At 37.2% G+C, this 68,815-nt stretch overlaps 6 protein-coding genes across 6 annotated transcripts; 3 read left to right on the top strand and 3 right to left on the bottom strand.

Annotated features, from left to right (window-relative positions):
• Positions 1–20,883: 20,883 nt before the first annotated feature.
• Positions 20,884–23,850, top strand: LOC137737699 (putative RNA helicase SDE3). Its single transcript, XM_068477244.2, has 3 exons — positions 20,884–22,088; positions 22,384–22,575; positions 22,673–23,850. The coding sequence occupies exons 1-3, from the start codon at positions 21,399–21,401 to the stop codon at positions 23,609–23,611; spliced, it is 1,821 nt and encodes a 606-aa protein (XP_068333345.2). The 5' UTR covers positions 20,884–21,398; the 3' UTR covers positions 23,612–23,850.
• A 1,075-nt stretch (positions 23,851–24,925) lies between these two features.
• LOC137737362 (transcription factor TCP7) lies at positions 24,926–27,335 on the bottom strand. The gene is made up of 2 exons (XM_068476814.2): positions 26,152–27,335; positions 24,926–25,255 (listed from the first exon to the last, which is right to left on the bottom strand). The coding sequence occupies exon 1, from the start codon at positions 27,099–27,101 to the stop codon at positions 26,232–26,234; it is 870 nt and encodes a 289-aa protein (XP_068332915.2). The 5' UTR covers positions 27,102–27,335; the 3' UTR covers positions 24,926–25,255; positions 26,152–26,231.
• Positions 27,336–44,526: 17,191 nt separating this feature from the next.
• THX (thioredoxin X) lies at positions 44,527–46,403 on the top strand. The gene is made up of 2 exons (XM_068477472.2): positions 44,527–45,081; positions 46,008–46,403. The coding sequence occupies exons 1-2, from the start codon at positions 44,731–44,733 to the stop codon at positions 46,212–46,214; spliced, it is 558 nt and encodes a 185-aa protein (XP_068333573.2). The 5' UTR covers positions 44,527–44,730; the 3' UTR covers positions 46,215–46,403.
• A 172-nt stretch (positions 46,404–46,575) lies between these two features.
• Positions 46,576–49,293, bottom strand: LOC137737895 (sugar transport protein 10-like). Its single transcript, XM_068477471.2, has 4 exons — positions 48,979–49,293; positions 48,557–48,882; positions 47,332–47,961; positions 46,576–47,242 (listed from the first exon to the last, which is right to left on the bottom strand). Exons 1-4 carry the CDS (start codon positions 49,109–49,111, stop codon positions 46,787–46,789), a joined length of 1,545 nt encoding a protein of 514 aa, XP_068333572.2. The 5' UTR covers positions 49,112–49,293; the 3' UTR covers positions 46,576–46,786.
• A 9,238-nt stretch (positions 49,294–58,531) lies between these two features.
• LOC137736056 (sugar transport protein 10-like) lies at positions 58,532–60,649 on the top strand. The gene is made up of 4 exons (XM_068475397.2): positions 58,532–58,664; positions 58,769–59,091; positions 59,423–60,052; positions 60,206–60,649. The coding sequence occupies exons 1-4, from the start codon at positions 58,532–58,534 to the stop codon at positions 60,644–60,646; spliced, it is 1,527 nt and encodes a 508-aa protein (XP_068331498.2). The 3' UTR covers positions 60,647–60,649.
• A 5,557-nt stretch (positions 60,650–66,206) lies between these two features.
• Positions 66,207–66,701, bottom strand: LOC137736055 (uncharacterized). Its single transcript, XM_088683420.1, has one exon. The coding sequence runs from the start codon at positions 66,699–66,701 to the stop codon at positions 66,207–66,209; it is 495 nt and encodes a 164-aa protein (XP_088539546.1).
• Positions 66,702–68,815: the final 2,114 nt, after the last annotated feature.

Here is a 68,815-nt window from a genome sequence, read left to right as displayed (position 1 = left end):
GAACTGAATAAACCCTATGGATGTAATTCTTTCAAATTATGACAATGGTAATTATATTCGGGGAGTGAACTTAGTGAATTTGAACCCTAAAATGGTTCAATGGCATATTGTGTTTTGTTCTATGCCGAATGAAATGGTGTGGGGGAAAATAGTTTGAATTGTTGGGTTAATTCAAGCCTGGGTTCAAACGGGTTGTAGAATGGGATTGTGAACATGATATAATGTTCGAACGATTAGGTATTTTTGTGAGTTTAAGATTCTGCAGGAAAATTCTCAGATGCTGATTCTGAACTTTCGATCAAAATCGATTCAATATTTTCCTTGTCCACCAACGTCTTCTTCCCTAATTTCTTCTCAAGTTGAAACTTAGTAAGAACGTTGCTGGATTCGTTACTTTATGAAGAGGAAGTCTCAAATATAGTTTGAGACGTCCTCATAAGAAAATTAGGCAAATTGTTATGATTCATGAAAAAAAAATAAAACTTGTCTCTAATACCAATGATAGAAATTGGGTAGTTCATAGGATTGAAAATGGATGTTACTTAGGCTATCAATCTCAATATGGTGTGATATGAACAGAGAGTGAGTGTGGAATTGAATGAATCTGACAGAAAAGGATTTGACAAATATATAGAGATGGAAATAACCTTTCAGGAGGACTTATATTCTTTAAGGGAAGTTATAACTTTTCACATTGAAATACAATTGTTCATATCCTTTTAGAAATAAATAAATAAATATATTATTTCCTTTATTAATTAATTAACTTATTTTACTACAGTCATATGTATATTAGTACACCATGTTAGAGTATGAGTATGAAACATGATATACTGAATGAATTCTTGGTTGGAATTGTCTCAGCAGTGTGCTAGAATAAATTCGTTTCCTTGTAGGATTGTAAGTATTTTGGTACTGCATTGTGTGAGGGTTTTGGATTCTGCATAGATTGGTCTTATACAATTGTAATACGATAAGGTTTGCTCCACATGAGTTCTAATAGAATGATGAGTTGGATTAACACTAAATATAACTTCATTCACTGCTCTTGCAAATATGATGCTCATATTGTACTGAATACCTATTGTTCAGAAAGCACTTTTGTTTTGTAGAGAGGAGACGATTGATTGGTTGTGAAGCTGCTATGGCTTATTCGAGTTCGAATTCTGCAAGTATGTTCATAGCAATCTTTGTTCTTGGTCATGGACTTATTACTTGGTTTGTTTTAGTGTGTAGGTAATTCAATTGGCGTGTCAATGATCTATGACTCAGTTCTTACATGTGGTATCAGAGCGTAGGTTGAACACTGTCATTGAGTTCAAGGTTTTACACGAGAATCTGAAACAAAAGCCAAGAAAATGTAAAGTTTATCAAACCTAGAAACGCATAACCTTGTTCTTGAATGTAGGAAGGACAACACCGTTTAAACTTTGTTTTGAATATAGGTAGAAACAACATCATCTTAAATAAATAATAAATAAATAAATAAAAAGGGGCTTCTGACATTTTGACCATTATGTCTTTTGGGTTCGCACCCTTCCTTCCTTTTTCTGCAATTATATTGATTCAAACACTCTATGCTTCTGGTTTTTCTCGATTTATCTTATTCATGTTTTGGATTAAGGTTATTACATTTTTCGATTGCTCCAAAAGGTATGTTTATGACTTTAAACTCAAATTTAGGTTAAAATTATTTTGAATGAAAAAATGCCATGTATTTGCATATAATTGACATTTAGACTAGGACCGTGCTGATTCAAATCAGGGGTTTCAAAAACAATAAACTAAATTGACTATTATTCCAAGTTTCCACTACTGTTTTATATTAAGTATATTGAATTTTTTATTCTTGATATATGTATGGTGTGATATAACACGAATATGTACGTTTGAATATGATTCATGGATGCAATCTTCTATGAGTTATTTGCTCTATGTATGGCCAACCTTTTTAAGATATAAGACCATGTTATAAGAAAATTGACTCATGATGAGGATTACATGGTGAAATAGATAGAAATCATGAATCCCAAAAGATTCAAAGTGTTGATTTCATTGCTATCTTTTGCAATTTCACTAAAAACAATGAATTTGGCTATTGTGCCTATACTCACTGGTGGAAGCAATTACAGGAAGTGGAGAAGGGAAATTGAATTGATTTTGACACTGAATGAGTATGACATAGCATTGGATACATCACAGCCTGTACCTCTTACTGATAAGAGTACAAAGGCTAAGAAGTTAGAGTTTGAAAGATGGACAAGGGCTAACAAAATGACATTGTCAATTTTGGAAAGTGGGATGACAGACACCGTGCATGGATGCATCAAAAGGTGTGAGCTTGCAAAGGACTATTTCAAAGCCATTGAGAACAAGTTCAAGGAATCACAAAAAAGTTGAAATTGCTCAGTATATGACTCTTTTCACAACTTACAAGTTTGAAGGGGTGGTTCAATAAGAGATCGTATTATGAAGATGACAGATGCGGCCAAAAAACTCAATTCATTAGACATGAATATTTGTGAAAAAACAACTGGTATTTATGATCCTACAAGCACTTCCTTTGAAGTTTAATCAACTGAAAGTCTCATACAATACTCCAGATAAGTCATGGTCATTGAATGAGCTTATATCTCAGTGTGTTCAAGAGGAAAATCGACAGAAGATGGACAAAGGAAAAGAAGTTGAGGCAGTCGACTTTGTTCAGACATCAAGGAAGAAGGACTTCAATGGAAATTCTGGTAAAACTTCTAAATCCAAATACCCTGATAAATCTTATGTGCCTGTTAAGAATTTTGACTCCTCTAAGTCTAACAATTTTAAGGTCAAAAATAAAAACATAGAAAAGGTTAGGTGTCACCATTGCAAAAGTAAAGGTCATTATAGAAAGGATTATGAAATATTCAAGGAATGGTTGAGGGCTAAGGGTAAGACTAATGTATATGTTTGTGAGGAATCAAATCTCATTGAAATTCCTGCAAATTCTTGATGGTTTGATATAGGTACATCTGTGCATATAACAAATTCACTACATGGTTTTGAGAAACCAAAACAAGCAAATACATATAATGTTTATGTTGGTTAGGGAACCAGAGTCACAGTTGAGTCTATAGGAAGGGTAAAACTCAAATTGTCTTTTGGTTTTGTGTTAGAATTGTCCAATGTGTTGTATGTGCCTGCAATGAGAAGAAACCTACTATCTGCATCTAAGTTAATATATGAAAGTATCACTTTCATATGTAATAAAGAATGGCTGAAATTTTTCAGTAAAGGGTCTTTAATAGGAAAGGCTGTTTTACATGATCATTTGTGGAAAATGCAGTGCAGGGTATTGAACAATGAGTTAAGTATTTTGAACACAACTGCCAAAAGAAAGCATAATTTTGACATTTCTTATATGTTATGGCATAAAAGATTAGGACACATTTCGAAGGATATGATCATGCAGTTGTCAAAGTTGAGTTTTATACCTGTTTTGAATTTTAACAGTGCATCTGAATGCATTGATTGTATGAAAGGAAAAACCACCAATGTTAGGAAAATGGATGCTAATAGAAGCAAACACTTACTTGAGACAGATGTTTGTGGACCTTTTCCTGTCAAAACCATTTGTGGAAATTCATATTTTGTGAGTTTTATATATGATTACTCCAGACATGGTCACATATGATAAAAGATAAATCAGCAGTCCTTGAATGTTTCAAGATTTTCAAAATTGAAGTGGAAAAACAACTAAACCTTGTAATTAAGATTGTTAGATCATATAGGGGAAGGGAATATTTTGGCAGACATGCTGAGGCAAGACAACAGAAGGGTCCTTTTGCACAATTTCTTGAGTCACAAGGTATTGTGGCTCAATACACTACTCCAGGTACACCCCAACAAAGTGAAGTAGCAAAGAAAAGAAATTGAACCTTGATAGGAATGGTTAGGAGTCTCATTTCTAGGTCAAGGGTACCTGGTTTCTTGTGGGGAGAAACATTGAAGACATTTAACTACGTGTTGAACAAGGTTCCTACAAAGTCAGTACCAAGGACACCTTTTGAGCTATGGACTGGCAGAACACCAAGTTTTGATCATTTTCATGTGTGGGGTTGCAAAGCAAAAGCTAGGTTTTACAATCCAAATGAGAAAAAGCTCGATTCTAGAACCAATTCATGCTACTTTGTGGGGTATTCTAACAAATCTAAGGGTTTCAAGTTTTATTGTCCTCAAGCACAAACAAGAATCCAAGATACTTATAATGCAATTTTCTTAGAAGACCAAGATGTATCATATCTAGTACAAGACACTTTTGAGTTTGAAGAATCTGAACAACTTGATGGTTCAATTCCAATGGACCACAATCACATCTCAGTGTTGCCGAGAAATCATGCAGAGAGAGATGATTTTGGTGAAGAGATGACACTCGATATAGGTGCTGATATGCAAGCTAAACATGAGGGTACTTCTTATGCACAAGATATATCTCTTAATGCTCAAAGTTCTCATATTGATAGAGACACTAGTCCAGTAGGTGATCAATTGAATCTGAGGAAGTCCAGTAGAGTTAAAAAAAACCAGTTATTTTAGTTGATTATATCTATCTCCAAGAAGCTGAATTCAACATAGGGGACATTGATGATCATGTTACTTACCAGCAAGCAATTCAATGTCCTCAAGTTACATTATGGAAAAAAGCAATGGAGGAAAAGCTGGATTCCATGTTCAAAAATAAGGTTTGGACACTTGTGAACTCCATTTTTGAAACAAAACCAATTGGTTGCAAGTGGGTTTACAAAACTAAAAGGGATACTACAGGGAAAATAGAGAGATATAAGGCACAGTTGGTAGCCTATAGCTTCACTTAGAGATAAGGGATTGATTACAATAACACATTTTCACCAGTGTCTTCCAAAGACTATAAGAATCATCATGGATTTGACATCTCGTTTTGATCTGGAACTACACCAGATGGATATCAAAACTACCTTTTTGAATGATGATCTAAAGGAGGACATATACATGATGCAACCTCCTGGATTTATTGAAAGGGGGAAAGAAAACATGGTTTGCAAATTGAATAAGTCAATCTATGAACTTAAACAGGCATCAAGGCAGTGGTTCCTTAAGTTTGATCAGGTGGTAACTGCTCATGATTTTGTTGAAAACAAGATGGATGATTGCATCTATTTAAAGCACAAGGGATCGAAGTTCATTTTTCTAGTCTTGTATGTGGATGACATTCTGCTTGCAAATTCAGATATTCAATTGCTTAAAGAAACCAAGACTGTTTTAAATACTCACTTTGAAATGAAGGATTTAGGGGAAGCACATTATGTTTTAGGGATTGAGATAACAAGAGACAGAAAAAAGAAAGCTTTTAGGATTGTCTCAGAAAACTATATTGAAAAAGTATTGAATAGATTCAACGTGGAGAAATGCAATAAGGCAGACGTTCCAGTTAATAAAGGTGACAAGTTTACAAAAGATCAGTGTCTAAAGAATGAGAATGAGATCGAGTTAATGAAGTTGAAGCCTTATGCCTCATTGGTTGGAAGCATTATGTATGCTAACATTTGTACAAGGCCGGACCTAGCATTCATTGTTGGAATGTTAGGAAGGTTTCAATCAAATCCAGGAGAATCTCACTGGGTGACTACAAAGAAGGTATTAAGGTATATGCAAAGAACAAAGGGTGATCATTTAGTTTATGGCAGAGATGATAATTTGGAAATGATTGGGTTTACGGATTTAGACCTTGTTGGGGATGTAAATGAAAGGAAATCAACTAAAGGTTACAACTTTATGCTAAATGGTGGTGCTATCACTTGGAAAAGTGTTAAGCAAACAATAGTATCCACTTCTACAATGGAGGCTAAATTTGTTGCATGTTTTAAAGGAATGAAACAGGCAATGTGGTTGAGAAATTTTGTTGTTGAGATGAGAATTGTTGACTCCATTAAAAGGCCTTTAAAAATGTTTTGTGACCATAATGCAGCTATGTTTTTCTCTAAGAACAATAAAAGAACTTCAGCTTCCAGATTAATGGATGTGAAGTTTCTTAAAGTTAAGGAGATGGTGAAGAAAGGAGAAATCGAAATTCTGTATTTGTCTACTGAGAAGATGATTGTAGATCCCTTTACTAAAGCTTTGCCAAATAATGTGTTTAAGGCACATGTTACAAGAATGGGAGTTTTGGAATCTTTTGATAAGTGGGAGTGAGCAATGATTGGATTTGGGATTGCTTTGAAACTCGAGTGCTATTTGTGTTGCTGCAGTTGAAGATTTCTCTAGTTTAGCTAGTTATGACATGATGGTATTATGTTTGTTAGTTTTCCAGCTTAGCTTTTGTTTTGGTATTCCATTTTTTCAATTTTTGTGATTGATTGTTTCAGAAAGCTAGTTTTTGCGATGAATAAATAGTTTGAGTTTGCTAGTAAATCAGTTTGTGATCTTACTGAGATATACTTTGGAACTATTTGGAATACTGTTCTGTTTTGAATGATTTTTGCTTTGATTATTGGCTGAGATTTTAACTATAATTGAGTTAAGATTGGCTTAAAAGAGTGGGAGTAATGAAGTGTTGGCATTACTAAAATCATTGTTGTATAAGTACAAGATGCGAGTTTGGATATGTAGTGATTCTGGGATAAAGTCTGCAATTGTGCAGATGAAGTCCTTGAGTTCCATATTTTGAATTGCATAGGTAAATTTGAATGCGAAATTTAGAAGTCTTATTGTTTTAGACTTATTTATTTAATTAATCATTGTGGTTTCATACTCAAGTGGGAGAATGTTAGAGTATGAGTATGAAACATGATTGAGGGTTGGCTAAAATACTGAATGAATTCTTGGTTGGAATTGTCTCGGCAGTGTGCTAGAATAAAACCTTTTCCTTGTAGGATTGTAAGTATTTTGGTACTACATTCTGTGAGGGTTTTGGATTCTTCACAGATTGGTCTTATACAATTGTAGTATGATAAGGTTTGTTCTACACGAGTTCTAATAGGAGAATGAGTTGGATTAATACTATATATAACCTCATTCACTGCTCTTGCAAATACACTGCTCATATTGTATTGAATACCAATTGTTCAGAGAGTACTTTTGTTTTGCAGAGAAGAGAAGATTGATTGGTTGTGAAGCTGCTACGGCTTCTTCAAGTTCGAATTCTACATGTATGTTCACAGCAATCTTTGTTCTTGGTCATAGACTTATTGCTTGGTTTGTTTTAGTGTGTAGGTAATTCAATTGGCGTGTCAATGATCTATGATTCAGTTCTTACACACCAATGTTATGGTGTACCTTCACATATGATTACATATATTGTGAAAACCATGTTATCATAATCGTATTCCAACACATCTATGTTTTATTCTAAAACATCTAAATTCATCTCGTCCTCTAAGCCACCTCAGGCTTCATCTAGGCCACATTCACCATCAATAAAGCCTCCAACATCTTCTTCCAAACTATCTTCATCTTCCACTAAACCACCCGTATCCTCTTGTAAGCTCTCTCCTGTGTTTAAGCTCGGTCTATGCCCCGCATTCTGAAATGCAATAAATAAAAAGACAAAAAGAACTATGTATGGGTTGAAAAGGATACATTACCCATATTCACCATTCCCATAAATATAACGACATTGTGCCCAAGGTTCTACCAGCCTTTGTGTTTAACAACATATAAGGATTACTTTGTTGCTCTGTTATATGCTGAAGAGTTCTACTTTGAGGTTTGAATGAGTGTTTCCCTTTTTCTGTATCATACCGATTATATACAATTTCAATTTCAATTCCAATTACCATTGTGCTTTTTAGTATTTTACGAGCTTTTACCCCAGTGCGTTAATGTTAAATTGTAGAATCTTGTGACAGATAGAACACTGTTATTTTCTCAATCTTGTATGCTTGTATTTGAATTAGAAATGGGCTCGCTTTCATTTGTATTAGTTGAATTTGAAGACGATTTTTATGTTTGCCATGATTCGTCCAACAAATATGACGTCAGGTGCTCTTTCAATATAAACTGTTTTTAAAATAGCTCACCAGGCAATGTAAACTGCATCAGATGCTTTGTTTTGGAACTTCTTATTTCCTAATGGTGTCTCCCCTAAGAGCATTCCCACTGCCCCAGTGCTGCTTTCTACGTGTTTTGAACTTGATCCAGATCCGTTTTCAGCAATTCGTCATATTTTAGGCATTAAGGGCTCACCACCTTACCTAGTATCAGGATGAAGAGCTAGAGTGGTTAGTGTGGAGTAGAAAATAATCCCATAATGTCAAACTTGCAAAACAAAATAAAAATAAAAACATGTAGTACTACGGTCTAGTGGTATTCTTTTTCACTTATAAGTGGATGTCTTAAGTTCAATTCTTGCCAAAGACGAATTTGAACCATAATATTGCTAGCCTATTATGAGGCTAACCCTAACCCTTTCTACCTTAGTTTAGATAATATAGTTTGTTCAAAAAAAACCCCCCAAAAACTTCAGAAGAACAGCACGTCAATTTTTCTCAAGAAAGACAAGATTGCCCTCATTAAATGGGCATTACTCTCAAATACTCATACATGCAGCTTACTAGCCCTAAACGTCCAAGCATATGACTACGACAACTCAAGGCTCCCCTGTTCATGGGTTGGAAAACTTAAAGGCATTAACGATCTGATTAATTACTAAATCCTATCTTTAATATATTATCAATTACGATCAACTCTATAAAGTACGGAAGCCCTACCACAATCAATCATGGATACTTCCATCATCATCCCAAAATATTATCTCCTAATTAATATCTTGGCAATATTTTTTCTCATTCATCCAACAAAGAACAACTTGGCCAATAGGATGTCGCCGTGTGTAGGGCAAAACTCTAACCCTACGGCCAGCCACTTCTCCTATAAATATCTTCATCTCCACCAAATTTTGGTAACCTTTTTTTCCATGCTTACAAGCCCTAAACACTCACTCTTTTCAGAGATATTAACTAAGACATCATAGATCTATTAGCCAAACACCCCCCACCTCGTGGGCGCGTGAGCGTTTGGTCTTTGATCAAAGGTGTTAATAGTTTTGTAGGTACAAATTCGTCAAGACTGAAGGCGACAGATTTTTGCTATCACAAATTGGTGCTTTCATTGAGAGCTTGATTCAAATACTCAAATAAGGCTCTCACAATTATTTTAGAATTTTCTGTTACGTTCAATTTCTCATACACTCCTTATTACTAAATTTTTTCCTAGAAAAATATTTAATTATTCCCGGAAAAAAGAATACAATGGTAAAAAATTCTAAAACCACGACAAACGGAACACCCTACTTTCAAGGATTTGGACCAGAGAACAAAGGCCAGGACGTGGCTCCACATTAACTGTCCTCGAGGCTGAACACGATGGCAAGGGAAGCACCACCGCTGCAGGGCACCACCATCACCATGGTTATTGCCTAATAATAACCACGTGGCCATCAGACAGCAGCCCACGCTGCCTTTGTAACTGCAACTGACGGGCAAAAAGCCTAGGATCAGTAGGCTGCATGCCCAAGCCACGAGGCCCATGCCGTGGCATCCCCTGCTGTCGGTCAGGCAGCCTAAGACCAAGCCTAGGGGTGGAGAAAAACAGTAGCAGTCCACAGGCCACAAGCCCAGCTTGCTGCAAGAGCAGCCTAAGCCCAAGAGGGGCTGGCGCACAGCCCAGTAGCCAACCAGGCAGGTTGGCCTGCATGATGACCCGTTCCACTACCCAGAGAGATCCCAGACTGATTCAGCCGATCCGGATTAAGGCCATTGGATTGACGACTACGCAAGGATAGTTTCACCCCGTTTTTCTGCAGTTTTGCCTCTTCTGGACTCGGGTTTTGCACCTACAGCTTACTACACTTCCATCATTCATGGAGATGTCCATCATTGAAGCTCTTCCACCCTAAATGGTGATAAACACCATCCCAACACACCGCTGACTTAACCACCGCCGTCGGACAGCAAACAACTTTGGTGAATTAGCTTTTGGATCACATGGAGGCGCAGTGCACCCTAAACAAGGTGTCCAGAAGCAAGACAAGGGCAACTGATCGTGACTTTCTAACAACATCCCTGCAAGTGGTCGCTCAACCCGCCATGAAACGAGCGTTTTGGCATTGTACGTTCTCGACTTGGCCCTTGGGAAAACTTATGTCCTGCCTTAGTGTGCAGAGAAACGTTCATTCCCAACTTGGCTTATCAGTCAGTGTGCACTCACGGGTGGGTCCAATCTTTGACGAGCATTCCTGACATTCCAAACGAAACGTCCACTTGCGGCTAGGCCCGTGAGGATTACTTATTATCAAGCACCAGAGCAGGAAGCATGATGGCTAGAGAGAAACACAAAAGTAGTCTGGCTCAAGTTTAACTGGCAACCTATGTCAAGCACTACAACAAGTAGCTCACTCACAACCAGAGACAAACCACGTGTACCACAGCCGCAGCACAGACGAGTTGGACAAACGAAAAAGCAACACAGACCATGTGAGAACCCATATTTTGAAAATATATTTTACTACAAATATTATTTACAAGATTAATTTTGATTTTCAATTATATATTTTATTTCAACTTATGTTTTATTTTGTTTCAAATTAATATATATAATATATACATATACATTAACCTATACATTTTAAACGTATGGTTTTCTTTCCAACCTTTCTCCTATCTTTCATTAGATTGTGCTAGAAGTGCCTGATAAGCACTCTAGTTATTGACTAATGGAAGCTATAACTTGAACGTGGCTTCAATTAGCCTTAGGTGGCTGCCCCGTATCATTTCCTCCTTATTTGGTTGACACCTTGCATGCCACCATTGTCTGGCTGCCAAACCAACCAATTAGAGGTCATTGTTGGCTGCCTCACTCTCGTATAAATAGGAGCTTTCCCGCTCCATTCTTTTACAACATGCAAAGGTTGGTTGATTGTGCATGCTAAGGTTGTATGCTTGTGCATGCACTTTAAGTAGATTATATATATATATGGAGAGAGATAGAGAGCTTAGAAAGAAAAAAGGGTGAAAGAAATACATGGTGTTAGGAGTTTGTTCATGGACCTTGGCACTTGGGTTGGAACATAAAGTTAGGTTCTAGCTTCGGAACTGAGATAGGGAGTTTCTTTGGGAACTTATCACCATTGGAGTATATGTCTTGTTTAAACTTTATATATCTTGTTTAAACTTTATATATTGTGGATATTGGAAGATGATTTATTTACTGTTATTGTTGATAATGTGGATATTGTGATAAGTTGATTATATGCATATATCAGTGCATATTGGAATGGATGGTTTTTGTTGGTTATTCGAGATTGGGATATGGAATGGACCCTATCTTTTGTGTGGTTGAGTTCAACTTCCATAGGGACCAACAAGGGTGGCAAAAGTGAAATTATAAGAATGGTACCCTGAACCCTAAACCCTTGGGGACTCTAGTAAACCGAGAGAATGACCAAACGACCAACAAAAAGGGGTATTTGGGATGATTGAATTACGGGGGTTAGTTTGTATATTAGAACATTCGGACCACCGTTGCAATGGTAAAATGCATGGTATGGGACATGTAGGTTGGTGTGTTTTATTACATAGATTAACAGGTTGGGTAATTGAAGTTAGGATGCACTCATGATAAATCATTTATGTTTGATAACATGTTATAATTGATTTATGTGAGAATGACACTTGGTTTAGCCTTGAAAATTACCCTTGATAAGATTTATGTCCCTACTGAGCTATGGTTTCATTCTCCCTATACATTTTAGACCTCGCAGGTTCGGTACAAGATTAACGAATGGTAGACGAGGTGAGGTTGTGTTAGATGAAAGATTTTAAGGATTGTATTTATTTCTGGACACCTTGTAAAGATTTTGGAGTTATTTATAGAAAAGAAGTTTCATTTTTATTTTTATTTTTACTTTTACTCGTGCGTCAAGCGCTAGGTCATATTTTTCCACCGACCTCGGGTCCAGGGCATGACAAACCAGCAGGTCAACACTAGGCAACCTAAGGCTCCGCTACCCCAGCAAAGGCAAATCGAGGATAAAGTACAAAGACTCGTAATGGAGCAATTACGTAGATTCCAGGGCATTGAAACCACCTACGAAGCCTTTCAGATAGATGTGGCCAACATGAGAATGTCATCATTCATAGACGAGATTGAGCAGATGAAACCACTACGCAAGTTTAACCCACCACATTTTATCCTTTTTAAGGAAAATGAAGATCCGAAGAGGCACCTAAAACACTAACATAACATTTTGATTCTTTTCAAGAACAACAATGCCCTCATATGCAAGATTTTTGCCACGACTTTGCAGGGCCAAATGCAAGACTGGCTTCACACCCTACCGCCGAGCTCAATTTGGAGCTTCAATGAACTTCCTTTGTTCTTAACCAAAGAATATTCGTCCTACTATGATCAAGAAGAAGTCTGACCACCTTTTCAATATGAAGAAATATCTGAAAGAGTCGCTCCGTACGTACATGAAGAGGTTCAAGGTGGAGAAATCTAAGATCATTGGATGCAACGATACCATACCTAGCTCTACATTTAGGTAGAAACTCCTAACAAATCACCCTCACTTTAGAGAGCTATTCATAGGCGAGGACTTGACCCTGTTAGATTCTTATGCTGTCGCGAAAAAGCACTCACTTTGAAATGAAGCTAAGCACGCCCAAAAAGTACCTGAGCAATTGCAAAAAGACTCGGAGACAGCTCAGAAAAAGAGAAACAGAAACAACTTAACAACAAAATCAGGCCAGGAACCAAGCGTAGGGACCGATCCCTGGCGAAAGAAGGCTCAATGCCGAAGACATACACCAAGTTCTTAGTCCCGATCCACCGCACTCAAGAATGAACCATGGTTCAAACTGCCACCACTATCAAAGGAAGACACCTCCAAGCTGGATTAGTTGAAGTATTGTGCAGTCCACAAAGGTCTAGGACACACAATCAACAACTGATGCAATTGGAAGCAGTACCTCGAGGGACTGGTAAAGGAAGGCAAATACGACAAGTATGTTGAAAAGCCAACAGCCTAACCGAGGCGAGATGCAAACACCTAAGCCGAACACCCAGACAAGAAAATTCGAATCAATGAAATCTTCGCCAATCTGAGCATCTGGGGGCCACCAACAAATCCTTGATTGACTTTCTTTAATTACTTATTAGGAGATAATTTTGAATACAGTTACTTGGTATTATTACTCGGATAATACCAACATTTCGCATTTTTAGGATGAATACATTCTAAGGGTAAGCATGGCCAGGCCGGGTCCAAAATTTGATGAACCAAACCAGGCTAGTTTGAAAATGAAATAAGGCGGGACGGATCCAAATATTTTAAAAATAGAACCGAACCCAACTTAACCCATCTGAAATAGGTTGGTTCTTGCCAATCAACGAGTCCCTTTTTTTTCTAATTTACAATTTTTTTTTCTTTCTATTGACATATCACATAATTTCAATTTTCAACAACATATCTTCCCTCATAGAAGCAAATAGAGCACAACAGTACATCAACATAAAGCACAAAATACCAATTAACCATAATAGAAAATAAGAACTTGATGTTGTACGATGAAAGAAAACCAATCAATTGCAGAAGAGAATAAGAATGTGATTATATAATTTAATATCAATATACCAATTAAAATAAGGAACTTTAAAGAAAATCTTCTAGTATTGTTCACTTTAACAAAAAACCGCTTTTTTACACTAAAAAGTTAATCCTAGTACTATTCACTTTACCCTTTATTTTGTTCTTATCGTTAAAACTCAAAGTTTTCAAGTCCCTTTCATTAGTTTTCCTATTAAAGTATCAAACCAGCAAACTACAAACCCACACAAACAAACAAAGACAACAGGTTGCCGCTGCACAACAACAAGTCAAGCACAAAAGCAAGCACAGCATTGGGTGGACTTGGGACACACTGCAATAAATCTGCAATGGTCTGGGCTAGGACCCTGTTGCCTCATTTTTTTGGACCCGTCCTGCCCCATTTTGTAGATATAAAGTTTGGATCTACCCTGACGCACGAGTGTAAGGCCCATTTGCCCACCCGAATTATTTCCTCCCCTTATAAATAACGTTGTCTTCCCTTACAATATTATAATCAGAATCATTCAATTTCTTAATCTTCAGTTGAAGATCATCCCTACCAAAAGCCATTTGAATCGAAGATTGTTTAGTAATTCAGATATATCAAATAAATCAACGGTGTAGGTATCAAGTAATATATGAATGATGAGCCGTCCATTTGTTTGATATATTTGGATGACTAAAAATCTCTATTTTGAGAGATTATTGTAAATATGATCTTCAAATGAAGATTAAGAAATTCCCTGGCAGAGGCACATAAATACCAGAGTGATCATAGGTTTATCCTAACTTAGAAAAAATAAGATTAGTATTACACCTATTTCTATTGCTTCGCAACCGTTCTCAACACTTCAACAAATTGAATCATTATATCTCTTCTTTTCCATCACAAATCAATAACCATTAAGTTAAAACCCTTCATTCACTTTTAATTTTAAAAAAAAAAATACCCGGCGTTCACTTAGCTCTGCAGAGCTATTCCCCCTCTTCTTCTTGAATTTTTATATTTAACCATTTCAAATTTATTGAATAAATAACAATAAGGTTTGTAAAACTCTATTCAATTCTCTATTACTCTACCCTACCTCTTACTTGAGTGTTAGGGTTTATAAATTTTTTAGTAATGTTCTCTATTGAGTTTAATAAATTTTTTTAATAGTATGCAACGGTTCCAAAATATGAAAACTCGTCAAGAATAATTATGATTACTGTGAATATATAAGATTTTGTACACATATGTTAATTTTGACTACTTCATTATTTGGGTATATATATATATGTTTTGCTTTAGTGATTTTATAAATAATATTCTTCTTTTATACTTGTGTGGGGCCCCTCTTCAGATGAAATCATGGCAACCACTGAAGAAATTGAACAGTTCTGATTATGAAATTATTAGGGAAGATACATTATTTACAAGCTTGGGAATGCAAATATTATTCTTTTTACGTTGATCATGTGACACTAGCATTATCCTTTTTACTTGCAATGAGAAGTTTTACGCACAACAATTTTATGGACAAGCACATATGGATCTCATCAGGGCATGCTGGTCGTCACGTGAAAGTGACGTAACCATGTGCACAGTTCGGAAGCTAATAAATAATAATAAAAGTACGAATAAATAAAAACCAGTTATACACAAAGTAAGAACATACATGTGCAAGCGTAAGTGTGAAAATAAAGTTCGGAGCACGAAGACCTAATGCAGTCTGAGAGAAACAACACTACATAAACACACCCAAAGGTGGTCCTACACTGGTGATAATCTGTCAGATATGCGGGGAAAATCCTCTGGGGAGCCACCACAAGTGCTAGCGAACTAGAACCTGGAGGGGCGCAAAACAGAAAGCGTGAGTGGGCAAAAACAAAGCTTTTCAAAAACCATTTCATAAACAAAGTTCTAACCCCTCGCCGTAAAACCTGTATACTTCCCAGAAAAATAGAATATATACATATATATAAATCATGCTTGGAAATATGCCATGCCAAATGCCTCGATATAAAATGCAAGTACTCAGGTAATGCCAAACAATGCCATGTAATCTGTCAGCCGGAGTCACCTAACGTGACCTGTACGGTTGAATCTAGAGCTCAAATCTCCATCTCACTAACTATACCTGCACACGAGTCGGAACCACCTAAAGTGGTCTGTACGACAGGACTAGGTGTATAATAAGTACGCTCAAGTGCTACGATCACGTGAAGGCTGGGTGAATGATCGCGGGTCACCTACGAGTCGGAACCACCTAAAGTGGTCTGTACGACAGGACTGTGCACCTAACTTGGATCCAAGATGAGCGTGTGGTGCGGGAGGTGAACATCACGTGAAGGATTGTGCCCAACTCTAGACGGGAGCACTAACACCGGGGGTGCAGGTTATGAGCTATCTATGCATCTGAAATCACTACTGAACATAAACATAAACCATAACTCACCTTGCACTTACCTGTGCGTCCGCAGCACCAACACATATATAAATATGCAACAATAATGCAAAAATAACTGGGCAAACAATATACGTGGCATATAAACATATAAGCATTTCATTTCACTTTCTGGGAAAAACATAAGTATATAGGTATATACGGAAAACCAAAAGCCCACTCACTGGTATGTAGAAGGGTTGTAATCCCCTTGCCTCGAGTGACCGCGCTCGTCCTCAGGATAGGTCTCACCTATATGCGAAACAACTATAAAAACGTTAATTTTAAAGCACATAACCAACCTTACGAAATAACTTCTCATACAATGCTCAAATGGGGTTTATGAATACACCAACGTGATCTACTCAACCTTAGGAACATCCTCATATTTTTAGAAAAATTTTCCAACGCCGCACGTGCCTAGCACACTGATGACGTCAGTTAACGCCGTTAGGAATATTCTGTTAAATCTAACTGATGCCATTAACGCCGTTAGGAATATTCCATCCAAACTGACGGCCCGTCATCTTCTCCGGCCAAACTCCAACACTATCGCCGGTGCCGGAAAACCGGGAAATTTTCAAAACTTTGTATCTTCTTCGTTTTTCAACCAAATTTCACAAAATAGGTACCAAAATGAAGCTTACAACAAGGAACAAATCCATACCACTTTCAAGCACTAAAACCCACGGAATCTCGTCGGGAAAACACCACCAACTCCGGCCAAACTTGTAACTCACGATCCTAACGTCCAAAACCTTCAAACGAACCACCCCGAGCCTCCTAAGGACCTCACCAAGCTTCCTACAAGCTTGAAATTCCCAAAAACACAAGAATTAACGTGTGCATGAATAGTGACCAAAATCGGGGATCCCGAGTTCGATGTGAAAACGAAGGTATCCTTACTTGAAATGGGTATGGTTGAACTCCTAAGGACCTCACAAGCACGAATATGTAATTTGTTACCTCGATCTGTGAAGTTTTCAAGGGTTTTGGGTGGTGTCCGTACGAAAAGAATAGGAATGGGAGAGAGAGAGAGAGAGGGACTCGGGACAGGGCAAAGAGAGAGGGTAAGTGTGAGGGTGTGTGTGTGGTCCAAATTCCACCAACCAAAGCCCAAAAATGGCCACACAATGAAACAAACATACTAGGGCAAAACCGTCATTTCACCCCTACGGTACGAAAAATCTGGGACAGGCTATCACAATTCAAGTCATACAACCATTTTCATCACCACCATTAAGGCACAGAGCATGCAAGTCGTGCAATTTTTTTATTTTTTATTTCTTATTTTTTTTATTTTTTAAATTATGATTATTAAAGAAAGGGTGTGAGTTACTATTATAATAATTTAGAGAAATTGAATTTTTGAACATATGCGGGGAAATTCAACACCTTATTAATTAGGATATTATACCACTTGCAATCCTACAATTCCACAAACACAAATCCCATTTCACAAAACTTAAAAGTTCAGATTAAATTCCATTTGAACTTGGATTCCCATTTTCAAAGCATACATTGGCACAACAAATTAGGAATTTCTCAAAGCAAAATTGCCATTTGCAAAAGAAACTCAGAAAATTCTCAAAGCAAAATTGGAACAAAGGGGTACGAATCTCATATCCTTGTTGATTTCTTACTTTCAAATTACTGTTAGGCCAAGGGCCATTTTGAATCCTCTATGCATAGAGTCTTTATTAATTAGATTTTTTGTTAAATTGCACAAATGACACCTATATTTCTTTAACTTATGTCATTTACCACCCTGGCTAATTAAGTTACAATAACCACCCAAACTAAATATTTTAACAATATTTCTACATGCTAGCTCCTGTATAGATATGTGGCATCATTTAACTAGAAGGGAACTCAAGCTCTATCAATGTACCCGTCACCTAGAAAAATTTCTTGAGGAGTGGATGGACCACTTTCGAGATAATTGGGCCCAATTTTACAAGGAAGATGGAATTCGACCCCCGACACATTTTAGTGACCGGCCATAAGTAGTGTGGGTTATTTTGCTGTAGTTTCAGAAATAATGTGAATTATTTTGGTTCAGTTTCAGAAATAATGTGGGTATTTTGCTTAAGTTTCAGAAATAGTGAGGTTATTTTGTGTAGTTCTAGAAATAGTGTGGGTTATTTTGCTGTAGTTCCATAAATAATGTGGATTATGTTGGTTAAGTTGAAAAAATATTGTGGTTATTTTGCTATAGTTCTAGAAATAGTGTAGTTATTTTGCTGTAATTCCAGAAATAGTGTGAGTTATTTTGGTTAAGTTCTAGAAATAATGTGGATTATTTTGGTTAAGTTTCAGAAATAGTGTGGTTATTTTGCTATAGTTCCAAAATTAGTGTGGATTATTTTGGTTAAGTTTCAGAAATAGTGTAGTTATTTTGCTATAGTTCCAAAAATAGTGTGGGTTATTTTGCTATAGTTCCAGAAATAATGTGGATTATTTTGGTTAAGTTTCAGAAATAGTATGACTTATTTTGCCATAGCTTCAGAAATAGTGTGTGATTATTTTGTTGTAGTTCCAGAAATAGTGTGTTGTATTTTGATTCAGTTTCACAAATAAAGTGTAATTTTGTAGAAGATTCATAAATAGTATTTATTTTTCAATTCAGAAACAATGTGAATTATTTTGGTTCAGTTCATAAATAGTATGAATTATTTTGTTACTTGTCATGCTTGTTAAGCCTTTTTCTGATTTGGAATTAATTGATAAAATTCCAAAGGGGATCTCTTTTATTTTCTTCCTTCTCCCCCAATTTTTCCTACTTCGTTTCATCTCTTTTTTTCTATGGTCAAAAGTCAAAACTAAGAAGGCCCAACTTCCTTCTTCTCCTCCACCACCACCACAAAACCCATCATTTTCTCATTACTAAATCAAGCAAAATCATAACTAGTAGCAATAGTAAACTTCCTTCTCCAATACCAAAGCTATCTCTCTCCTCACTCACTCACTCCCTCTTAAAGCTCAACAAAAGTATGAATCATAAATAAAGCCCCCAGATCAGGGAAAGAAGCAATTAAAGGTACAAAATTACTCATGCCACTCAACCCAAATGACCCAAAAAAAAGAGCATAAGTTAAATTCCCAAAAAAAAAATTACAATTTACAAGAAAAAATTTCAGAAGCATACCATTGATAGCAAGTGAGGAAAAAGCTAAAGGCAGGGGGGGAAAAAAAAAACTTTCTCTACCACTACTGCTGGTCTTCTTACGAGGGCAAGTAGTGAAAACCCCAAAATTTTGTTTTTTTTTTTTTATATTAATTTTTTAAGGAAAATTATGGATTTGTGTGTGAGGGTTACTAGATATACCTAGTGGCGGCAAGTTTAGGTCTGGGCGACTGTGCACAACATTTGCAATCAAAGCTTCAATCACATAAATGTCTGATATTTTTTTTTTTTTTTGGGTTATTCATATTCAAAGGAATTTTGCTCTCTTTAAGTCTACATGCGTGTGTACAAGTGTGGGCACACCAAATATGGAAGGATTTGAGGTTATGGAGGCAGAGAATAGCAGAGAGAACTAAAAAGAAAGAGAAATGTTAAACGGGGCTGGGCGTGCCAATCGTTGAAAGGATTTAAGGGTAAAATTGGAAATTCCATGTTTGGGCCATTTTAATTGGACTGATTCAATACTGAGTTTTGTCCTAACCATTAAATAAAATTATTACATAGTTTTTGGATAACATTCAAAATTTTCAAGTTCTTATCATTAGTTTTTCCCATATTATAGGACGTGGATTCGTAATGTTGCCTATGTAGTACGTAGCAGTATTTTGATTCAGTTTCACAAATAATGTGTAATTTTGTTGTAGATTCATATAATGTGTAATTTTGATTCAGTTTCACAAATAAATAGTATTTATTTCTCATTTCAGAAACAATGTGGAGTATTTTGCTTCAGTTCAGAAATAGTATGAATTATTTTGTTACTTGTCATGCTTGTTAAGCCCTTTTCTGATTTGGAATTAATTGATAAAATTCCAAAGGGGATCTCTTTTATTTTCTTCCTTTTCCCCCAATTTTTCCTACTTCATTTCATCTCTTTTTTTCTATGGTCAAAAGTCAAAAGTCAAAACTAAGAAGGCCCACCTTCCTTCTTTTCCTCCACCACCATCACAAAACCCATCATAAAAGTATGATTCATAAATAAAGCCCTTAGATCAGGGAAAGAAGCAATTAAAGGTACAAAATTACTCATGCCACTCAACCCAAATGACCTCAAAAAGAAAAAGAGAATAAGTTAAATTCCCAAATTCCCAGAAAAAATTGAAATTTACAAGAAATAATTTCAGAAGCATACCATTGATAGCAAGTGAGGAAAAAGTTGATGGTAGAAGAAGAAGAACAACAAGAAAAAAAAAAAAAAAATTTCTCTACCACTACACTCCTGGCCCACCTTCCTTCTTTCCTCCACCACCACCACAAAACCCATCACAAAAGTATGATTCATAAATAAAGCCCTTAGATCAGGAAAAAAGCAATTAAAGGTACAAAATTACTCATGCCGCTCAACCCAAATAACCTAAAAAAGAAAAAGAGCATAAGTTAAATTCCCAGAAAAAATTGAAATTTACAAGAAATAATTTCAGAAGCATACCATTGATAGCAAGTGAGGAAAAAGTTGATGGTAGAAGAAGAAGAACAAGAAGAACAAGAAAAAAAAAAAAAACTTTCTCTACCACTACACTCCTGCTTGTCTTCTTATGGGGGCAAGTGGCGAAAATCCCAAAAATTTGTTTTTTTTTTTTTTATTAATTTTTTTAAGAAAAATTATGGATTTGTGTGTGAGGGTTACCGGATATAGCTAATGATGGTAAGTTCAGGTCTGGGCGACTATGCACAACATGTGCAATCAAAGCTTCGAGCACATAAATGTTTGATATTTTTTTTTTTGGGTTATTGATATTCAAAGTAATTTTGCTCTCTTTAAGTCTGCATGCGTGTGTACGAGTGTGGGTGCGCCGAATATGGAAGGATTTGAGGTTATGGAGGCAGAGAATAGCAGAAAGATCTAAAAAGAAAGAGGAATGTTAAACGGGCCTAGGCATGCCAAGCGTTGGAAGGATTTAAGGGTAAAATTGGAAATTCCGTGTTTGGACCATTTTAATTGGACCAATTCAGTATTGAGCTTTTCCTAACCATTAAGTAAAGTTACCATATTATAAGACGTGGATTCATAATGTTGCTTATGTAGTACGCAGCAGAAGATGTTTGCTCATGTAGTACGCGGCAGTAGTCTTGACTTGAGCTGCGCTTTCTTCAGTCAGTCAGTTGTTCATCAAGGCTCTCTTCAATCAGTTGGCAGGTGAATCTGGTGAGTGCTTTCAAGTTGTTTCTTGCATCATCCACTTTCATGTCGATTTTTAGTGACTTGTGGAGATGGATTTTTGGTGGTAATGATGAGCATGATTCTAATTCTGCTTCTCACGTTCAACATCGCACACAAACCCGATCCTATGAGCAATCTCAACCCCTATTTAATCCATCTTCATCGTCCCTCAAACCCCCATTTCCTCCATCTAAACCAGTCTCATCTCCCTGTAATCCATCTTCATCGTCCCTCAAACCCCCATTTCCTCCATCTAAACCAGTCTCATCTTCATCGTCCCTCAAACCCCCATTTCCTCCATCTAAACCAGTGTCATCTCCCTTTAATTCATCTTCATCGTCCCCGAAACCTTTTACGTCATTGTTAGAACCACCGGAATCTTCTTCTCTCAATGCATCGTCTCCATTTTCTCCTAATCGCCCTCCGGTATGTGCTTCAAAACCATCTCCACCTTCCCCTATTGGGCCTGCCGTATCTTCCACTAAGCTCCATCCAACGTTTAAGCCCGTTCTATCCCGCGCCTCTTCAAATGTACTGGATCAAAAGGGGAAGCAAAGCTATGTGTGGGTTGAGAATGATTCCTTACCTCTATTCGCAATTCCTGACGATATCAAGAATGGCATCGCACCCAAAGTTCTAAACCAGCCTCTGTCTCCCGCGACATATAAGGATTACTTCGCTGCTCTCTTATATGCGGAAGAATTATACTACGAGGTACGCATGAATCTTGCCAGTTTCGTAATGCATTTTTCCTCTTAGTTTGCTAGTTAAGAAAAAGCCTTTTACTCGGAAAAAATTCGAAAGATAAGAGGGATACTCTCTGTACTGTATCTGCATATGACGTCTCGTTAAGTTGTGTTCGTAGTAATCTTACTGCAGGCATTGGTTGGTCGTATGAATCATAGATCGTAGGGGGTTGTGATAGATGCAACGTTGTTATTTTCTCGGTTTTGCTTGTATGCTTTGCATCCTTGCATTGAAGTAAAACTCATGCTTTTCTTTGAATCAGAAATGGCCTCATTTCGAATTGGAGAATGTCCCTGTGGAGTTGCAGGAAGCAGCAATTTTTAAAAAACCAGACAAGGAAGAGAAAACCTTGGTAGCATTTGATATGGCTTCTTTTCCTACGAATCGCCCATTTCTTTTGTCGAGGGACTTGGTCTATGTGCGACCATCGGGGACAAAAGCTGAGCCATTTCAGGTAAACTACGAGCTTCGACCCATCAACATGCTCTGGATTCTAAACGTGTATCTCATTTCAAAACTTATCCGTCAACATGATCTTACCTGTTATACAGGGCTTTATATATCGCGTCGTCAAAAGCAGTGTTGTTCTAGTAGAATTTGAAGATAATTTTTATGTCAATCACCATTCGGCCCAAAAATATGATGTCAGCTTCTCGTTCAATAGGGTCTGTTTGAAAAGAGCTCACCAAGCTGTACAAAATGCATCAGAGGCTTTGTTTAGGAACTTCCTCTTCCCTGAGTCTGTTTCGCGTGCGAGCATTCCCACTGCACCAGTGCTGCTGTGCACGGGTCATAAACTTGATCCCAATCAATTATCTGCAGTTCGTCGTATTTTAAGCATTCGTGGCTCACCACCTTACCTATTGGCTGGCCAGCTCTGTGTTGGAAGGAGCGATTTTGGGCTATCGAGAACTGGACTGGTGGTTAGTGAAGCAGTGCACCAGTTACGTCAAACTTCACACGGAAATAGGATGCTCATATGTGCTCCTAGTAACCGCTGTTGTGATGGGCTTATGAGAAGCTTGTTGAAATTGATTCCTGAGTCGGACATGTTTCGAGCGAATGCTGCATTCCGCGAGAAAGATGAGGTACCCGAAGACATCCTCCCGTCATGCCTTTACAAAGAGCCCTACTTCTCTTGTCCTCCGACGGAGGAACTTCGTAAATTCAGAGTGATCTTCTCCACTTACATGAGTAGCTTTCGGCTACATGATAAAGGCCTAACTGCAGGACATTTTAGTCATATTTTTCTGGTGGATGCTTCGTCTGCTATTGAGCCAGAAATAATGGTGGCCCTGACTAGTTTCGCTGACAAGAATACTACTGTTATAGTTACCGGTGAACCAGGAAACCGTCCGTCTTGGATTCGAGCTGAGATTGGAAGGAATAAGGGGCTGAAGATTTCATTCTTTGAAAGACTCTCCAAGTCAGTGCCATATAATATAGAAGACAGTCCAATGTTCATCACACAATTGGAGCAAAGAGTGTGACTCATTGAATACCTACAGGCTACGACCTGAACTTTATGGGTTTGTTTGTCAAGCGCCATCGAATGTGTACGTAATTATTCGAATGTGTACGGTATATGTTATCTTTTGGATGTGTACGTATAAGTTATTGTACTGACACATATGTTATCTTTTGGATGTGTACGTATAAGTTATTGTACTGACAGGTCTTGGTGTTCTGCAGATGATTTCTTGTGTATTAAGCTTAAAAGTTCAAACCATTTTCGTAGATGTCTTGGTTTATGTATGCAGTTTATGAGATGGAGATTTTTTATGGTACTCTAGAGTATTCGCCACTCCAAATCTTTTAACCTTTGATATTTGGTTGAAAACTCAACAACAACAATAACAACAAAGATTTCTCTCCAAGTGGTGTCGGCTATATGAATCCTAGAACGTCATTGTGCTCGGTTTTGTGCCATGTCTTCCGTTAGATTTAAGTACTCCAAGTTTTTTCTTAGAGTCTCTTTCCAGGTCTTCCTAGGTCTACATGTACCCCTTCGGCCCTAAACTTCTGTCTCATAATCACATCTTCTAACGGAGCATTTGTAGGCCTTAGTTTCACATGTCCAAACCACCTTAACCGATTTTCTCTCATTTTTCCTTCAATCTCAGCTACTACTATTTTACCTCAGATATCCTCATTCCTAATCCTATCCTTTCTCGTGTGCCTACACATCCAACGATGCATTCTCATCTCCACTACACTTATTTTATGTACGTGTTGATACTTCACCACCCAACATTCCGTGTTATAAAGCATTGATGACCTTATTGTTGTCCTATAAAATTTTCCCTTGAACTTTAATGGCATACGATGGTCGCACAACACACCCGATACACTCTTCCACTTCATCCATCCAGCTTGTATTCTACGGTTGAAATCTCCATCCAACTCCCTGTTCTTTTGCAAGATAAAACCTAGGTAGCGAAAACGGTCGCTCTTTAGTACTTCTTGATCTCCAATCCTCACCCCTAACTCATTTGAACCTGAACTTGCACCCCTAACTCATTTGGTTGAAAACTCAAACCAGATAAATCCAACCGTTAAAACGCCCGAGTATCGTATGCCGTATGAGCGTTTGGGGGAACAAATCGGGCATCCCCAATTCCTCATGCACAAACTTTCTATTGTTCCCACAGCAAGTGAAAAAGGTGGCAAATTTCCAGACCGAGTTTGGGAAGATCTTCGTTTCAACTAAGTATTTCTGCAAAGATTTTGATCTGCAGAAGTTCAGTTGTCAATTTAACAACTAATTCAAAACCACAAGTGTTCCTCTCAGAGAGAGAGAGAGAGAAAATAAAATAAATAAATAAATAAAGCTAATAGCGAAATGTTACAAACATAACAAAACGATTACTCGATTCAGAAAGATCACACGACGCATGCTACATCACAGCATTAGTGTTTCAACACTCAGGAAGATCATTCCCAATTCATACAATCAGACAGATCTGCACTTCTTCACACTTGAAAACCGGTACTTTAACATGAACTTTGAATTCAATATTAACAAACACAACAAAAACCACCTACCCCATGTTTTAGGAGACCAACTGCTTCGATTTTGCTTGCTCGTCCCAGCTTCACCTGATATTATTTACATTCTAGACTTTACAGGCAACCTGCACGTTAAATTCACAATTTCGTTACTGAAGAACAGAAACAGTAGGAAGAACAAACCATGTATCACGAAAACCATATTCATGATCAATGATCCAGAGTTTCCAACACTGAATGTAACATTGAATTAATTTACAGTTGCCACACACACACCAAGCATCGGAAAACTGATTCAGTTTCCAGTTTAGCGTGCTGCTCCCCAGTTGGGAGTGGTATTGGCCATTACATTTGATCCAACAGTTGGAATGTGCCTTCAAATGCAGCAGAGATGTATGTCGCGCTGTGAAGGCAGAGCAGTCAAACCCCTGCTGCTCAAGTCTAAACACGACTAGCAAAGTAGTCGAAAGATGATTTACCAATACCAGAACAATCACGAAAGCTAGCAATGTAATGTAGGAAGAAGACTACAACAACATGTCATATAATTGGATATGAAGCGCGAGGATCGATTAGTTGGAGATAGAAAGACGATTGGAATAAATATTTTCATCATAAAATTGAAATTCTGGAAAGCCCTTTCCAGTTACAACAGCAAAACCTCCAGCTAAAACCCTAACTCTTCTTCTTCTTCTTCTTCTTCTCCTTCATTCTCTCTCCTCCTCCAGCAAAAACCTCCCAAATCCTACAAACAATTTGAACCCCTAAGAAAAACCCTAATTTAAATTGCATTGATACATTGCTTAAAATTCACAAATTTGCACAAACCCTTATTCTTCTTCTTCGTCTTCTTCGTCTTCTTCTTGTTCCAGCCACCCAAAGCTAGTTAAATTCTAACCTTATGAATCCTACTACAAAGAAATTTCTTCAAATAAAAGAAGAAGTCCAACTCTCTCACCTCTCCCCTAAAGGCTAAAACCACACAACCAACAACAACAAAAAAAGCAAAACAGAGACATACACATATTTATATATACCAACAAAACACACCACCACCACCAGCCACCGCCAACGGACGGAACTCCAACCGAATCGGGTTTTTCAACGCTGGTCGTCTTCTCTCCGACCCGAATTGCCGTGCCCGCCCGACAAAGAAGCCAACAAATTGAGATGTCCAGGAAGGTAATTTCCCACTCTGGCCGCCGAGGCCTCGCCCATCGGCTGCTGCTGCAAGAACAACGAATGCTGCTGATGGTGCTGTTGCTGCTGCTGGTGGGACAGCGCTGACTGAGCCATCAGCTCCGGGGGTGGTGTGGCGGCGAAGCTCCACACCTGCCCGAAGTGCGGGGCCCAGAACCCGCCGGGTCCCCCTGCGTTGGGGCCTAGCATGGAGGCCATGGAGTGCCCGACGACTGAGACGGCTCCGTCGTTGTTGGCGTGGTTGTCGGAGGGGTCCTTGGCGGCGGAGGCGTCGTGGTTGTGGTTGTGGTTGTGGCTGTGGTTGTTTTCGGGGTCGTCGAGGGAACCGCGGACTCGCTTGCCGAGGATGAAGGGGGTGGGGCCCAGGAGCTGAGGTTTGTGATCGGAGGAGGTGGTGGAGGAGGGGGCGGAAGAGGAGGTGTTGCCACCGCGGAGGGAGACAGAGACGGTGGAGAAGGAGGCAGGGGTGGTGCCGGTGCCGGTGGCGGCGATGATGGAGGGCTCGGCCTGGCGGAGGAGCCACTCGATGGTCTGGCCGTCGGACTTGTGGCCGAGCTCACGTGTGAGCTGGAAGACACGTGCGGCGCAGATGATGGGCATGCGGATGCGGCGGCCCCGTCCGTCGACCTTGCTGTGTCGGTCCTTAGAGGGTGGCTTCTTGACGGCTAAGACGCCGTTACTTGACGGCCTCTGCGAGGTCTGCTCCACCATGGCTCCTGCGCCGCCGCCGCCGTTAGTGAGCTCGTTATTAGGCGCCTCGGAATTTGACATGGGAAGAAATTGATGGTGAGCTGCTCCTGCTCAGCTGGGTGTAAAGCTGGGTTTACACACCCACACACACAGTGCGTATACGAGCTGTTCAACTTCTAGAGGGAGAGGGAGGGAGAGAGGGTTGAGTGGTGGTGGTTTTCGGGGGGTTTTGGGGCGGGGTAGGGGGGAGGTGGAGAGGGAGAGTGGGGAGGGGAGGGAGGTGGGCTGGGCTGTAGGAAACACAGCTCTTTCAAATGATTGAGCTTCCAGACAGGAGCTGGTGGAGACAGAGGAGGGCACATGGGGTGGTGGCCCCCACTTATATACAAACACTCTTCCCCTTCACACCTCTTCCTTCACTGTGTGAAACACGCGCATTCCCAATCCCATAATTAATTAAAATGAAATTCTCTTTATTCTCTATTTTTTTAAACTAAATTTCTAAAATTATATGTGGCACTTTATTGTATAGGCGAAAAAGAATTATGTCCATACATTTTGATACATGTTCAATATTCACGGATTTCCTTCCAATGTAACGATTAACTATTTAACCCATTAATGTTATTACTCTACTAAAAATAATTATAAAAATCAAAAGAAAAAAAACTTCACATGCCATTTTTAGCATTTTACATTATAAGTTTAATTTTGGCCATTATTTTTATTTAATTTATTCAATCTGATGTCTACAAAGAAAGAGACGTGTGTGTAACGTCAAGTATTATGCGTAAAATTCACTTCCTTTATATAAGAACTAGCTCATTTTCATGTTGTTTGAAAGTTTGGCGCCTTCGTCCACCTTAGCCAAAATTTTCTTCAAATAATGGTCATGTGACAAGTATAAAGGATATTTTTCAAAAGCATTCTTTTGATCCAAAGACCCTATAATCATAGTTCCCAAAAAAAAAAAAAAAAAAGACCCTATAATCATACTTACCTGATTGTTAATCAAAATTGGATACACTTGTTGTATGGAATGACGAGAAACCCTTAATAAATGACCCTTGTACTTGTCTGGTGACCTTTTTTTAACGAGACAAATAAGCAGTAGTGTTGCATTTTCACACACGTAGTTTCATGTGGTCAACTGCAAAAGAAATAAATAACTAGTTAGACAAAGGTGGAAAAATGAATGTAACGAAATTAATTGGTAACGATTTTCACATTTTTAGTCGTATGTTCGTTAAATTGAAATTTTTTCAATTGGTTCCACACTAACCAAGAAAACGGTATAAAGCTGAAAATTGAGTGTAAACATGAGTAACCTAATTAAAACCATCGCATTCAAATTCATCAACAGTGTCGCTTAGTATTATTATCTAATAGTATTTCTTTTTACTTGTAAGTAAGAGATTTTAGGTTCGATTCTCACTAAAAATAAATTTAAACTATATTATTATCAATTCATTATAAAGCTTAACTTGCTCTCTCACATCTTAATGTAAATAACATTATTTGTTTAAAATAAAAATAAAATTTATCAACAGTGGTCCTCTCTGTTGACTGCTACTAGTAATTTTCTCTCAGTTCATTCAAAATTACTGTCAAAAGGAGGGGATAAAAACAGTCAAAAGTACTGTCAAAATTACGGTGAGTCAAATGTAATGTACTTACAATCCATGCAACCTTATTGTTATTAATGCAAAAGGTTTGTCCTCTCTTTTCCCAAGCCAAAAGGCCAACGGTTTTGAACCAAAAAACAAACAAAAAAAAGTTTAAAAGTCACTAGTACTCTAGTTTGCTTTAGGTCCTTCACTTGGGGCTTTTACGGTAATTAAAGTGAGTTTCATTTCTATATATATATGAATTATCATGGACAGTGTTTATTCATACTCTCATTTTACTTTTTACATACCTTACTTAATTTTAGGTCATCGAATTGAATAATAAATTCAAGATGACCAACAGAGAGAGGTTAACAAGGGGTTTGTAAAAAATAAAAAGAAACGCGAGAATAGCACCACTCATCATGTTTTATTGGTTGAGGGTTCATCAGCTTGATTTTTATAACATTTGAATCAAACTCAATTTTATGCTTTACTATGAAAGACGTAAGTGAAAAATCTTACGTAAAATTATGTAGATGATGATGTTTGTAACTCTTATAAAATCGTGAGTTGATACATAGTTTCACGAGTAAAAGTCGAACTTGAACGCCATAAGTTTGGTATAAAAAACATAGATTTTACAACCTAGAAGTTATTGGTTCACTGGATAGATTGAACTAACGATGCAAACACTACAAGATCAACGTAACGGAGAAAAAAAATCTACAAACTACAAAGACAAAAATGAAAACTCGTGTAATTAAATTAGTGCAATTTTGGGAAAGTAAAATGTCGTGTGTGCTGGCCGATAAGATACAAACATAGCATTGCCCCCTTTAATAAATCAAAGGAAATATGTCCCACCATTGCTTTCCACTTTCTAGTCCGTTTTCTAACTAATCCCACCTACTCATCAATATATATTCAAAGTTTCAAACCATCCCTTTTTCTTTTCTTTTCTTTTTTTAATTTCTTTTCTAACCTCTCAATTTTTTATTTTTTATTTTTAATCGGATTCTAATTCTTGAATTTAATTGGTAAGAAATTATATGCCTTTTTTAAAAAAGAGCTCACATTATTCCATGGACAACATCAATGTTGAATTATACATTTGTTTTCTAAAACAAGCAATATCAGAAGAAGAAAAATCTAATTCGAGACTTTGAGTGTAGAGATAAATACTCTTAATTAACTCAGATACTAGTGTTGAATTAGAATAATATTTGCCTACATAAAATTTGTGAAGGAACTTTTTTTCAAAATAATTTATGACCAATTTATGAAACTCTATGCTTATGATTAAAACCATTCTTAATATAAATCATCCTATAAAAATCATCTCTCTAAAAATTCAATAAAATATGAGATCGTTTAGTCATTGAACTGTATAAAAATGGATGGTCGAAATCAGTAAAAGCATTGCTTGCTACAGTTGATTGACTAAACGACTTTAATTTTAATTTTTTTTTTTTTTTTTGCAAATACGATTTTTATAGAGTAATTCATAATACGAACTTTTCCGATCATAAGCACAAAAATTTGTAAATAGGTCATAAAGTATTTTGAATAGAAATTCGTTCCCAATTTTGTAGAATCAAATATTGTCTGGTTAGATATATGCAAAACCCAAATTCATAAATTCAAACCGTCCAAATGCTCAAGAATTTGGTTCCAAGACTTCGTTTCCTTGAAGAAAACCGGACTAAAGCTGAAAGGCCAAATCAGAGACAGCTTCTTGTTTCAGTTTTATGGAACATAACATTGTTCCATTAGTCAACCAACTTTCATAATGATTGGGTTCAAATCTAAATTCCGGCTGGATTTGGCTTATAAAACAATGATTACTAATAGGCTTCCTACCCTACTAACCAACATATATCAGTAACAACCAGTAAGTGCTATGTCATAACCTCGCTTAACACATGTTCTTGGGACCATAATTTTCCTTCCAAACACCTTTCAGGAGATTAACATTCTCTCTAATCATTGTGATGGCTATGTTTGCAGACATCTCAGCTTGATTTGCATTTTCATGCCCCTTTTATTGACAGTTTAAACTCATTCTCACACATTCGTTTACGTGTAGCTACATTCAAGTCAAAACACGTGGACAACGTACACTTGGTGAGATGGATGTACTTTGAACATAAGTCAACGTACTCTAATATCATGAAAGAGTGATAATAGAGAAAGTGACTCAACTACTTATAAATCCTTGCAAAATTTCTAAATTTTTCAATGTGGAGCGCCACTTCACATCCTTACAGTGGTCTCCACATGAGACTTCCGTAAATAGAACAAGAGATCATAAGATTTCTCGAACTTTGTAAAGAACGATGTAACCTATATATGGAGAGATTATTTCTTAATAACCAATGTGTAGTTCTAATAACATCAGAATGTGCTAAAAAGGTAAACCATTGATCAATGAATGATTTTCATGTGGCGTGTTTAGTTACATGAGAGTATTTCATGTAGATGCCATGGTAGTATATTTACTTTAATTTAGAGGTTTGTTTTGGTAAAAGAAATATTTAGCACTTTTGTTATCCTTGTGATTTACGCCTCCAAAAATCTAAACAAAAAAATGTTAAGCATGAAAAACGTGTTACGCGGGTGGACGTGATTCGCACGGTCGAAAGAGGGCGCGTGAGCTGTCTTGGCTTTAATGAGGTCAGTGAGTGAGTGAGAAAGAGAGAGAGAGAGAGAGAGTGAGAGAGTGTAGTACAAAAATGACACATGATGCGGTGTGTTTTTATTTACGTAATATGCCACTTTTGTGGCTGTGAATTTTCGACTTCAAAATTTAGCATTTACCCCCTTCCCTTCCCTCCTCATCTATTGCGACAGTGATGACGTGGACCAATTCATGTCCTTGGTCGTTGTATTCCAAACCCTAAAGATCAAACGGTTGATTGGAATTGTTATGAGCTGGAAGTCTCCAGATTCAAACGCTACGCTGCAAAAAGTCAAGGTCATTAATTTTGAATTAGAAAAAAGTTTGTCGTCTGCATTATGAAGATTAATTAAGCGGACAATGACCTTTGCTGGTGTGATTAGTTTGGGATTAATTCTTTTGAAGATCCACCGTTAACCTAATTGACGAAGACTGAGAAAAAGGAGAAGGGTGTATGCAAAAGGACCTTTGGGGGTGTTTGTTGCGCCGGACTATCTCGGACTGGATTAGCTTCAAGGACTAAGCTGGACTGGCTTAGACTAGACTAAACTGGACTAACTTAGTGAAGCGTTTGGTGCAGTATTGGACTAAGAAGCTGGATAATAACAAATTATAATATTATATTATTTAATATATAAATTATTAATATTTTATTATGATCTTATCTTTTTCTTCATTGTTTCCTACCATTTCCTCGTTAAATCAGATGAAGTTAGCACCGCAAAAAAATTCATCACCATCCCTGGACCGAGATCTTAGCTTTGAATGCTCGAATCTATCATGGATTTGAAGAAGCCCAAACAGGCCGAGACTTCCAGGCCATTTTCCAGTCACATTCGACCACATTTTGGCCTCGATTCAGGTAAAATCGTAATCTTGTCACTCCCAGCTTCAATTTGGTATATTTTGTATGAAAGTTGGTTGTGAAATGGATCTGAAAGAGAGTCGGAAAGTTAATGATTGATCTAGATGACCGGAGATGACGAGGAGTTTGTCAAGAGTGGTCGTTGAGCATGACGAGGACGAGAAAGAGAGGATAGTCTTAGCTAGTCTCATGGTTATTGGGGGGTCTCGCTAATACCTCTTAGTGAAGGGTTTTGTCCATGCTAGTCCCCTTTAGTCTCATTAATGTTAGTCCCAGCATGGAACAAACACAGTATTGGACTAATAGCTAGTCCAATCCAGTCCAGTCCAACTTAGTGAGGGCAAACAAACGCCCCCTTAATGCCTAAGTTAGGAATAGTTTGAGATAAACTATAACAGAGAGGACTTTGAGTAGTAAATGGTGATTAACCATTCCATTGTTCGACTTGACTAGTTATAAGAGTGAACCCTCATAGGCAGCTGGGACGGGAGACCCTAGGCCATACTAGGCAAAATGCTATGTTCTGCTAGTATGATGCTGACTAATCTCGTCATGTTGAAGGCCTTTGGAAATAACTACGCGATAGTGTTGGACTCCCAAGGGAGACCCTAAAGAGTCAATTTCTTGCCATCTTAGATCGAGAATATCACGATGGCAGGATTGGGATATCAAGGGCCTTGATATGTAACTGACTCAAAGGCCTAGTACCTATAAGGCTTGTAGATATTAGGTCTTTTGTGGTACCCTGTAGTTTGCTCACAACGTCAAGTAAAGCAGTCATATTGAGTTTGAAGTTTATGTGTCATTTTATTAGATGTGGTTAATTATGTCTAGAAAAAAAAAAACAAAAAAAAAACAAATCACTAGTAATTGTAATTCATTCCTTGCGTGTAATAACTTATAGAACCGAAGGCAATTCGCCAATGTAGGACGCGGTGATTGTCGCAACTACAACTTTAATTGCAAAAACAAAGAAACAAATTGCAAAGCGATTGTAATTTATTCTCTGCATATGACAAGCAGCAAGAAAATCAAGCCTAATTGAGTCTTCCATTTTTCAACCCCCTAAAGAAAAACCAAAATAAGTTGGTCGTTGTATGGCAGGCTGGCTGCTGGCAGCTGGCTTGTCAGCAGACCAACAGTTAGCTATATATCAAATCTCAGAAATTATAGTTACATGGGTCCATGTGCCCTCAAACAAGGAAAAAAATTTTTTTGTTGAAAATAAAAACTAGTAATAAGTTACGGTTATTCACTCATTTGAAGCCCAAAGAAATTATAGAGAATTTCATCATACCCTTATCAATCAAGTAAATCCACCAACTCGAAGCATTAAACCGAAAACCTTTCATATTTTTTGTTGTTTATTAGAGAGCCTCAATCCACTCTCTTACCATTAAACATTAATTTATGTAGTTGTGCCCTCGAATAAGTTGTGTTGTAGTATTTTACTAATATGTCTTGACCAATGTAAAAAACTTGGTTTACCACATTGGTCCATGCAACACGCTTTTTATCTTTCCTCATTGTAAAGCAGAGTGCATGTAAATATTAAAAAAATGACCCTATATTACACACACGAGGGTATATTGTATCCTAATAACGCCTTCTTCCGCTTTGGATTAATAATTCTCAATTATTTCATTTAATTATGTTTTAATTATATATTTTGCCAACCACTACATTATAATTATGTTGTGGGTTTGCTAATTTAAAAGTATTCAAAATTGACGCATGAATGATGGAACATTCCTCTGTCAGCCCTTAAATAGTAGTTGTATAGTTGATCATATCATGATCTTTTTAATTTTTATACAAAGAATTGACAATTTTTAAATTATAATTAAAGTCTGATCGGTACACGTTCCTGGAATTCGGGTTTTGTGTTTGTTTATATTTGGTATGGGCTGGCCCTCCCCTCTCCATTACGCAACAAACCTCGTTCAACAAGATATTCAAGCATGACAACAATTTGTATAGAACAAGTTCATTATTATATGGTGAACGGTTTAATAATATGTTATGTGAAAAAAAAAATTAACACATGATAAAAAATTATTGAATCGGAACGTCACAGTAATTGTAAACCAATTTTATGTTAGCCTTTCTCTTCATGCATTTGTTCATTATTTTTACCTTTAATTTTTATTTTCTAAAAAAAAAAGCACATTTGGTGGCAAGTTACGGTTATCCATCATTTTCGGGCCCGAAGAAGCTATGGAAAATTTCACCTTGCCGCTGGAAACAGTCAAATAAACTCATAAACTACGAGCATCGAACGCAAAACCTTAAATATAGGGAGATTAGGACAAACCACACTTTGGCTAACCATAATAATTAGTATTGAACCCGTCATATATAGAAATATAACGTAAAACATCTCACTTATAAATAAAAAACAAATCGTAGGCGGGTGGGGGCAAACAATAATTCTTCTTTTTACCTTTTGATTTGCTTTGCTTGTTGGATAATGCATAAGAATACAAAGGAAGTTGTAAACAAATAATGGAATCCTCATAATGACATAATAAGGATCAAGATTCCGTGTTTATTTTAAGCGAAATGGCTTTTCCCCGCCCTTTTTTCTGGTTGTCGTTCCCGCCAATTTTTATTCATTAAGATGAGGTTAATATGGTAATTAAGTAACCACTTCCAAGTCACCAACTTTCAACTCACATAAACTTGTCCGTCACGTATTTAAATTTTGAGAAAAATCTGTTTTTATTATTACATGCAAAATCACGTAAGAAGAGAAATAGAAAAAATATATATATATATATAGTATGGCTGGAGCCAAGAATTCAAAATGGATGGGATAAAGAATGAAAAAATTGCACACAAAAGTTTACCTTACCCTCTAAATTGATCACTAGAGGTTTAAAATATTTTGCGTTTTCAGCCCATTATCTCCATATCAATAAATTGATCACTAGAGAAACCATCTAACACCTCTTATATTTGGTTATTTTTGTTAATGAAACAATGTATCGCTTTTGTAAAAAAAAAAAAAATTGCACTATGGTCCCAAACAAGAAGCCTACCAATTAGAATTTAGAAGTGAACTCAATTAGCGCATGTATATATGTTTGCACACGTGAATCTGCTTAAAATTTCATACTTAAGTAGAAAAGGAAGATGATGAATAATAATTATATGGGTCCAAACCAAATGACACAAGAATTACCTTCCAAGAACAATTCATCATGCATGTGAAACTTAGTGATGGGTCTACATCTATCTACTCACAACATTTTGAATCTTATGTTTTTGGACGCCTTTTAAAATTAACTCCAACCAAACCTTTTTATTGCTCGAATAACTCCAACCAAACTACTCACTACGCATGGAATCTGCATGGACATGGATCACACAACAGGATATTTTGTGGGTTATAAGGATGAGGATCTCCTCCAGATTCTCTTTGTGAGGATAAAAAATTCACAATAATTTTTAACCGCATAATGTACGATAAATTGATAGAATGCTAGGGTCCTCACAAAGAGGATCCAAATGAGATTCAAATCTGGGTTATGATATGCTAATATGCATGGACCATATGCTTGACTCTTAATTTAATTAACTGATGATTAATCTTAATTTCCTTAACCTTTAAGTAAAGTTATTCATTTGAAAGGGATGAATCAAGTTTGCCCTAATTCTGTTTCCCACAAAAGTGGAAGCAACTCAAGCAGGAGCTGTGAAAGTCATCTGAAAAAAGGTCATGCATCATATGAGCAGACTATACCTGACCTTATCGGGATTCAGGAGTCGGCAGACTCTGAAACAAGACCTGATTTAATAATTTAATTTTTTCTTTTTCTTTTAAAAACAAGGGGCCACACATGACATGAGGTTGCAAATTGTCCACCAAATCATACAGCTGGAGCCCATCTCACCCATTTTTGTAGTGATTAATTTCATGGAAAATGACTTCGGGAAGGGAATTGGATCACATCAGGATTATTTATGAAAATCCTAAAGATCTCTACATCTTAATCATTTATCTTGTATTATATGATTATAAATCATTTGATTTAAATTAAACACAATTACTATCCAACAAAAATTAACCGCATGATACTCGATAAATGATTAAGATATCGGGATCCCTAGAATCCTCACAAAGTAGATCTGGAAAGGATCCCTTTCCTTCTAGAAGGGGAGGATAATACCATTATTAGGATGGGTATTCTCTCCTGATATTTTTTGTGAGGATCAGAAACTTATTTTATTGTGTTTGTTAATCGTATATTTTGTAGTCAGTTTTCATCGTGTATTATTTGGATTCAATTTTAAATGAAAAAATTCAAAATAATTTATGACCGCAAGATAACATATAAATAGACATGATGAAGTGATCCCCGAGATTCCGAATAGAATCCTACTCCCCATTATTATTCGTGTTATGGAGTCTGTCGACAACGTACATATCACTTACTATTTCCGAGTTTTATGTTGCATCTCCTTCATATTGGAGACTTCAGTGATATTGTAACATAGAAGGAGAACATATACTAAGCTCTATAACATTGCCGGTCTTATGTGAAGAGTTTGATATGTTGTAAGTATTCAATAATCAAGAATTTAGTTGCTACAAATTTTATTGTTATACGATACATCTCTAAACTTTAATTGAATTGGAACTTTAATCTTTCAACTAAACATCCATCAATATCAATCCCTAACTTGTAGAACGATTAGTTATTTTAGGTATCTCTGTTGGAACTTTCATAAAACATTTAGTCACAAATTTTAGGTATCTTGTCAAAATGTAAAACAATTAGTCATTTTAGATGAAAATTTCTAATTCTATAATAGAAGAACAGTTGTTTTATGTTGATGCACAAAATATGTTTGATACTAGACCAACTTAGATCGACCGTAAATCATACATACAAGAAAACATATATTTTGGTTCGTCCCAAGTTGGGAAAACATCCACGTTGGTGTAGATCGGTTTCACTATGTACAATAAGTGTTAAATTGTAAATAGAGGATTGTTGCTAGGGCTAGGGCTTGCCATCCTCCTAATGAGGGTGAGGGTGAGGGATCCCTTTTATATAACAAGCGTTTCCCTCCCCTCTTACATACTTCATGGGTTAAGTAGTAAGGACCACTTATGGTACAACATGAGTCCCCCAAGTCTTCAGTCAATAGAGTATTTTAGTTGAAGACTTCAAATGCAGTCCATGCGTGGGCTGAACTGACCAGTTGTCATCTAGAATCGATACTTCGGCATGAGGCGGTGCTCAACGTGAAACAATACTTGGCTAGAGGTTGTGCACGTTGCGAGGCTACTCGGCTGGTGCTCGCGGAGAGGTGGTTGATAGGCTAGAGGCTATGCTTGTTGCAAGGTAGTTAGGTTAGTGGCGTTCCTCGTTGCAAGTATGTCATCGATGTGAGTGTGCACTCAATATGAGTTGATTCTTGACATGAGCTGAGTTTGCTTATCAGGTTCGCATATTGAGTTTGTGTGTCAAGTTCACAAGTCAGGTCCACACACAGGGTCTTTAAATAATTGTTTTATTTAAGCTCCATAGTTTAGCAAAATGTAATTAATTGTTTTATTTAAACAACTTTGGGTAAATTACATTTTACCACCTCAGGTTTGGGGTCAATTTCAATTCCTTACAACATCTTTAAAACATTTCAATTTCATACATTTACTTATCATTTTATTTCAAATTCATATATCCATTAGAAAATCTGTTAAGTAAACCGTTAAGTGATGACATGGCAAATATGGGATCCACATTTGTGCTAACGTGGCAAGAAATTTTTTTTTTATGTATTTAAAATATACTAATTTTATCCTATTATAAATAAATAAAAACCTAAACAAACCCAAAAACCCCCCGACCCACTTCTCCATCCCCTCCCTCTTCACCTCCCATCCCTTTTCTCTCCCCAAACCCACTCCTCCCTCTTCACCCCCCGACCCACCTTTAACTTGCTTCTCGTTGCTCTCCTTGATGAAATTCTGACCCATCTTCATCAAGAACATGGAGCTCGGCTCGAACTCGGCCAATATTCCGCTACCACTATCTTTGTTGAAATGTTGCTCTTCGATTCCGATTCTGCCGCTAGGCTTCTCCATTGCCACCGAACTTTTCAATATGTTCGTGAACTTAATCGAATTTCTTGCATTTCCACAAGGTTAAGCTTCATCTTGAGCTTAATAAAAAAAATTAAGCCTAATTCTTTAACTATTATATAATCAATTTTCTCTCTGCAATCAAATTCAAAATTCGATAACGAAAAGGGTGGTGAGGGTGCGAGTTGGGAGGTGGGTTAGGGGTGATCGGGGATGAGAAGTATTTTGGGGGATTAGGGTTTGGGGGTTTATGGTGAGAGTGTCGCAGAGGGGTTTGAGGGAGAGTAGGGAATGGGTCGGGGGGTGAAGAGGGAGGAGTGGGTTTGGAGAGAGAGAAGGAATGGGAAGTGAAGAGGGAGGAGATGGAGAAGTGGGTTGGGGGGAGAGGGTTTGGGTTTTAGAGTTCGATTAGTTTTTTTTTTCTTTTTTAATTTTTTTAAGGGTAAATATTATTATATTTTAAATGTATAAAAAATTATTTTTTTGTCATGTGGCATAAATGTGGCAGTCATGTCAGCACAAATGTGGATTTCATATTTGCCACATCATCACTTAACGGTTTACTTAACAAATTTTCTTACAGATGTATGAAATTGAAATAAAATGATAAGTAAATGTATGAAATTGAAATGTTTTAAAAATGTTGTAAGGAATTGAAATTGATCCTAAACTTAAGGGGGTAAAATGTAATTTACCCAACAATTTTTCATAGTTAGGAATAAAAAAGCTTTTTGAAAGTATGATGGTTCTGAATTCAATGATGTCATTTGCGGAAAGTTTATGCACTAATCAATGACATGTGTATTGTTTAATACAATTTGTTAGCTTGATAAAACTTGTCTTTTGTTGGGATGCTTTGAAATATTCCGGCGGCTCAGCATTCCTGTCCTGTGACTCCTAGTTGCACAAAACATTAAGGATTGAGTGGTTCTGTGTGCACTCAAATTTCATCTCTAAACACTCTTGTTTTTTTAGACACCTAATTTACTTCTACACATTTTTTTTGACGCCCAAAATAATTTTCTAAACTTCTAAAAAATACCCTTTTTCACTCTTTATTAATTTATTTTCCTCTCAACACCCATTTTTCATTTTCTTTGGATACCCATTCTCCCTTCCCATCATATCGCATATATCTCGACTTAACTGCCATAATTAGATCCAAATCAAGGCCATGCTCTTTGTTGAGGCCCAAAAATGTTACATGCAAGCCCAATTAAGTCTCAAGGCTCAATTGTCATACAAGCCTCAAGCCAAGTCCAAAATAAAGGACCAGGATCCTCTCCTAATTTAAGGATGAGGATCTTCATAACCAAGGGATGTGGACCGTTGGATGAAAATCCAACGGCTACAAACAGGGGGGTCCCTTTAAAGTTATAATAATTATAACCGTTGGATTTTCATCCAACGGCCCACATCCATTGGTCATGAGGATCCTCATCCTTAGATTAGGAGAGGATCCTGATCCGAAAATAAATGCCATGATTGGGAATTGAGAAGGGGCTATATTTGTAATCATGCCATGCTACGTTAAACCATGCATTTGTGTAAATCACACCACACTCGTGCAAACACATGCATATTCGTCATGCCAAGTTTTATCACACTAATTAGTATTCATACTAAAATAAGCCTAAGTCACATGCCCGGGCTTGACAAGTGAATTGTGGTGTGAATGGTTATGGAAATGCATTGGGCCTATATAGAGTCAAAATTATAGAAGATTTTAGGTTACTTGGGAGCCCAAAGAGCCAAGCCCATCTACGTGGGCAAGTTTGAGAGAGAACCAGCTTAGTTTCCTCCTTTCCTTAGCAAGCTAACCAACTTATTTAGGAATGAATTGAACTCTAAGCCATAAAGTTACGTGAAAGTCCAATAGAGTATGCATTTAATTAGGGGTGGTTCGGTATGGGATGCAAAACCGAAAATGGGATCCCGAATCCAAAACCAAAAATTTTCGGGACTGGAATTTGAAGACCAATTCCAAACCGAAATTTTGGTATTCCCAATTTTCTGGATTCTCAAAATGTTTTCCGTATTTCGGGATGTATCGGAATTGCGGGGTGGGTTTTGGGCATAAATTTGAGATTTTCAGGTTATGGGATAAAATTTGCGCCCTTTGCTTAAAATTTTTTTTGCCCAATTTCATATCTATTGAAATTTAAGTTTTTTTTTTACCTATTACCAATTTGAAATTTCTTACCAATTGAAATACCAAATCATTCTAAGTCAAATTGACGTTCCAAAGTTCCAAACTACTTAATTTCATATTTCTATTTCTAATATAGTCTACTCTCAAATTATGTAAATTCAACATTCAATATGCATGCAACCAAAATAAATATACATATATATTTTCAGTTCGGTATGGATCCCAAAAATTTCGGTATTATCGGTTTGGGAATTTTTTGATATGGGATCCGAATTTTTTAAGTGTGGTTTAGGATTTTCAGGAAAAATTTCCAGTACTACATGTAATGAAGAGAGAGGATGACTTTCCCTTCCTAGCTCATGCAGAAGATGAACGCTTGAAAGCCAGGAGACACGTTACTAGAAGTAACGCCTATGGAAGGCTGACTCAGGAAAACATCCCTTTAGGAAGAAGGTCCAGAACAAGCTTCACGAGACCAACGACACCTAACCGTCTTGCACCAAAAAGGAAATGGCAAAAGAACTAGGGAGAAAAAAAGGGAAGACCAGGCCATAAGTAGAGATTCCTTAGGAACCCTAAAAGAGAATCATTCACCTACAAAAAAAGATATCAAAAGCCATTAGAGAGAGGCATGATAACACAAAGGTTCAAACCCAAAGAGAAAACGTGAGAAGGTTGTATTGCACCAAGCTAGGGAATTCTTTCTCTAAGTGCAAATATCCTTGAAACCTCGAGAAACATCACCGTTGCAACCTGAGTGTTTTCCACGACTTTCGTCTAAATACCCCAGCCATCTAAAGCCTTGTTACCACCCTAGGAAACTCTGATTATCCAACCTAGGACACCATACAACCATGCAAACTCTTGCTCTCTCATGCTAAACTGACAAACTTCTAGCTTCTACAATATACCTCACTTGAGCAAGTCATTATTTGCATAATCATGTTATCTTCGAGTCATTGATCCAACTAGGATATTTCCTTAGATGTGATAATTCTTCGACATATTCTAGGGCTTGGTAAGAAACCGAACCAAAGGAGACAAGATGACGTTCTCAAATCTCAAGTTGACCTTGACCTAAAAGTCCCCCAACACTCTCTCCATTCATCTTTTTGAAAAACTTGAAAGGTCGAATTTTTGGGTTATGTAATGGGTTTTAGATTCAAGAGGCAAATGAAGCAGTGGCAACGACGAATTTGGTGCTTTTTTGGGGACAATTTCAACTACAAGCGTGATATGTAGCAAGTGTAGATCAGATTTGGGGTTCAGATGGATAGCGTATGTGACATCCCACATCGCCCAGGGGTGTGATCCTTAAATGTATATTCCCATCCCTACCTAGCACGAGGCCTTTTGGGAGCTCACTGGCTTCGGGTTCCGTAGGAACTCCGAAGTTAAGCGAGAAGGGGGCTAGAGCAATCCCATGATGGGTGACCCACTGGGAAGTTGCTCGTGAGTTCCCAAAAACAAAACCGTGAGGGAATGGTAAGCCCAAAGCGGACAATATCGTGCTACGGTGGTGGAGCGGGCCCGGGAAGTGGTTCCGCCCCGGGCCGGGATATGACAATTTGGTATCAGAGCCTAACCCTGGTCGTGTGTGTGCCGACGAGGACGTCGGGACCCTAAGGGGGGTGGATTGTGACATCCCACATCGCCCAGGGGTGTGATCCTTAAATGTATATTCCCATCCCTACCTAGCACGAGGCCTTTTGGGAGCTCACTGGCTTCGGATTCCGTAGGAACTCCGAAGTTAAGCGAGAAGGGGGCTAGAGCAATCCCATGATGGGTGACCCACTGGGAAGTTGCTCGTGAGTTCCCAAAAACAAAACCGTGAGGGAATGGTAAGCCCAAAGCGGACAATATCGTGCTACGGTGGTGGAGTGGGCCCGGGAAGTGATCCGCCCCGGGCCGGTATATGACATTGTCTAGGTAGGATGTGTTAAAACCTGATTTAAAAAAAAAAAAAGTTTTGATTTTATTCTAATGGATGATAACTTTTAAAAGAAAATTGATTTCTATTACGTGGCGTCATATCATTGGTTAGCACGTTGCTATTTCAAAATTTTACGAGTGTCTAAAAAAAAAAAATTTTGTTTTTTTTTTTTGGTTTTTTTTTTTTAAATCACTAAGACCATCTCCAACCTTAAGTTAAAACCTAAAATTTTTAACCCAAAAAATTTAGGTTTTAACCTATAAACAGTTTTTTTTTTCCTCTAACCCTTCTGGGTTAAATTTTTAGCCCGAAATTATTAAAGAATGAATTTAGGATTTTTTTTCTTAAAGTAACTTTTTAAAAAAATAATTATGTAGACTATCCTAATTTAATTTTATGAACATTTTAACTTAAAAATATTTAGATTCCAAAAAATATTAAAAAATCAATAAGCCGACACCATGAAACTCGAGGAACACTATGAAAGAATATGACACACGTAAAAGAAAATTTTTTTTAATTACTTTAGCCGTTGCATTTAAATTTGGACCGTTAGATCTTTTTTTTTTACTATTGGATTTGATTATATTAGATCTTAGCTGTTGGATTCAATGATTTTATAAATATAAAACTACAAAAAAAATACTCAAATATGGTGGGCTAACCCTACTAATCCAGGAGCAATCCTGTGCTAAATTTGCCCCAAAAAGTTTTTGTTAAAATTTATATTTGCCCCAAGGGTTGAGCAAGTTGGGGTAGGTTTAAATCCTAAAGTTTGAGTTTTACTCCAAGAATTGGAGTGGGTATAAACACTTTGTGACAGTTTAATATATGGGTATAAAAGCATTTTTCATTTAAACAAAAGTGATGCTTGCCCAGAGATGAAACTTGAGTGTAAAAACCAGTTATAAGGATTTTGTTAAAAAAAAAAAAAAATCTAGCAAAAACTATTAAGTTATCAATCTATTAATATTTTGACCAGCGTTTTAACATGTCACGTATATATCAAGAGAATGTTAACCGAGTTTCCTAAATTTGCTTCATCCTGTGATTTTTACTTATTCTTATTTCGTTGCGAAAAAATGCATGGAGGGCTGACCCAGGTCCAGTGTGGGCAGGGCGACTGTCTAGGGTTCATAAGAGTATATTTATATATTTATCTATGTTTTCATAAGAGTATAAATTTACAAAAATTGGTTTGATGGCAAAGAAATTTAACTAGAAGCGGTGGTTTTGTTATTTGAAAATAATGAAGAGGTCTTGAGTTCAAAACACCACCTATGCTTATGTACTTTCCAATTTTCTACAAATTTCTTTTTATAAGAGTATAAATTATAAAATTTGGTTAAATGATCAAGAAGTTTAATTAGAAGTAATGGTTTTTGTTGTTTAAAATTAACAAGATTTCTTAAGTTCGAAATGCGTATGTTTATTCTTTTAGAAATGCACGGGCCTCAAAATTCTATGGACCAGCCATGTTGAGTGTAACACAAGGTACAACTGCAAGGCAAACGACGACCACCTCAGTATCGTCTATTTACTTGTAAGCCCAAAGTTTTTTGGCTTCCTTCTCTCGATACAAAATAAATTAGTCTTTCTGTGTTTATAAATTATTGAGTTTGAACTACTTTTTAAGAATAATTTTATCAATGTCTTACGTGTGAAAATAAATAATTTTCTTATATGAAGTTAGGACACATTTTTTTGACATCGCTCTAGACCTCAAAAATCTATGAACCGGCCTGAGTAGTGATTTCTGCACTCACCTTTCGACCTTAGCAAGTTGAATCCGAATAAGAGCAGACCATGTAAATAGTAGCAGCTCTATTTGTTTCTATTTGTTTAGTTGTGCATAAGCTCACGGGTTAGCTCAAGTGCTAGCAGATCAAGCCTCGCTCGGAAGAACATTGAAGAAATGATAAACCTGGTCACCACTACATACACATGAGTCTTCTTAGGATGGTAATAATCTGCCTCGTATTAATTTGTTTTGTTTCATTTACGGCGGTGGTATTTGGGTTGATGATATTTTGATGAGCCCAGCATTATCTGGGCCGGTCTGGATTTTTGAAGGAGTTGTCTCTTTTTGGTTATCTTGGCCCATTAATGTTATCCTTCTGTTTTGGATTGTGTTCGTCTTCCACTAGAATTTTCCACACCGCGTGATCTGAAAGTGAAATGGGAGGTGATGATAAAATTTAGCACAAAAATGCTTTTTCCCACCCATCCACAGTGGATGGAACAACATTTTGTATATCGTTTCGTGGCCAATAACCTCCCACGCCAAGTGACACAGACGCGGCTTTTCCCCTTCACTCAAAACCCAGACTCCTTTCGTCCCCTTCCCTCCCTCGATTCTATCTCCTCATTCGACAGAACATGGACACCGTCGTCTCCAAATCGGCATTACTGTCCATCCCAATCGCTTCACTCCCACCGGTTCGTACAGTTACTTCAAGCTCTTACTCTAACAAGCTCTTCTCCGGCTTCTTCTACGGTTCTGCAAGCCGAATAAGGCAAGTGGGTTTTCGAAACTATTCTTCTTCTGCTCGTGCAGTTCGTACAGTTCCCAAGTTTTCAATTGCTTCGAGTGCTGGGATTCAGGAAATTGACGAGACCCAGTTCCAGGATTCGGTTCTTAACTCGGACCGTCCGGTTCTCGTCGAGTTCGTCGCCAGTTGGTGCGGTCCTTGCCGCTTAATCTCCCCTGCTATGGAATGGCTCGCTCAGGTTCCTCTCTCTTTCCCTCTCTCTCTCTCTCTCTCTCCGACTTTTTGGAGCATAATCATTGTTTGTATGTAGTAAATTTTGAAGGGAATTATGAAACCGGGGAAAAGTTTTAGTCTTCGAGTTAAACATATTTTCAGAGAAAGATTACAAGAAATACAATGCTTAATTTCCAACTTAAATTGTATTAATTAGTAGGAATAAAAATTTAGCTCAAGAAGTTGATTGGGTATGATCAAAATCTAATGAAGAAATGCAAAGGGGTATTGGTTGATGGAATCTACGCAAGTAACACACAAGAGAATAGTTTGGTTGGAGACTTGGAGTTGGGTAAAATTTTGTTTATTTATTTAAGTGTGAGCCTTTCCTTTTCTGTTTAATATTGTATGATTTGGAGTTGAACTAATGTAATAGTGTGTAAATGATAGGCCGTAGATAATTTCTGTTTAACCAATTTGGGATTCCTTCTATAATAAGCACTTCTGCTCATACGAGCTTCCTACTAGAAGCACACCAAAACTTTTACTAAAAATCCGAGTGTTGCCTGAAAAGCAATTGGAAGTGCTTCGTGAAGACCCCATGAAGCTCCAAATAGTCCGTTTAGAATCTAGAAGCGTTTTCAGTTATTTATGTCAAACACTGGTAGAAGTGCTTTTCGTTAATTGGAAGCCCATTGAGTCTTTTCCAAAGCATTCGCAAAAAGACTCTAATAGTCTCTCATCCAGATACGATTTTTGAATTCTTGTCGGTAAAGAAACACAGAAGCGATATCATAGTCTTTTAATATGAAGATCATTTTGGAACTTGGAAATGTCGTAAAGGGATAGGGAGGACAAGTAGTATCTTTCAAGATGTGGTATCAATTTGCCTTTGATTGGTGTCCAAACTAAAGAAGTTATCTGAAATATAAGCTTATTTGTTGCACTCAGGAATACAAGGACAGGTTAACCGTTGTTAAGATAGATCATGATGCAAACCCAAAACTGATTGAAGAATACAAAGTTTATGGGTTGCCGGCTTTGATTCTCTTCAAAAATGGAAAGGAAGTTCCAGAAAGTCGGAGAGAAGGCGCAATTACAAAAGCAAAGCTTCAAGAGTATGTAGATGCTTTGTTGGAGTCAATGTCAGTTGCATAGTTCCAGTTCCATCAAATTTGAAGATATGCCAAATTCCATCAGGTTCAATCTGTGTAATATGAGTAATCCCTTTCTCTTTTTCTTTTTAGTTTCTGATGGTATATTATACTTGCATTCGATTGTATAATTTGAGCTGTAAATTTTTGAAAACTATCCTCTGAGTACATGTTGCCTTATTTTGTTGAATTAGTACTCTGTCGCCTCCAATTTTCGCTTCTTTTCTTCTCCAGCTAGATGGGTGATTATAGGGAAGATTACTCCGAATCTAGACTGTTCTTACAGCACATGAATGTAAAAAGGGCGGTATATTAGTTGCGAAGTTGATGATTATCGATTGTATATGATCTACATGCACATATAATTTGTGTTTGAAAAAGAAGAGTCGTGTATTCTTATTGATTTACAACTTGAAAATGAGTTGGACAAAACAAAGGGATTCACAAATATCATCCGCCGATCCCCTAATTGTCTGTCTAACGAGATTGGTTTCTTTCCCTAGTCAACTTTTTGTTGTTATATCAGAACCCAGATGCTTGGATTTTTTTACAAATCCCCCACTGTGATTTACTCAATCAAACTACAACTTTGTCTTGCCGACCAAAATTGACAGCCTCATCAGGGATGTACTTGCCCCAGAACCAGTGAGCTTTCCAAACTCTATTCATCTCTTCAATCGGAACATTCTTCGTCTCGGGCAGGAAGAAAGCGATGAAGATGGTCATAATGATCACAAAACCGGCAAAGAAAAAGAACAGACCAAACTTTAAGTGGCAAAGCATGCTGAGGAAGACTTGGCCAATGATAAAAGTGAACAACATGTTTACCGAGACGTTGATGGCTTGTCCAGCTGATCGGATCTCTAGAGGGCAGATCTCGCTCGGCACCAACCACCCCAACGGACCCCAAGACCATGCAAACGCTGCTACATATGCACAGATCGAGAACAAGATCCAATTGGCTTCAGTTTTTGTAAAGGATCCGACTCCGCTGAGACCAAACTTCATGCCTATCATCACTCCAACAGCAATCTAAAATGCAAGTTTAGTAAGAAAATGTCCTTCACAAATTAGAGCAGGCAAATAATTGTGTTCCTAAAATTGATCGTGCGTTTAAGTACCTGGCACAGGATCATCTGCACACCACCTTGAAGGAACAACACCCTTCTTCCAAACTTATCGACTGCAAGAATGGACACCAAGGTGGCAACCATGTTAACACCCCCGGTGATGACTGCGGACATCAGGGAAGCTTCGTCTCCAAAACCCAAAGTCATGAAAAGGACAGGTGCATAAAACATGATTACATTGATCCCGGTGAGCTGCTGGAAGAATGGAACGAGAATGCAAATGACAAGTTGAGGCCTATATCTCGGCTGTGTAATGTTGGTCCATTGGTTTTCCACTTTTTGGGCAGCGTCAGTAGCAGCAAGAAGGTCTTGGAACTCATTATCAACGTTGTCGGTGCCGCGGATTTTTTTCAACATTTTCTTAGCCTTCTCGGGGTTGCCTCTTTCTAGGATGGAATTTGGAGTGTCCGGAAGAAATATTGCGGCAAGAGTCATCATGAAGGAAGGGACGGCTGCAAGAGCAAGAGAGACTCGCCAGCCATATCCGCCCTTGATCTTGGCTGTGCCAAAGTTGACAAGGCCTGCCATTAGAATACCAATGGTGATGGCCATTTGGAACCCCATGTTCAATGCTCCTCTAATCTTTGTTGGAGCCATTTCCGATAGATAAACGGGAACGGACTGCAAATCACCATGACAAATTCGAATTAGTTAGCTACCAATCTAGCTCTAAGTTTCAAGAATGCTAGAGAGATCATATTTTCACGCAAAATCGGCACAAACCACATTATGAGGTATATGTTGGTAATTGATACATAACTGTTGAAATATAAGTGTTTTAGCTGAATAAACTTGTATTTAGTTACAGTTTACAGGTTTAAATGTCAGCCATTGGATTACATTCCAATTGGACAGCTAAGATGTAATCTTGGAGTTAGTGACTTGTGTTGACACATGTAACTATCTTATAGAGTAGATTGCATGAATGGTTGGATTTGAGTTTTGTATCATAGGGAGATAATCTCTCTTTTTCTCTAAAGGTAATATACCTCTCGCACATTTTGTGTGAGGTGTGAATGAATGAAAGCAACTTTCTGTGAGAACCTTCTCTCTGCAACTCTCTGAGCATTTTTTTTCAATTCATTTCTTACCACAGAGATCATAGTCTCTGAGATTCTAACAATAATCTCTTACATAATGCGGTTTAAAATGCGTTATTACTATTAGGTTCATGTGTTTTAATAAACGTGTAATTAAAGATAGAAGATATAGTTACCTGATTAGCAAATCCAACACCAATACCAAGCAAGAGACGACCAATGATTAGAACTATAATGTTATTGGCAATACCATTTAGGATAGAGCCAAGAAGAAACACAAGGCCTGCCACAAACATGGAGATTTTCCGGCCAAATTTCCTAGTCACTGATGAAGCAAAGAAGGAAGCAACCAAGGCTGCAATGTAGAGGCAAGACGTGAACAATGTGAGGAGTTGGCTGTCAAATTTGCAGTACTGGTTTTGATTAGCAGTCTCATTCTTCATTTTATGGAACACAGATGGGAAGAACTTGCTCAAGAACGACTCCATTGAAGTCACTCCACCTGCATATACGCACGATATTCAAAACCCGATTAGTAGTTGTTTCTCTTGATGCTCTCAATTCTCTTAAACAAAGAGAAAATTACAGAACTAATTACCTGAGATTCCGAGATCATATCCGAAGAGGAGACCACCCATGGCAGCCACCACACAAGTGAATATCACAAAGATGGTGACACCTCCTTCATAGCTGCTCCCTCCTCCGCCGCCAACATACACTCCTCCAGCCATCACTCTACAAAGTTTTGAAGGCTTAAAGCTCTTTGTAGTTAGAGAATATTAAACCAATTCTCACAAATCTTTTATAAATCCACTATAACAAAAAGAATGACTACAGAAAGAATTAAATCCTTTGAATATCTTTGTTATCTCAAATCCGAAAATGTTCCAAGTTTATAAAGGCTCCAAGCTGCGACAAAGCCAGGCTGCAGTTTCAACAACTTGACCTAATCTTCATTTTTCTAGTTTCTGAAACTCTGTACCTCCTTGTCAATTTTGCCATATTTGGGTATAAATAGTTGGACATGTTAGGATATGAGGATAGTACCAAAGTTCTTGTTTCGACTAGATTATGATAAGTAGTTGTTGATATTACACCATTTATCTTGCTGTCAGGAGCTCTAAATTTGGCAAAGTGTGATGATTGATATATATGAACGGATATGGTCAAAGCTCAAACCGTTTAACAGGCATGTAGTTTATGAAACGCCATAATAATATATCTTGACGATATAATTACTCATTATTCTGATGTCCCGTGATGTCGAGTCCTGGTGTGTGCTCCTGCTTGCCTCTTAATTTCTTCCCCTTGGCCAGTGTTACTTCTCATGTTTACACTTGTATAAAGTGGAGTGGGATATCATGTTGTTTTCAGATAGTTTGTATCCCAAACAAGTTATTAAACTATGATATTTGTTATAAAAATTATCTGATTTAATATTTTGCTTCTACTCGTCTTATGTTATTGTGTACACATATTATACAGTACAACCTTCTTATGCGCATAAGAGTCCTGTTAAATATAATTAATATTCAGTTGTAATTATAAGAACATCAAATGTCATTTTGTGTAATATTACATTATGACTTAAGTGGCTTTGTGAAGGCCCACGTTGGTGTTTTCCTTTTTGTCTTGAAAAGCTAACATGGTTGCAGACAAGTAGGTGAAAGTGTGTTAAGGAATGTGGTAATGTATTGATAGAAGAGAAAATCTCTCTCTAAAAAAATCTCTCCTTTGAATCTTCTCCATTTTTATCCAAACCTTACACATCTCTTATGAAATCTTGAGCTGACACACCCCAACCCCGATATCCCCAAACATCAGGGTAGGCACGTGCTGGCCAACACCCGAGGACGACAAAGCCATTTAAAACATGCATACCACTAAAAATAGGTAATTAGAAAGAGATACACTAATGCAGAACCATGTTCAGAGCATACAACTACTCAAGAATAATGTGAAGGAATTATCAGAGAAAGGTACGAACCAAGGAATTGGTCCTACCCAGAGGAGACTCGAAGATGCCTAAGTGAGAGTGCCCTGTCGCCAGGATCGTGTGCCTCGAATCTAAAACCTGAGGGGGCTCAAAAACAGAAAAGGTGAGTGGACAAAAGTTTATAATAATACTAATAATATGAAAATCATTTTCTTTATGAACATACTAACCCCCTATTTTGAAAACGTACACACACACACACACTTTACATATATGTCTTTTTCTGAAAACCCTAGCATGTCATGAAATCATTCGTAAAACAAGTATGACTAAAACCATGCTCAATAATTGTGCTATCATCACCTGAAGACAAATCCATAAATCTCATCAATACTGTACTCTTTAGGGGTATCATAGTCGCCCGAAGACAATACCTGTGCATCACTAAAGGTGAAGCTGTACGACATTGGGTTACGCCAGTGAAGAAACATGGTAGGCCTCATCATCTGAAGGTGAAGCTGTACGACTTCGGGTTACGTCGGAGAAGAAAATATATACATCACACACCGACACTAGCCGTTGCTAGTGAAGTTGTCCGACATTGCTTTCGGCAGTGAAGCTGGGAGTATATCATAATATCTCATCTCACTCCTCATCAACTGTGTCCTGTGGCCATAGACGTCATAAAACCCGTGTTGTGTGGATGTGTTGTATGATAACCCACTAGATAGCATTGAAAACATATCTCAAAAACTTACATCAAATCCGGAGCTCAAAAGCTCAAAACCTCAACACATAAATCCAAGATAATTCACATTTGTAAATCCATAGAATTCCATATATGAAAATCCCATAATTCATAACCTTTTGTAAAACGTAAGTGCGATAAATCATATCTATCTCGTAAACCGTAAATATAGAAATCTGGAAAACAATATATAAAACATATTCAAACCATGAAGTGTGAAATGCATGCTAGGCTAATATTTTATAAAAATATGTAAGTTTAGAAGGGGTCCACTCACTGATATTTTGTTGCCTAAGAATCGCTTAAGCTAGCGAGGATGAAGTCACTTTCCACCGATGCACCTAACCATAATTAGGGACCATTTAGTAGAACTCTACAAAAACATTAGAATTTGGAAAAACGGACGGTGGATTTGGAATTAGGATGTCGAAATTAGCCTAGGAGGGGTCTTTTCCGAAATTTGAAAAAGTCAACCCAAAAGTTAACGTTGATGATCAACGGTCAACGAAAGTCAAAGGTTCGGTCAACGGGTCGGATCCGGTTAGGGTTGTTGGGTTGGGCCGAGATACTGGTTCAGGCTGGGTTGGATCTAGTTTGAAGATGGGTTCTGGGCTTAAAGGAGTGGATCGGGTTAGGCTAAAGGTTAACAAATTGGGCCTAGGTAAATGGGTTTATGGATTGGACCAGATACAAATTAGATTTCGGCCTGTTTAAAACTGCGGGTTGGGTCAACCTGAATTAGATTGCGGGTCACCGGACCCATCGGAGAAGGAAACCGGATTTTTAGTAGGGAAACGTAAGGAAGGTGGCCGGGAAAATTTCCTAGCTTCGATTGGGGTCAAATCTACATTGTCTTCAACAATTTAAAAGCCAAAACGGTCCCACGTCGTGGCCGGACTTGATCGTAAAACCACTTGAAAGTCAACGAACCCTCGCCAAAAAAGTAGAAAACAAATGACATATACTAACAGGGTTAAAACCCTTGATCTTCAACCAAAATCCACCCATATAGCAAGAGAATATCACCAAAAGCTAAGGAAATTCCTATTCAATTAAGCTCACCTTGGTTTTTGGGTTCTAAGTTAACTCGCCGGAGAAAATGGCGATTCCGTCACGTTAACATTGTTGCAGAGTTGACCGTGACAAGAAAGGGAGAGGAAATAGATGTGGCATTCGTTCATGGGCAAAAGGGAATCTCGACGCTGTCATCGGAGCTGAGTGGTGACATAGGCGTGGTGGCGCTGGTGATTGCAGAGAGAGGAGAGGAGAGAGATGTGTGTCTATTAGAGAGAGAGAGTTGAGAGAGCCTAGAGAAATGATAGGGTGTCACTGAGCAAGGCTGTGATAGTGGCCAGAGTAGGTGACTCGGGGAAGGGGTTGCAGAGATAAAGGATGAGAGAGAAAAATAGGGAGATCCAGAGAGCGAGAGAAATCAGGGAGAGAAAAGAGAGGGAGAAAGTTCCAAAAGATTGGGGAAGGAACTGCCACATGTCAGCTCGGGGATGGTCTAAGGTGGAAAATATCTCTACTTGAAAAATTAACAAAATGCCCTTGCGTTTCAAATCCTGTAAAATCTTTGTTTTAGCTCCAAATTCAATTCCGCTTGTGCCCCCGAGTTCGTAACGACAAGTACTATGGGGCTACACCAAGGGAATGAATCTTACTTGACACGACGATGCGGTCAACAAAAGTCAACATTTTTTCCTCGAAGGGCATTTTTGTAATTTTGTATTTTAAAATTATAAAAATCGTAATAATTGGAGACGGGTCATTACATGAGCAAATATTCTAGCTTGATACAAAAAATCCAACATGGTATCAAAGCTTTGTTGGATCAACCAAGTTATGGGAGTTACCTTGTGTTCTTCAATTTAGGGTTTTATTTCTTAGAATCCCTAACTTTCAAATTTGAAGGAATCAATGGAAAATAGCAGCAACAATGATAACAATCTCTCATCTCCAATCTTTGATGGTGAAAATTATGACATTGGAGAGTAAAGATGAGGACCTTATTCACAACTTTTGGGCTATGCTCATTTATCAGTGTTAGGGTTGTTGAACCGAAGGAAGGTGTAGAGCTATCTACAGTAGATAAGGCACTTCTAGAAGAAAATCTCAAGAAGGATGCTAGAGCTCTCTACTTCACTTAGAGATGCCTTTCAGATGAAATCTTTACTAGGGTCTCGAACGAGATGAAAGCCAAGGATGCGCGAGATGTCTTGGAGGAAAAAAAAAAAAAAAAAAAAAGAGGTGCAGAGAAGGTAAGGTTTGTAAAATTGCAGAGTCTTAGAAGAGATTTTGAATATGCTAGGATGAAGGAAAATGAATTGTTGAAAGATTACTTGACTAAAATCAACGATGTTATAAATAAAATGAAATCATATGGTGAGAAGATAAGTGATAGAAGAATTGTTGAGAAAATATTGATTATTTTGCCTCAACAATATAATTCTATTGTGAGTTTCATTGGGGAAACTAAAGATTTGAGTTCCTTGTCTGTTCGAGAGTTAAAGAGTTCACTTCAATCCTTTGATCATAGATTAGATAAGCATGCTAAATACTCAGTTGAGAGTGCATTTCAAGCACTTACAGTGAATGTGAAAGGAAGGAGTAGAGTCCATCTTCTTCTCAACAAAGAACAAAGCAAGCCCAATTATTCAGCCAAACAAGAATTGGAAAGGAAAGAATCAGAATTTCAAATGGAAAGGAACTTTTCAAAAGAATTCCTATTTAGGGCCATCTTCCATACAAGAAAAGTGCAAAATTTGTAATGGGAAGAATCATTATGAGGATACTTATAGGTTTAAAGGAAACCAAAGTGTCCTAGATGTGGTATCTTTGACCAATTACAAAAACATTCTAATGTGAAACTCAACCAAGTTGCAAACTATGTAGAAAAAGAAGACAAAGATGCTAGTCTTTTCTATTTTTGTTATACAGTTATGACTGAAGACAAAGAAGATGATATTTGTTTTGTTGACAATGGATGTAGTAATCACATGATTAGCAACAAGAATCTCTTAATAGAGTTTGATGATATAAAGAAGACAAAGGTCAAGGTGGGTGTTTCTTATTGTGTAGCTGTACTCGGAGGGCACTATGGCAATAAAAAAGAAGAAGAGTAGAAGATTTATCCAGGATGTGATGCTTGTACCTAAGCTTGATTAGAATTTGCTTAGTGTGGGGTAACTGATGAATAGTGGTTATCATGTTCACTTTGGTGATGACTTTTGTAAGATATTTAATAAGGAAAACAAATGAGAAGTTATTGCAAGGGTTAGAATGACTGAGAATGCAAGTTTTTCATTTACATTGAAGTATTCTAACTCGGTGGCAATGAAGGTGGACACAGTTGATTCATCAAGGTTACGGCATAGGAGATTGAGACATCTCAATTTCCAAAGTTTGAAACATTTTCAACAACATGCCATGGTATATAGGCTCCCTACAATACATGAAGCACAAGAAGCATGTGAGGGTTGTGTTATGGGAAAACAACACCGTGACTCATTTTCAAGAGAATGAGCATGGAGAGAATCAAAACCTCTTAAGCTCATTCAGTCGGATGTTTGTGGACCAATGAAAACCGTCGCTAATGAAGGTAACAAATAATTTTTGATTTTTGTAGATGATTCTTGAAGAATGACACGCTTTATTCCTTGAGTTATAAATCATAAGTATTCTTTGTGTTTAAGAAGTTCAAATCGATGATGGAAAATAAAAAGGGTTTGACAATTAAAATTCTTAGAAGTGATAAAGGTGGTGAGTATACCTCAAATGAGTTTGGAAGATTCTGTGATGATATGAGACTTGAAAGACAACTTACTGCAACTTATTCACCACAACAAAATGGTGTAGCTGAGAGAAAGAACATGACTATTGTTGAAATGGCAAAGTCTATGCTACATGAAAAGGGGATGCCCTATAAACTTTGGGAGGAAGCCGTATATACAATTGTCTACCAAATTAACAAGTCTCCAAATAAAGCTTTGAAGGACAAGACACCATTTAAAGCAGACATGGCTGAAAACCATTTGTAAATCATTTGAGAGTGTTTCGGTGGATTTCGTACGTTCACGTTCCTAAGAACCTTAAGTACAAACTTGAAGAAAACAATGAGAAGTGTATCTTTGTGGGGGTACAATGGTCATACAAAGGGTTATAGGCTATTTGATTTGGAGAAAAAGAAAATTATCATTTCAAGAGATGTTTTCAATAAAAAAGCATTTTGGGATTGGAAGAACAAATCCACCCAAGATTCTTGACTTCAAGTTAATGATAGCAACGAAAAATGAAGAGAATGAAGTTGAAATTGAAAATGAAGATCCACCACAATCACAAGCCAGCTCTTCATTATCACAATCACAAACGTCTACACCTAGCCCAGCTTCTATTAGGATGAGATGGCTCAGTGATGTGTATTCAAGTTGTAATTTATGTGTCATTGAACTGGAAGGTTTTGAAGAGACTATGCAAGATATAGCTTGGCAAAAAGCTATGGAGGAATAAATCTCAGTGATTGAGAAGAATTCTACATGGGAATTGGTAGATAGGCTTTGTGACAAAAATGTCATAGGTGTCAAGTGGATTTACAAGACAAAGTTGAATTTGGATGGTTTAATCCAAAAGAATAAGGTAAGGCTAGTTGAAAAGGGCTACTCACAAAAATTTGGAGTAGATTTCCATGATACTTTTGCACTGGTGGCAAGACTTGAGAGACTATTTGGATCCTAATTGCATTGACTGCTTAGAATAGTTGGTATCTGCACCAACTAGATGTCAAGTTAGTATTCTTGAATATGGTTTTGAAAGAAGAAGTCTATGTTGATCAACCAGAAGGCTTTGTTGTGAAAAATGAAGAAATGAAAGTGTACAAGTTAAAGAAAGCTCTCTATGGGTTGAAGCAAGCACCTTGTGTATAGTATGGGGAGATTGATGCTTTCTTCATCAAGAATAACTTTGAAAAAAGGGAAGAGTGAGGCTACTTTGTACACCAAAAATGAAGGTAAATAAAAAATCCTTAGTATCTCCATCTACGTTGATGATTTGGTGTTTACAGGAAGTTATGAAAAAATGATTTCTGATTTTAAGAGAGATATGATGAACAAGTATGAAATGAGTGATTTAGTCTTGTTGCATCATTTTTTAGGAATTGTTGTGTGCCAAACCAATGATAGCATCTTTATCTCACAAGATGTGCTAAGAATCTCCTTGAAAATGGAATGAGTGGGTGTAAGTCTGTATCTACACCTTTTGTTGCTAATGAGAAGCTACAAAAAGAAGATAAAAGTGGTGAGGTTGATATCTCATACTTTAGGAACATTGTCAGAGGCTTGATGTATTTAACTGTTACAAGACCATATATTATGTATGTAAGTTCACTGTTGTCTAGGTTTCATTGTAAACCAACTCAGATTCATCTTGGGACTGCTAAAAGAATATTGAGATACACTCAAGGTTCACTAGATTTTGGCATTCTATATGAAAAATGTTGAGCTAAAAGTAGTTGAATTTTGTGACAGTGATTGGGTAGGTAGCATGGATGACATGAAGAGTACATTAGGGTATGCTTTTTTATTAGGGATTGGTGTGTTCTCATTGACTTCAAAGAAGCAAGACAGTATTGCTTTATCGACTGCGGAAGCTGAATATGTATCAACTACTTTGGCAAGCACTCAAGCTATGTGGCTAAGGAAGATAATGAATGATATTGGTGAGAAGCAAGAAGAGTTAACTCCTCTCTTTTGGGACGATAAATCTGCAATAGCAATGTCCAAGAATCCTGTCAATCATGATGCTACTAGGCACATCAAACTAAAGAATCACTTCATCAGAGATGTTATTGAAGAAAAAGAAGTTAACATAGTCTGTTGCAGAACAGAGGAGCAAGTTGCTGATATCTTCACCAAAGCAATTGCCAAAGATCAGGTTTCAATGCTTGAGGACACTATTGGGAGTTCAACAAATTCACGTTAAAGGGGAGGGTTAAATATAATTAATATTCAGTTGTAATTATAAGAACATCAAATGTCATTTCGTGTAATATTACATTATGTCTTGAAAAGCCAATATGGTTGCAGACAAGTAGGTGAAGTGTGTTAAGGAAGATGGTAATGTATTGATAGAAGAGAAAATCTATATTTTCTAAAAAAATCTCTCCATTGAAATCAACAGAGAAGCCAAAGGCCAACTTTCTGGTTTTGTTGGCTCAATGATCATTTTCCACGAAAACTTAGCTTCTTCTTCTCTTCTCCATTTTTTTTATCCAAACCTTGCACATATCTTATGAAATCTTGAGTAAATATTCTAGCTTGATACAAAAAATCCAACAAAACCTTTTCTGATCAGATGCAACTTAAACAAAAAATTCCTCTCATTTTTCACAATAAAAAATGTTAGTACCTCATCCAAAGTCTCACTTTTTACAATGATAAAGTACGGGGAACTTGTGGCTCAAATGTTAGGTACATTTATACGTGAGATTATGTTCGATTTTCCTTTCTCTCCATATATCGCTTATATAAAAGCAAGTTTTAAAATGTAGCGTGGATGCTGTTGCCATTTCATCCAATATTTCTTTCTTACTCAACATATCCCTTTGTGTTCCAGAAAATGAAAAATAAGACTGATCAAATAGCTAATTATCTTAGGATGCTACCTTATTTTTCTTTCTTATTAAGCACAACCTCTTGTTTTTAATCCACCATTGTTGTTACAAAGAAACTTGCAATTAATCAGGATTTTCACCATTAAGATTCATCAATAATTTTGATTAGTTTAGTTATACCATCAAGAAATAACTATAATATCCAAATTTCCTTATTTACATGGCTTTTCCCATTGTGGGCCTGTCAAACTCTTTGACTACATCGATTCATTCCTAACAGGATACTCTTCGGATCCTTTTGGTGACGATCTTGGAGATCCGTGAATCATGTCCATTCATCGTACATCGTATAGTTAATTTTTGTCAAGTATTATTTGTGTTTAATTTTAAATAAAAATATTTAAAATAATTTCTGACCACATAATTTACGATAAAAGAACAGGATTGACGGATCCCCGGGATCCTCACAAAGAGGATCCAGATTCCATCCATGCATCCATAATATAAATCATGCATATGTACGTACATTGCCAAATTAATCTTATTCTAATCCAAAATCCAAACCAAGAATTTGCCATGATAATATCCTATCAAATTCAACTCTTCAAACCTAAATATGGCAAATACAACAAGGAAGGAAAGAATTTCGATTAGGTTATTTAGTTGTCGAGATAGCCAATATTTAGTTACCTTTTGGTGCATGCATATGCCTTATAAACGTTACGTTTTTGGATTTTAGAGATAAGATTAAGGAACAAAGAGAATTAAACCATTCCGATCTTTCGTCTCTGCCCTTGTTCTTGATAATTGGGTTTGCTTATAATTCAGAGGCTTTTAGGACTTCGAAACTTTGTACTGTGATGGCTGGAGGGGCTTTCGTTGGTGATGGCGGAGGGAGGAGCTATGAAGGAAGTGTCACCGTCTTTGTGCTATTCACTTGTGTGGCGGCTGCCATGGGCGGTCTCCTCTTCGGATATGATCTCGGAATCTCAGGTAATAAGTTGTATAATTTTCCCTTTGCTTAAGAGAATTGAAATCATGAAGTGAAACAAGTATTATTAAAACTGGGTTTTGAATAATCGGTCGTATACATGCAGGGGGAGTGACTTCAATGGAGTCGTTCTTGAAAAAGTTCTTCCCATCTGTGTTCCACAAAATGAAGAATGAGACTCATCAAAACCAGTATTGCAAATTTGACAGCCAGTTGCTTACATTGTTCACGTCGTGCCTCTACATTGCGGCGTTGGTGGCATCCTTTTTGGCTTCAACGGTTACTAGGAAATTTGGTCGAAAAATCTCCATGTTTATGGCAGGCCTTGTGTTTCTTCTTGGCTCTATCCTAAATGGTGTTGCCAATAACATTACACTTTTGATCATTGGTCGTCTCTTGCTTGGTGTTGGTGTTGGATTTGCAAACCAGGTGCATATATCTTTTATCCTTAATAGTTATCCCTTTTTCACATGTGATTAACACATACAAGTCTAAAGTGATTCTACACTTTTAGACCACATATGGTCTGTTAAACTACGTATCAGAGTATCATAATAATTGATTTCGTCATAAAAGGACCTTATCCAGCTATTATGTGGTTTACCAATGTGATATCAAACATAATCACTTTATACCTTAGGCCCAAAAAATTTGATGAAACTGCAATTGACACTGCCCAAGCTAAAAAATTTAGGGTCAGATTCGGGCTACCTTAGGGCTAGCTAGCTACCTGATTCATAATGGCGTGGTGATTTTGCAGTCGGTTCCTATTTATCTAGCAGAAATGGCTCCAACAAAGATTAGAGGAGCACTAAACATGGGGTTCCAAATGGCCATCACCATCGGTATTTTAGTGGCTGGTCTTGTCAACTTTGGCACTGCCAAGATCAAGGGCGGCTTTGGCTGGAGAATATCTCTCGCTCTTGCTGCCGTTCCTTCTCTGCTGATGACTCTTGCCGCAATCTTTCTTCCTGACACTCCAAATTCCATCCTAGAAAGAGGTCACCCCGAGAAGGCCAAGAAAATGTTAAAAAAAATCCGTGGCACAAACAACGTTGATGATGAGTTCCAAGACCTTCTTGATGCTACTGAGGCTGCTAAAAACGTTGACAACCAATGGACGAACATCACACAACCAAGATATAGGCCTCAACTTGTCATTTGCTTCCTTATTCCATTCTTCCAGCAGCTCACCGGCATCAATGTGATCATGTTTTACGCCCCAGTTCTTTTCAAGACATTGGGTTTTGGGGATGAGGCTTCTCTAATGTCCACAGTCATCACTGGCAGTGTTAATGTGGTCTCTACCTTGGTCTCCATTTTCACAGTAGATAAGTTTGGAAGAAGAATATTGTTCCTTGAAGGTGGTACGCAAATGATGATATGCCAGGTACCCAATTAACGACATGATCAATTCAATGAAACTAATTCATTATTACCAGCTTAATTTAAACAATAATAGGAAATGTCTCACTTTTTTTTTTCTTCAACTAAATCTGAATTTCTAAAGTATATTTTCTAACTAATTAAACTTGCATTACAGGTTGCTATCGGAGTGATGATAGCCATGAAGTTTGGTCTCAGTGGAGAAGGATCATTTACAAAACATGAAGCCAATTGGATCTTGTTCTTGATATGTGCATATGTAGCAGCATTTGCATGGTCTTGGGGTCCGTTGGGGTGGTTGGTGCCGAGTGAGATTTGCCCTCTCGAGATCCGATCAGCCGGACAAGCCATCAACGTCTCGGTGAACATGTTGTTCACATTCATCATTGGTCAAGTCTTCCTCAGCATGCTTTGCCACTTAAAGTTTGGTCTCTTCTTTTTCTTTGCCGGTTTTGTGTTGATTATGACCATCTTCATCACTGTCTTCCTCCCCGAGACGAAGAACGTTCCGATTGAAGAGATGAATAGAGTGTGGAAAACACACTGGTTTTGGGGCAAGTACATCCCTGATGAGGCTGTCATTGGTAGGCAAGTTTGATTGACAAAATAAGAGTTGGATTTGTAATAATCCAAGCACTTGGTTTTGATAGAGAGGCAATTAGGAGATTTGGGGGATAATTGTTGTCCATCCCTTTGTACTCAATTTTTGGGTTTTAAATCAATAAAATCACATTTTATTTTCTTTGTCAACCAAATGGGGTTTGATATATAACCAATTACCTAATAGTATAGGCATACTCTCTCTTCACAATTCACAATGGAGATGTCTTAAATTTGAATTTTCTGTCCGCATTTTATTAAAAGAAAGAAGATTTGATTAAAAAGAAGGGAAACAATTTGAGCACAATAATTTACTATTTTTCATACTAACAATCATGTCTTTTAATTTTGTTTTATTTTATTCAATCTAAACGCTAAAAATAAACAAGAATCTACGAGGAGAAAAAAATGTGCTAGAAGTAATGTCATCATATATATGTGCCAATACCTTGTTAGTTGTCAATAAGGTTTAACATAGACGTGATTTGAATTAATCAATTAGTACCCAATCATTTGATGAAAAGAACTTTCTGAGCATATTGATCAGAATTTGCTGAGATAGAAACGTGGTTGATGTCTTCATTACATTATATTGCCTCAGACGCAATCTCTGCCAAAAGTTGAATGGGATGCTGCTCGAGTTTGTGGGCTCCATCTGTTGCCATGGCAAGATTGGGTCAGTAGAGATGGGTTTTTAAGTGGCTTTTGTCTTTTAGCCCAATTGTTTGGGTAAAATTCAACCCCTGGACTTATTCTTGAGGCATCTTTAGCCAAGGGATGTATGCCACTTTTAGCCTAAATTGTGCAAAACTTGTCTCCCTCAAGGGTCAAAATGAATCTGCCAAACGAATCAAGGCTAAATTAAGCCAAGAGCTAGGTACGTATGTACATCTGAAGCCAAGATACAAAGATTTACCCTTGCATCGCTGAAAGTAAAAAAAAAAATTAGTCCCTGTTATAAATAGGTAAAAGTTAGAGAGATAACCCTTACTAATGACAGGAGTGAAGCAGGTGTAAAATATCATACTGTAACTATAACACAAAGAGCTGACTAATCAAAGAGGGAGGAATAGATACTGATGTTATTGATATTTCCTCTTTTCTCAGTGTATTTTGATAGCAACCGGAGCGCTCTATTTATAGATCAACTCCAAACGTATTAATTACACCCTTTGAAAAATATGATCTCCTTCATTTCCAAAGTCTACATTACTATGTGTGGGTATTGAAAAATCAGTGTGGGCATTCATTAATTTGCCAACATTTTCAACATTGCCAATATTTTCAATACTGCCAATGTTTTCAACACTCCTTCTTGGATGCCCACATATCAACATTAGTTGCCTCGTTAAAACCTTGCTTGGAAAAACCCAGTGGTTAAAAACCATAGCGAGGGAAAAAAGTACAACTTTACCTGGATTGTTGATATAGTGTTAAATATGCTTATGTTGCCTCGTTAAAACCTTGATAGGAAAAATCCAGTGAGAAAAATCCTAATCGAAGGAAAAAGAGTACAACATGCATTTATCATGGATGCCCGCCTGATATATATCTCCCCCTAATTCCACATTCTCCAAATTTATTTGATTGGTAAGTCGACGTAATCCGATACTTTGCACTAACTTTTGAAATGTGCACTTTGGTAGACTTGGTGAACATGTCTGCTAGATTTTTATTGGAACGGATTTGTCCGACTTCAATAACTTTAACCTTCTGAAGCTCATGTGCACTGAAAAACTTTAGAGATATGTGTTTGGTCTTATTGCCCTTGATGAATCCTTCCTTCATTTGGGTAACACAGGTTGCATTATCTTCATGGATGACAATAGGAGTGTCTGTCGTAGAAGTTAGACCACATGAATTCTGGATATGATGGATCATTGATCTTAACCAAGAACATTCATGACTTGCTTCATGTAAAGCAAGTATTTCTGAATGATTTGAATATGTAGCAACTAATATTGTTTTGTTGAGCGCCATGAGATTGATGTATTTCCATTCTTGAACACATATCCAGTTTGTGAGCGGGCTTTATGCGGATCAGAGAGAAAACCAGCATCTGCATATCCAACAAGAACCTGGTCATTTATGGATTTCTTTGAGTAAAAGAGACCCATGTCTGTTGTCCCACGAAGGTATTGCAATATATCTTTGATTTCCTTCCAATGATGAATTGTTGGAGCAAAGCTATACCTTATAACAAGTTGACTAAAAAGGCTATATTTGGTGTAGTACATTGTTCTAAATACAATAAAGCACCTATTGCACTCAAATATGGTACTTCTAGACCAATGACCAGTTCATCATCTTCTTTTAGACGGAATGGATCTTTCTTAACGTCCAAAGAACGAACGACCATTGGCGTGTTTAGTGGATAAGCCTTGTCCGCGCCAAATCGCTTCAGGATTTTTTCAATGTAAGTTGATTGGTGGACCAAAATTCCAATAACACAATGCTCGGTCTGCAGGCCGAAACAAAATTTTGTTTTTCCAAGGTCTTTCATTTCAAATTCGTTTTTCAGATATTCAACAGTTTTATTGAGCTCTTCAAAGGTTCAAACTAAGTTCATATCATCGACATATACTGCCATTATAGCAAATGCAGAGTTGGATTTCTTAATGAACACACAAGGGAAAATGACATTGTTGATATACCCTTCTTTGATCAAATACTCACTAAGACGATTATACCACATTCGTCCAGATTGTTTCAGCCTATACAATGATCGCCTTAATTTGATTGAGATTATACCTCGTGGTATGTTAGTTGTTTCAAGCAACTTAAGTCCTTCTGGGACTTTCATATATATATATATATATATATATATATATGTTAGTATCTAATTCTCCATATAGATACGTGGTGATGACATCCATAAGTCGCATGTCAAGTTTTTCTGAAACCACTAAACTTGTTAAGTAACAGGACGTAATTGCATCCATTACAGAAGATTATGTCTCCTCATAATCAATTCCACGTCTTTGCGAAAAGCCTTGTGCAATGAGTCGTGCTTTATATCTTGCAATCTCGTTTTTCTCATTACGTTTCCTTGTGAATACCCATTTGTAACCCACAGGGTTTACACAAGGCGGGGTTTGAACTACTGGTCTGAAAACATTTCGCCTTTCCAAGGAATTTAATTTTGCCTAGATTGCAACTTTCCACTTAGGCCAATCTTGTCTCTGTTTGCATTCATTAACAGATTGGGGCTCAAGATCATCACTTAATATGATTTCATTGGCTACTGCGAATTCGAACATGTCGTCAATGATTATTTCATTTTGATCCCACAATTCATTAGTACAAGCATAATTTATGGAGATTTCTTTGCTTTCATGTACCTCTGTTTCTTCGGGTACATGTGTCTCATTAAGGACATTTTCTTTTTTTTGAAAGTACAGAATCATGAATTGTGGATTTGTCATTCATTTTCTCTTCTTGAATGATTTCATTTGGATTCAGTTGTGCCCTTATCTTTCTCTTTCGAGGGGCTGAATCTTTTGAACCTGAAGGTCTACCACACTTCAGGCGTGCACCAAATCAATCGTTCCCTGCCACTTTATTTTGTCCAACAGGGACATCAATTCTTCTAGGTGCATTTGCAGCTGGTATATGTGATTTTGTCACTTTTATAGCATCATTAAATGTATCTGGCATTTGATTGGCAATACTTTGAAAATGAACGATCATTTTTACTTCATTTTCACATTGAATGCTTCAAGGATCAAAATGAGATAAGGTGGGAATAACCCATGTCAACTCTTGCCGTTTTTCTAGAAAGGTCTTTTCTCCCCCTAACGACAGGAAGACTATCTTATCAAAGGGACAATCAGCAAAACGAGTTGTAAACATATCACCTGTTAAGGGTTCCAAATATCTAATGATAGATGGTGAATCAAAACCCACATAAATTCCCAGTCGGCGCTGAGGTCCCATTTTAGTGCGTTGTGGTGGTGCAATAGGTACATAAACAGCACAACCAAAAACTCGTAAATGTGAAATGTTTGGCTGATGCCCAAACACGAGTTGTACTGAGGAGTATTGGTGGTTGGCTATAGGTCTCAATCGAACAAATGATGCAGCATGTAAGATGGCATGTCTCCATGTAGAAACTAGCAATTTTGTTTTCATGAGCAGAGTGCAGACTATTAACTGAAACCGCTCGATCAATGCTTATTCTAAACCATTTTCAGTATGGACATGAGGAACAGGGTGTTCAACATCAATGTCCAATGTCATGCAATAATCATCAAAAGTTTGAGACGTAAATTCACCAGCGTTATCAAGTCGGATTGACTTAATGGGGTAAGCTCAGAACTGTGCTCACAACTTAATTATTTGAGCAAGAAGTTTCACAAAAGCTACATTCTGAATAGACAAGAGACAAACATATGACCAGTAGATGCATCAACCAAAACCATAAAATATCGGAATGGTCCACAAGATGGTTGAATAGGCCCGCAAATATCCCCTTGAATTCTTTGCAAAAATGATGGGGATTCAACATCAACCTTTAGTTGTGATGGTCTAATTACCAACTTCCCTTGAGAACAAGCTTTGCAAGGGTTATCATTTCAGATAACAATGTGTCTACTCAATAATGGATGTCCATTAGAGTTAGTAATGATCCTACGCATCATGGTAGATCTTGGGTGACCTAGACGGTCATGCCAAAACGTGTAAACTTTTGAATTAATGAACTTATGGTTCATGACAGTATGTGATTCAACTGTCTTTACAATCCACTCGTCAAACCATGTAACTTCTTCAATATATGCTTCTGGGTATCATTAGAGGTAATGTATATATACTCCACATTTTCTGCACTTTTCGTTTCAATGTCGTATCCATTTAAACGTATGTCTTTAAAACTTAACAAATTTTGAGTAGATTGAGTAGCGTACAACACATTCTGTATGGACAATATTGTTCCATTTGGTAACATAATTTGGGCTTTCCCTGAGCCTTCAATTACATCTAAAGGGTATGATATTGTTGTTAACCTTACTTTTGTAAGCATCAATCTTGAGAAATACTTTTGATCTCGAAGTATTGTATGAGTGGTTGCGCAGTCTGTAAGAGAAATATCTCCACCATTTCTTTTGTTTTGAGAAGGACCATAATGCTTATCCATGCTTTATCAAACATAAACGATTCAGTTGGACTGGTATACTTCATTCTCCTTTCCACAATAAAGTCCAAGACATCTAAGTGGGTTGTGTTCAACTGCCCTGATAAGTCACTCACTGGATCAGGTACATTCATTGGTTTAGCCTGGTTGAGAAAATTGGTCTAACACCTTTCTTCTTGATGGAGGCTTGATATAGATCCATCAGATGTCTTGGGGTATGACAAGTACGCGCCCAGTGCCCATTGCCACCATACTTATGGCAGACTCTTTTAGAGTTTCTGGGAGCATTGCTCATATGAGCTTTGCCTTTGTGGCGATTCACATTTTTAAAGCTCGAGCCTGAATTATGCCTTGGAATCTGGTTATGAAACTGGACACCATGATTCTTGCCTTTCCTGTTCCACCGTCCTTGCCAGTGGCCACATCCTCATTTATGATTATTGCCACTAGAGGATGTGGCTTTCACTTCGAAGGAAACATCATTCACTTCTGGGAATGGTGCATATCCAGTAGGTTGGGACTGATGATTTTTCATCAGGAGCCCATTATTTTGTTCAGCTACCAGGAGCACAGATATCAGCTGATTGTATTCAGTGAAACCTCGCTTTCTATACTGTTGTTGCATGAGCACATTTGAGGCATGAAATGTGCTGAAAGCCTTTTCCAGCATATCTTCCTCAGTGATGGTTTCCCCACAGAGTTTCATCTGGGAACTAATTCTGAACATCGCAGAATTGTACTCAACCACTGACTCGAAATCTTGGATCCTTAGGTAAGTCCACTCATAACAAGCTCTTGGAATAATCACCATTTTCTGGTGATTGTATTTGTTTCTCAATGCCTTCCAGAGAGTTAATGGATCTTTAACTGTTAAGTACTCGCTCTTTAGTCCTTCATCAAGGTGGTGACAGATAAAGATCATGGCATTCGCCCGATCTTGATGCACTGTTCTCTTCCTTAATTGTTTCTCCAAGATTCCCTGCCTCCAAATGGATCTTAGTATCCACTACCCAGGTAAGGTAGTTCTTCCCAGTAATGTCTAGGGCAACAAAATCAAGCTTTGCCAAGTTCGCCATTTTCTTTTCTGAAAGAAAACTTAGATGTGTAAGAACTTGCAATAATATGTATTCTGGAGGTATGTAGTGTTAGAACTTCTGGTTTTTACGAATTTTTCATTTTGATCTTCAGGTCAAAGTGATAAGCACTCGAAAATTCAGGGTCGAGATTTTCAAGGTGAATGAGGAGGGCGATTGTACCACACCATTCTCATTGAAATAATATTACATAGGATGGGCGATTATTCTGCACCACTCAAGTAGCAGGAAAATTTAAATACGCATAGCAGGGTAGGCGATTATACCGCACCACCTAAAATTGCAATGAAATTAAACAGTAGGTAAATTTAAATACGCATGGTAGGGTGGGCGATTATACCGCTCCATCTAAAATTTGTAGTAAAATTAGATTCACAGTCCAAGATAGGCGATGATATCGCACCATCTTGGATTGCAGTAAGAGTAAATTTGCAGTTCAAGATGGGTGATTGTACCGCACCATTTTGGATTGCAATAAAATTAACATAAATAAACACTAAGTTAATAATCAAGATCTACACCAAACAAGAAATCAAAGATACATGTAACTGCTAGGTTGAGAACTATGGTGCAAACAGTTTTGCTCGAGGGTATGTCCAGCAGTTGAGATAGAGGAAGAAGATGAATAGTAAAATCCTTAAAGGAAACTTTTTTTTTTCTTTCGTTCTGCGAAGAGAAATGAGAAAATGGTTAGATTTTTAGAGAGTTGTGCTGATAACGTTTTATAAATAGGTAAAAGTTAGAAAGATAACCTTTACTAATGGCAAGAGCGAAGTAGGTGTAAAATATCACATTGTAACTATAACCCAAAGGGATGACAAATCAAAGAGAGAAGAATAGATACTAATGTTATTGATCTTTCCTTTTTTTTTTTTTTTTTTTTTTTTTGTGTATTTTGATAGCAGTCGGAGCGCTTTATTTACAAAACAACTCTAAACGTATTAATTACACCCTTTGAAAAATATGATCTCCTTCATTTCCAAAGTCTATATTACTATGTGTGGGTATTGAAAAATCTGTGTGGGCATTCATTAATCTACCAACATTTTCAACATTGCCAATGTTTTCAATACAGCCAATGTTTTCAATAGTCCCACAATATTTTGTAAATTAATAATTTTTGATAGCCTAAACGTATTTCTTGTTGGAAATTATATATTATAATGTGAAATATTGTAATATATAATTTTAAAAATTGAATTAAGAATAGTGTTAACCGTATTTCTTAGAAATGTTATGTTATTTTGGTGTATTCCCTTGATAAATGATGTATATTTATAGATGAAAAGCTACATCTTTTTAATAAGGAGTAATTAGGTTCTATATAAACCCATGAAACCATGGGTATTAAATGAAAGAAAATTAGAGTTAATTTTTACTCTGGAGAAATAAGGTTTCCCCAATTTGTTTCTCTCATTCTTAGTTTGTTAAATTCCAAATCGTGTCTTGAGAGTACGGAATATAAAAAGTTTGCCAAAGTTTTAAAATTTAAGTGCTTTGACTTCGGATTATAAATTGTTGAATTTTAGAAGACGGATGCCTACCAAACCACAAGCACAAGAGTAGGGGCGAAATTCTATTTTTAGGACATTGCATTTATGCAAGCCTCAATCTCCAAGCTTATCAGTATTTCTAACTTTCTCACTAGTTGTTTATATTAATCTCATACATAATTGATGTTGTGATTCTCTTTATGATTATTATTATTAAAATTTTATTATTATTTTCATATTTTCTAATATTGCTCCAACAGTCATTGAATAGATTTAGTCTACCATAACATGACAACTTAGAGCATGTGTTAGCAGTGAAATGAAAGGTAGGGCAAGGGCTGCTCAATTGCCCAAACATAAATAAAAAGAAGGTCCATCGATTAAATATATATGATATTTGTGAATATTAACGCTCTTGCTCTTGTCCTTCTTCTTTCCAAATGGATAGT

Source organism: Pyrus communis, chromosome 13 (assembly GCF_041283825.1).
Source record: "Pyrus communis isolate YQ-2024b chromosome 13, ASM4128382v1, whole genome shotgun sequence".
Taxonomy (NCBI): domain Eukaryota; kingdom Viridiplantae; phylum Streptophyta; class Magnoliopsida; order Rosales; family Rosaceae; genus Pyrus; species Pyrus communis.
This window is presented reverse-complemented; position numbering and strand designations above follow the sequence as displayed.

What these genes read in the sequence shown, in the direction of transcription:
- LOC137736055 (XM_088683420.1), bottom strand. Translation starts at nt 66,701, where the DNA reads ATGATCTTTATCTGTCACCACCTTGATGAAGGACTAAAGAGCGAGTAC.
- THX (XM_068477472.2), top strand. Translation starts at nt 44,731, where the DNA reads ATGGACACCGTCGTCTCCAAATCGGCATTACTGTCCATCCCAATCGCT. An exon ending in CTATGGAATGGCTCGCTCAG is followed by an intron (nt 45,082 to 46,007) that starts GTTCCTCTCTCT and finishes TGTTGCACTCAG; the next exon opens with GAATACAAGGACAGGTTAAC.
- LOC137737895 (XM_068477471.2), bottom strand. Translation starts at nt 49,111, where the DNA reads ATGGCTGGAGGAGTGTATGTTGGCGGCGGAGGAGGGAGCAGCTATGAA. An exon ending in ATATGATCTCGGAATCTCAG is followed by an intron (nt 48,883 to 48,978) that starts GTAATTAGTTCT and finishes GCGTATATGCAG; the next exon opens with GTGGAGTGACTTCAATGGAG. An exon ending in GTGTTGGATTTGCTAATCAG is followed by an intron (nt 47,962 to 48,556) that starts GTAACTATATCT and finishes GGTGATTTGCAG; the next exon opens with TCCGTTCCCGTTTATCTATC.
- LOC137736056 (XM_068475397.2), top strand. Translation starts at nt 58,532, where the DNA reads ATGGCTGGAGGGGCTTTCGTTGGTGATGGCGGAGGGAGGAGCTATGAA. An exon ending in ATATGATCTCGGAATCTCAG is followed by an intron (nt 58,665 to 58,768) that starts GTAATAAGTTGT and finishes GTATACATGCAG; the next exon opens with GGGGAGTGACTTCAATGGAG. An exon ending in GTGTTGGATTTGCAAACCAG is followed by an intron (nt 59,092 to 59,422) that starts GTGCATATATCT and finishes GTGATTTTGCAG; the next exon opens with TCGGTTCCTATTTATCTAGC.
- LOC137737699 (XM_068477244.2), top strand. Translation starts at nt 21,399, where the DNA reads ATGTCGATTTTTAGTGACTTGTGGAGATGGATTTTTGGTGGTAATGAT. An exon ending in CGGAAGAATTATACTACGAG is followed by an intron (nt 22,089 to 22,383) that starts GTACGCATGAAT and finishes TCTTTGAATCAG; the next exon opens with AAATGGCCTCATTTCGAATT. An exon ending in CAAAAGCTGAGCCATTTCAG is followed by an intron (nt 22,576 to 22,672) that starts GTAAACTACGAG and finishes CCTGTTATACAG; the next exon opens with GGCTTTATATATCGCGTCGT.
- LOC137737362 (XM_068476814.2), bottom strand. Translation starts at nt 27,101, where the DNA reads ATGTCAAATTCCGAGGCGCCTAATAACGAGCTCACTAACGGCGGCGGC.